Consider the following 72,089-nt stretch of genomic DNA (forward strand, 5'->3'; position numbering starts at 1 on the left):
ATGATATGGAGCCAAGACTGTCTTCTCCTTCCCACCTTCTTCTCAAATCCATGCAGAGGCATTGAGGAGACCAGGTGCAGAGCAGACACTTAGCAGATGAGTGTGGGGTCATGCTCAAAGTTCAGTGCAACATCCAAGCAATTCATTAGTGTTTGCCAAGTGAACAAGCAAACAATGAACCTGAACTCAAAAACCTTCTTAGATATACACAACTAATGAATCATCGAGCCTTACATCGAAAACCGGGGATGTACTATATGGTGACTAACATAATATAATAAAAAATCACTATTAAAAAAAAAAACCTTCTTAGAGAATTTATAAATACATCCCTTGGAAATGAGAGATTTCAAAAAGTCTTCGGAGTCAGAACGCCTGCTGGCACCCCCTTTCACCGCAGTTGTGGCCCAGGGCGATAAGGGGCCATCACCACCTTGCATCTGGGCTGCCCACGGGGGCCTGAGAGAGTGGCTTCCGAGTCAATGAGAGCGGGAGCTTATTGAGTTAATATTTTCAAAAGCTTTCCTAGCGCTCTGATGGGAGCAGCTGTCCCATCAGCCAGACAGCCTTTCATCTCCCCAAATAGTCTCTCTTCCTACCCCTCCATCCAGCTGGTTCTTCCAACCCCACCAAGACCATCGCCTCCAAGAGAAGAGGACAGGAGGCAGCTAGCTCACAGAACGTGATGTATGAGCCTCCCGAGATCCCTGATCCTTTCTTCCTTTGCCTAATGCACCTTGGCTAATTGTGCCCGACAACATCGTCAGTGGCACATGTGGCCCTGCTCCGATGCTGTGCCATCTGAGAAGGCAGAGAAACCCTTCTTCTGGAAAATGAATGCAAATAGATTCTAATCAACAGGAAGAGCTCAATTAGAGCCAAGTTCAGCACACTTCAGAGGTATTGCTGTTTTCTCCCTGGCTAACCCCACACAGAGCCCTTATGAAGGGGTCTCTGACCTTGGGAGGGGCTGGGCAACAAGAGCTCCTCCAGGCAACTCTGTAACCAGACTGGCAAACTTCCACCCATCTTGGATGTCCTCTGCAAGCCAGGAAAGGGGAAATGCTCCCTGCTACACTAAAGACGTTTGAGTTTAGAGCCACACTCCTCCTCTTGCCTACCCATAGCTACACCATCGGGGCTAGGGTAGAACAGGGCTCAGAGAAGACATGGGTACGGCTACTGGTCTGTAGGGCCCTGGGCCCTAACAGCCCAGGTAAACATGACCACCTGCAAAATGTCAGCTGCTCTGCTAAGCTTCTGGGAACAGACTCCTGTTTAAGTGACCTCAAGTAATGAGGGGTTAGAGCCTGATAGCTGGAGACATGAGGCAGCACAGGAAATACAGCTTGACTGCCAGGCAACGCATTTGGGGTTCCGATCTTGACACCCACTACTCACTCATCAACTGTGTGATCTTGGGGACATTTTTTAACAATCCTGCAGGTGGGTATTATTGTTATCCCAGTTTGTAAAGGGGACAATCCTCACATTATCTGAAAGCATTAGCAAGAAAAGAGAGGAAAAGGGCTCAGCACAGTACCAGGTACCTAGTAAGTTCTCAGTAAGTGTTGACTAGCAGTACCACGCTTTCTGCTGCTCTTAGTGACACCAGTATGCTAGAAAATGCCAGAAAAAGAGCTAGTGACCAGAAATTTTAGGAAAAGCTGCACATGTCCTCCTCTGGGAGTCTGACAAGACACTTTTCTGGGGGACTTCTCTGAGTCTTTAAAATGTTCAAGGCATGTTTAACTTTGAGAAATATTGAGTTAAATAAATTAACTTACATATTTGTTGTTACAGAGAGTACCCGCAAATATCAAGATACAGAAATATTATGAAGATCATATTAAGAGATGCTGAATTTATACATTCTCAGCTCATTCTCCTCTCCCTTCAATAACATCCTACGGTACACACACCCCCGGGCACTGGAGACCACGCACAGCAATGGGGACGGGACCAGGGCAGGCAGCAGGCTGAGGGGCGTGTTCAGCTCCCGGTTCGGATATTGACTTCTTCTGTAGCTCCTTTCCCTCTCTCCAGATGGGATCATTCCAGGCTGCAGGCCACTGTTCATTTATCCTGCATTTTGCTTTTGGACTTAGTAAGTTTTCGGGTTTGTTTTTAAATATCTAACCACATCTCTCTTTTTTTTTCTCTTTTTTTAATAAAAGAAAAAAACGTGGAAATTGGACTGAGACAATCAGGTCATTCATTCCATCAGTTTCATCTCTGCAACCTTTTAAAAAATATAAATTGGGTCAGTTCATTCACTCTCCCAATATCTGCAGCCCCAGTGGAGAGCCTGCCCTTTTATGACAAAATCTAAATTAGGAACACGCTTCTCTCCAGGAAGAAATTTTTCAATATATGGGAGCTGGACAGCATCACCCCAATGCAAGGAAGGCCCTAACTAGCAAAGTGAGCTCCAGGACCCCCTGGAAGGTCACTTGCACTGTTTCTTGTGCAAAAAGAGCCCTTAGCACCTCCCAGCTAGACTCAGCCACTTCTAGCTCATCATTCCATTCTTTCTAAATCTCCATGCTGAGCCCAAAGTCCTGCTTCATCTCACCAGGGATTATGGGGGTTTCCAGTGGTTTCAAAAAAGATCCTTAGAAACTTGGGTCCATATCTTAAAGATGAAAAGTGGCAAAGCAGCATTTCCAGCCCCCAATGCCTTTTAAACTTTCACCCCTAGCAGAAAACTCAAATTTATGCCCGCAAGTGTCTTTCCTAAGGGTAAGCTGGTGACGTGAAACAGACAGTGGTGTGTAAAGAGGGAGTCTCAGTTGGCTTGTCCACTCTGTCCCCAGGTGGATGTAGAGAGTCATTGCTTTATTTCCTTTCCAGACCCCAGGCCACCTTCTTATAGTCAGGTCTGACCCAAGTACAAGCCAATTAAAGGGGTTAAGAGTTTGAGCTGCTCTGGGCTTAACTTCCAGTTGTGTGAACCAAGGGAGGTGGCCTAACATCATGGAGGCTCACTGGCTCAGGTTCTCAGACAAAGAAGTTAACAACCATCCCATGAGCCAACGTGACAGTTCTCAGCTCAGCTCCTGAAACATAATTAGTTAGCCAACATTTATTGAGGACTGAATATTATCATCATTAGTAACTAAGGGGCACTGAGCTGTCCAAAAGAAGAAGAGGAGAAAGAAAAGGTTTAGAATCAATTAAAAGAGAAACTAACATAAAATTCGCATGTTGTTTTTTGGTTGGAAAGCCCCCGCACAGACATTGCCTCCCTTTATTTCGGAGAATGTGTGAGAAGAGGTAGAACAGGCAGGATTATTCCCATATTCCCATACCACAGGGAGGAGAAACTGCAGGGGGAATGTGAAAGGATTTGCCCAAGACCACATGGTCAGGCAGCAGAAAATCCAGGACTAGGGGTCCAGACCCTCTGCCCCAAATCTTCCATTCCTCTCACTAAACTAAATTGTTCCCCGCTAAAAGCTGTGAGGTCCGTTCTTCATAATCTTCCCAGAGGGGCCAACTTTGTCACCAAGCAGCTCTGAAGGTGAGTTGATTAATGAAGAATCACCTTGAGAAAGGCCAAAGGAATCTTACACAAGTGGCCTTCATCCTGGCCCCACATCCTGGCCCCCAAAACTCTGCTGCTCGTCGGTGTTAGTGAAGTAAGGTTTGCCCCCAAATCTTCCTGGTACCTTTCCCATCCACCCTGCCCAGGGGGATGGGAGCTCTGGAGCAAGTTCAGAGGCCCATTTCTTCAGAAAATGGTGATTTTTGCGAATGGGTTAAATGGTAATGAAAAAAGTCAAGCCTCAAAAACAGAAAAAATCAGATGTAGTAACTTAAGATATAATAGGGCCTGTGTGAGTTTTGAAATTTAAAGTGAAACATTGCTGAGAAAGAGATTTACTTGATATCTGAGGCTTTTCAGTGCAATCGCTGTAGATTGTACCCTTGTTACAGCTACACTCTCCAGTTTGGGGCCTTTCTGACTCACCCTGAGGCCAGAGTGAAGCTTCCAGCACTGCAACCAAGAGAGCCATCCCAGGGAGGGCCTCTGCTTAAATGGCAGAGGGAAGTGTTTCCAAAAGTCCCCTAATTCTTCTCCCTGCCACCAAGAAAAACCTGTGATCAGGTAAGCTTGGGAAATGTTGCTCACCCCACCCGCCCCTGACCTCCACCCTCGGGAACTGACTGTGCACGCCAGCATGGTAGCCCCGAGGTAGGGAGGTACGCTGAAACCTTTCAAGCCCAGGTTCTCCAAATTTACTTTCCCCGAGCCCTTTTCGCAGATAACACCTACGGAACTCATATTCCTTGAAACACCCTTTGAAAAATACTTTCATAGTGGTCAAGAGAAAGTCCCTCCCCTTTTCTGGGCCTGTTCCATCACGTGGCCAATACCTACATTGGCAGGATCGCTGTGAGGACTGAAATGCTTAACACAGTGCAGGGCACTTGGGCAGTGCTCAATAAATGGCAGCCTTAAAACAATTGTTTTTGAATAATACGTTCGATAAAGTGCACAAATCTTAAGTCAACAGCTCGATGAATTTATATATATGCACACACCACCCAGATCAACTACCCAGAACTTCTCCAACACACCAGAGGTCTCCCTCAAGCCCACTTCTAAAGAGCCCCACAAAGGAAGCCATGTAGATTAGCTTCCTGTAAATGGAACCACGTTGATCCTATTTTTTAACTTCCTATAAATGGAATCACACAGACCCTGATATTTTTTATGCCTGGCTTCTTTCCACAACATTATACCTGAGAAATTCACCCATGTTGTTGTTATGCGACAGTCTGGTCTATGAATATACCACAAGTGTACATCCATTCTCCTGTTGGTAGATAACGGGTTGGTTGCTGTTTGGGGCTAGTATGAACAACGCTGCTATGAAAGAATTTCTTGTGGGTCTACAGCTGGGATTAAAATCGCTGGGTCATGGGAGCAGGGGACCAGGGGGATGTCGAGATATAGTAGTGAGGCACTTTCTCTTTACCAACACCTAAAATGCCCCTTCAAGACACATTCCCGTCACTGCCAAGCCTTAGCGACAGCAGGGTGACCAACTTTCCTGTTCTGCTGAGGACAGAAGGGTTCCTCAGGATGTGAAACCTTCAGTGCGAAAACCAGGAAAGTCCCCGGCAAACCTGGCTGAGCTGGTCCTCTTGCCACCCAGTCTTCAGTGCCCTCTCCTCCTCTATATAGCTTTAATTGATTATTTTGACCCTTAATGTGGGAGAATATATGACTTTTTTCTAGGTGTTTCTCCACTGACAAGAGCTCCTTGAAAGCAGGAGCTAGGTCTTACACATTCTTCCTGTTCTGACAATGCCCAGCAGAATGCCTTATACAGCACGCTTTCCAGGTAAGTCACTGGGTGGATACTGACATTTGCTCCAGTCAGGTGGTGGAAATCAGAAAAAAGGAATTTTCACACAACTCTAGATATTGGGTTCTGGACTCTGCAAACGTGGCCACCAGGCAAAGAAGCGACAGCTGTGGAAGAGTTAGGTCAGAATTAGCAGATCTGTTTCCAGGCTTGAATATTAATCATACCCATCACTTCTACAGAACACAAAACACAGGGTTAAGATATAACGCAGGGCACAGCCCACCACCCTTATTCTCTAAACAGTATGAAGGTTTATTATTCCCATTGCCTACCTTCCCTCACACCAATGGTTAATCCTCCCAGCACGTCAGAATCTCCTGGCGTGTTTTTAAAAATTATCTATGCCTGAACAGACTCTAGACCAGTTCATTCAGAATTGGGGGGGGGGGTTATGGGAGCCTAAATATAAGGTTGGTTTTTTTTTTTAAGTACACAAGGTGATTCCAAGCCACGTGCTAAGAAACACCATCTAATGGCCTAGCCTGGTGTCATTCTATTAAGCTGGTGTGGAAACAGAACATAAAAGGGGCTGAAACAATGTCCCTACTTGTGTAACCTCTAAAAATGGCTAGAGCGATAATGGGAGATTCAGACTCACACGCGTTCATAACCAACCCTGTGAGTGACAAATCTGAAATAACTCTGCCTTCATGTTCTAAGGAAATTATCCTTAGACCCTCTTAAGCAAAAGTGCTGGATAGACATGAGACATTCAGACATTTCCACAATCTCTAAAATAGTATCTTCTGAGAGTCTCCTATACTCCCATCCTTTCCGTGTCCTTAAATCTTCAAAAATTGGATGTGAAAAGAGATCCAATCTCTTTCCTCAAGCTACTAGGTGTCTTAACACATGCTACAGAAAAATACCTGTAAACCAACATTTCTATCTTGGGGGAAATGACTTAGCTTTACTACTGTCAATATTTGCTTTAATGTCCTCAGATCTTTCCATAGGACATTACGTAGTTAATTTCATAGTGTAAGCACATGTCTAACATTAACAGCTCCTATCAGCCTCCCCTCCAGAAAAGCTTTTCTGTATAGTGTCCTACAGAGCAAAATTCCACCCTTCCCCCATCACAGAATAACGCAATCAGCAAATTAGTCATTACATTCCACAGAGCCAAGCAGAACCCTCCCCTGTCAATTGTGGAAGAGGCAATTACAGTCTGGACATACACGTTTTACACTGATTAAAAAAAGAATTACAGCCGTTGATTCTGCTTTTGAAATTAAGGGACAACATCTATGTAATATGGAATTACAGAGACTTGGCTTAGCAAAATGGTTATTTAAAAGAACAGAAAATTGGATTTAGAGGAAAACTCTGTGACCAAGACAATGTGACTTTCCAAAAACAAGGGGTATGAAATCTGTTAGCCTTTCTAAACCCATAAGATTGAAAGACCCTAGGGAACCATAAACTCTAACCTAATATCAATACTATGTTGAAAAGCCAAAATTTTAATTTCCTCCAGTACCAGAAAGGATTTGTCTCACTAGCAAATTTTAGATATAAACACCAAGTCAAAAATAATTCTCCAGTGACTCTGAGCATTTTACCAATGACAACAGATTTGAAATGCATTTTAGAAGCAATGACAGGGAATTAAATAGATTTCTATAAAGCTTCATATTACTTTAGAAGGTGTTCAACTGTCTGCTCATCTTCCTTGCAGCTCATTTGGTATCTTGTAAGCACTGAAGAAAAGCTAAGTGCTAGAGCATTTTATTAATGTACCAAAAGCCACATCACTATTAGTATGCCTAACACCTTCGGAAAGTTTTTTAGAGATGTAAAATAAAACAGTATGTGAGTTCCTAAAAGGCTTGATGGAAAATATCACCAGCTATCATCGAGAGAGCTGCCTCTAGCTCAAGGGCCAACTATAAATTAAGGATGCTTGATTTTGCAGGAACATTCGCAAGTGACTGCAATGCATTATGCTTCCCATGAAAATAATGCATCGATTCTAATTAGTTTTTAATTGCTTGCTAAATTGGCCCTTTTATTCAAAATGTCCTTTAAAGAGCTACGCATGAAGATTATTTGCAATATTTCAGTAGGAAAGTTGTCAACCCACCTGGCTAGAAAGTAGTAAAAGCTAAACTCCAGAAGTATGTACACATGGTGAGCTCACACAGGCTTCTTAGTAAGGTAAGAGTTTATTTGCCAACCAACCAGGACCTCACCCACATAAATAAGCCTGAACGCAGAAAACTCTTAATTTTGGCTGTAAGCAAACCAAATTAGGGCTGGCTGAGATTCTGGAATGTGTGTGTATTCAGCTGAAAGAGTTAATGCCCTGTGATACCACCCCACCCCCATTCCCCTTTTGTTAAATATTCCAAAAAAAATGTTTTTATGGTCAAATCCTAACTGTTCTAGTAAAGATTTCAACAAAAATGAGCTAGAGAAACTCAGAAATTTGAGCTGGTTACCAATTGGCCTCTCTCCCTCTCCCTCTGCCCCTGAATTGGTTACCAGTATAGAGTCCCTCACTTCCTTTGGAGATGGTTCCAACCAGGAAGATTCAAAAAAAGACTTCCAGTTTTAGTCAAGATTGAGTAACAAGTATCAGATTTACCCTCCTGCCTTAAATAACTAGAAAACTGGACAAAATAAATGAGACAGTGGTTTTCTAGACATCAAATGACACAAGACTGTGTGTGATACCTGAGAAGGGAAAAAAAGGGAAGTTCTATAATTACACAAGTTTTGTGCCTGGAGGCAGTTTTCAGGCCTCAATACAGGAAGGGGAAACAGACCCCAGTTGATTCATGAAGGTAAGGAAACAGAAATCAGAGTTTAGGAGACAAGGCAACCAGAATTTTCCAAGGTGGAATACTGGAAGAGGGAGAGGCACGGAGAGCTCCAGGAACCTGCAGTGGGTCCCCTTGAGTATTGGCTGAGTACCAATCTGTGTATGTGCGAGAACTACCCAAGGCTGGGGACAGGCCACCAGAAAAGAATAAGAAAAAAAAATTGACTCCTACCAGCCAGAGTGAAAAATCTTATAATACGTGGGGTACCAGATAGAATTCTAGAGGGCGGGGGAGTTATTTAGCCCTAGAATAAAAGCTGCTCTGGTCCTGCCCAAACAAAGCTTAAGGATAAACACTAAAGGATCCAACTGATTCCAAGTAATGGCATTCCAGAAAAACATCCAACACTACTTAGAAGAATAAAACAAATTAAAGCAATAACATAAAATGCATAATGTCCAGCACCCATCGGAAATAATGAGATAGCAAAGAAACCGAAAAATATGATCCATAACCAAGAGAAAAATCAATCAATAGAAACAGACCCAGAAGCAATAGAGATGATAAAATAAATAAGGATATACTAAAATAGCTATTATAAATATGTTCTACATATTTAAGAAAGTAGAATATGATCATGATGAAAAGAGAAAGGGAAGATATTAAAAAGAGTCCTCCCACGGGCGCCTGGGTGGCTCAGTCGGTTCAGGGTCTGCCTTCAGTTCAGGTCATGATCTCAGGGCCCTGGGATCAAGCCCCACGTGGGGCTCCACACTCAGTGGGGAGTCTGTTTCCCCCCTCCCTTTGCCCCTCCTCCCACTTATGCACATGCTCTCTCAAATAAATAAATAAAATCTTAAAAAACGAAAAGAAGTCCTCCCAAAATACCATCTTGGGATAAAAGGTATACTATCTGGGGCGCCTGGGGGGCTCAGTCTGTTAAGCGACCAACTGTTGATTTTGGCTCAGGTTATGATCTCAGGGTGGATCAAGCCCTGCGTGGGCTCAGCGCCCAGCAGGGAGTCTGCTTGAGATTCTCTCTATCCCTCTGATCCTCCCCTCCTCTCTCAAATAAATACATCTTTTTTTTTAAGTGCAGAAGAAAATATTAGTAAACTTGAAGACACAGCAATAAAACCACCCAAAATGAATAAAGCATCAGTGACCCATGGGACAAAATAAAACAGTAACATGCACGTATTAAGAGTCAAGAGAAGAAATAAGAAATAAAAAAAAAAAAAAAACCCTCACACAATGAGGAAGCACAATGAACTCCATGCAGAATAATCATAAAGAAGTCCACACAAAATACAGGATAATGAATTGCCGACAACCAGTGATAAAAACTGAAACAGCCAGGAGAAAAAGATACATGACAGCAGTCTACGTGTCAGAAACTATGCAAGCCAAATGGCAATGGAGCAACATCTTTTATACTGAAATAAACTGTCAATTTAGAATTTTCTAAGCAGTAAAATTCGTCTTTCAAAATTGAAGACAAAATAATGACATTTTCACAAATCCTAGAAGAATTCACTGTCAGCAGACGTGTATGAAAAGAAATGATAAGGGAAGGTATTGAAGTATAATATGATACCAGATAGAAATTTGGATCTATACAAAATGAAAAACACCAGAAATGGCATATATGTTAATAAATATAAGAGATATTTTAAACACCTTTTGAAGAATAATAGTTTAGAGCAAAAATAACAGCAAAATATTGAGGGGCTTATAATATATGCAAAATATTTGACAGCCCAAAAAGGATGGAAGGGGGAAGTGGACCTTACATATAAGGTGATAAAATATTATTTGAATGGGAGTTGGGTGGGGAGATGGGGTAACGGGGTGACAGACATTTAAGGAGGGCACATGATGTAATGAGCACTGGGTATTATATAAGACTGATGAATCACTGAACTCTACCTCTGAAACTAATGATACACTATATATTAATTGAATTTAATTTTTTTTAAAGAAAAAACAAATAATTTTTAAAAAAACAATATTTGAAGGTAATAGATGTATATTGTAAAACCTAGAGCAGGGGTCAGCAAACTCAAGCCACAGTCCAAACCCAGCCTGCTACCTATTTTTGTACAGTTCAGAACTAAGAATGGCTTTCACAATTCAGAGGGAGTGAAGGGTGGAAAGGGGATGTAAGACCATATATGTCATACAGAGCCTAAAATATTTACTATCTGGTTCTTTAGAGAAAAAGTTGCTGAGCTCAGTCCTGAAGCAGGATTTCTCAACCTTGGCACATTTGACATTTTAGGCCAAAGTGTCGTTCCATGATGTGAGGGTATCTTATGCATTGTAAGGTGTTTAGTAACATCCCTGGCCTCTACCTAATAAATGCCATTAGCACCACTCCCAGCTATGACAACACAAATATCTCCACACACTGGCAAATGTCCTTTTGGGACTGGGGTAGGAGACCAAACTTGTCTGTGGTTGATAACTATTGCCCTAGAGCACAACTTAAAAAAAAATATATACATATATATATATACATATATATATATATTTATATATAAAATAAGCCAATTGTAAAGTTAAAAAGGATCCATTAAAAAATATTTTTTAAGCCCTCAATCCAAAAGAAGGCAGGAAAAAAGAAAAAAGATTTTTCAGATAAGACATAAAAAACTGTGGAGAGCAAAATGTGTCAAGCAGGAGCCCATGTCAAGCAATAACGCAAGCAGGTAAAGTACTGCAGACAGGAGGCATCGCCGGGACCAACGTCAGCTGACACCCCAGAACTGACAACGAGCAGAACCAGACAAGGTCTGCAGAGACCCAAAACTGATTAAATCCCTTTGAAAGGGGAAGGACGTTGGCAGTAAACTGTCAGACTCTTCACACCTGACCCCTCTACGTCTGACCACTTAAAAAAGGCAGCTGCCACTGAAGTCTCTGCCTGATGGGTCTCCGAGCAGAATCAAGAGGCTTCCCTGCTTGAACATCAGAAGCAGTAAGGGCAGAGAGCTGACCCCGACCAGACCAAGGCTTATCTCAACTGCGCACCTACAGACTGACTTCGAGTTTGGTTGGTAAACTTCTGCACCCTTCTGTTATCTTGTTTGTTGTGTGGCTTGTCGTCTTTTTTTTTTTTTCAAGATTGTATTTATTAATTTGACAGAGAGAGAGACAGCCAGAGAGAGAGGGAACACAGCAGAGGGAGTTGGAGAGGAAGAAGCAGGCTCCCAGCGGAGGAGCCCGATGTGGGGCTCGATCCCAGGACCCTGGGATCACGCCCTGAGCCAAAGGCAGACGCTCAACGACTGAGCCACCCAGGCACCCCGTGTGTGGTTTGTCTTCTGTCCTGCTCTGGGTGCTGTGTAAGAAGCCAAGTTTAATCACCTGGTGAATTGTCATGGATATTGGAATCCTGAACCTGCTTTATAATTGTGACTTAACTTTGCTTTATGATTGAATAAAGCTGACGTTGTGGAAAGACACAACTCGTGTGTGCACTTTCATAGTGATCTCGTGGCAAAAACACAAAGCATAAAAGAAAATGTTGATAAACTGGACTTGATCAAAATTTAATTTGTTATTCAAATTATACTGTTAAGAAAATGAAAGCCCAGGGGCGCCTGGGGGCTCAGTCATTAAGCGTCTGCCTTCGGCTCAGGGCCTGATCCCGGCATTCTGGGATCGAGCCCCACATCTGGCTCCTCCGCTGGGAGCCTGCTTCTTCCTCTCCCACTCCCCCTGCTTGTGTTCCCTCTCTCGCTGTCTGTCTCTCTGTCAAATAAATAAATAAAATCTAAAAAAAAAAAAAAAATGAAAACCCAAGCCACAGATAGAAAGAAAATATTTGCAAAACATATATTTGATTAAAAACTTGTATCCAGAATTAAAAACAAACAAAACTTACTACTCAATAAGACAAATAATCTGATTGGGGCAGGGGAGGGAATAGCAAAAATGTGAATACACACTTCACCGAAGATAAAGAAATGGCACATAAGCACATTAAAAAGATGCTGAACATCATTAATCATAAGGGAAATGCAAATTGAAAGCACAATGTGCTATCACAGCATACTCATTAGAATACTTAAAATTTTAAAGGCTATATCAAATATCAAGTATTGGAAAGGAGGTAAAGCAACCAGAACTTTCATATACTAATGGTAGGGAAGCAAAGTGGGACAGCCACTTTGGAAAACAATTCAGTGGATAAAGAAGATGTGGTCCTTGGGACACTTGGGTGGTTCAGTCGGCTAAGCGTCTGCCTTTGACTCAGGTCATGATCCCAGGGTCCTGGGTTTGAGCCCATTGGGCTCCCTGCTCAGCCGGGAGCCTGCTTCTCCCTCTGCCTCTGCCACTCCCCCTGCTTGTGTGCTTGTGGTCTCTCCTCTCTCTCATTCTGTGTCAAATAAATAAATAAAATCTCAAAAAAAGATGCAGTCCATATATACAATGGAATATTGCTCAGCCATCAGAAAGGATGTTGATCATTTGCATCGACATGGATGGAACTGGAGGAGATAATGCTAAGTGAAATAAGACAAGCAGAGAAAGACAATTATCATATGGCTTCACTTATATGTGGAACATAAGGAATAGCATGGAGGATATTAGGAGAAGAAGAGAAAAATGAAGGCACGGACATCAGAGGGGGAATGAACCATGAGAGAATACAGACTCCAGGAAACAAACTGAGGGTTTCAGAGGGGAACAGGGTGGGGGGATGGGTTAGCCCGCTGATGGGTATTTAAGAGGGCACGTATTGCAACGAGCACTGGGTGTTATACGCAAATAATGAATCATGGAACACTACATCAAAAACTAAGGATATACTGTATGGTGACTAACGTAACATATTAAAAAAATAGCAATAAAAAAAATTTTTTTAATAAAAAGGAAAACAATTCGAGATTTTCTAGCAAAGTAAAATGTCCACTTACTATACAGCCTAGCAATCCCACTCGTAGGTGTTTACCCCCAGAAAAATAAAAACCTATGTTCAGGCAAAGACTTTTACTCAAATAGTCTTAGCAACATCCGTAATAACCAAACACTACAAAGACCCAGTGTGGCCCATCAGCTGGTGATGAACAGACAGACAATACTCAATAGCCACACAATGGAAAACTACTCAGCAGTAAAAAGAAACAAACTAGTGACACATTAAACAATACAGATTTATTTTAAGCACATTATGCTAAGCTTAAGAAGATGGGCACAAAAGATTACATACTGAGTCCTTCTTTTTATTATGTAACTAGAAAAGGCAAAAAACGGTGACAGAAAGCAGTTCAATAATCTCTAGGGTCCAAGCATTGGGGGAGGGGACTGACTGCAAAGGAAAATGAGGGAAATTTGAGAAATTACAGAAACATTCAACATTATGGCTTTGGTAGTGGTTACACAACTACATACATTTGTCAAGACCAAGAGAATTATATACTTAAAATTGATGATTTTTTGGTATCCAAAAAACTGAAAAGAGCGGATTAAAGAAAAAAAGAAGCAGCTCAATAGCCAAGAAGGTTTTGAAAAATAAGAATGGAGTGGGAGTAAGACTCCATTTTCCCCAAGTCACCTTACTAGGAAACACCTTGCTATATGGAGGGTAGCCAGGAAACAGTTTTTCTGGTCACATTTGATTGAGTACTAGTGATTTGGATTTTGGTAACAGCATATACATTTAGCTGAAGATTATTAGCCAGTAGTACTTAAACCAGAGAGTCAGAAGTAGACAGGGGAACTTAGATTCCAAGTGAAAGGGAAAAGGATGAACCATTCAATAGACGGTATGGAGAGAACTCACTAACCATTTAGTGAAAAAGAGTTCTATATCATACCATACACAAAACCATATAATAGATGGATTAGAAATGTAAATTTAAACAAGATTATAAAAGTACTAAAATATAAAACATTTTTATAATCTGGTGATAGGTAAGCTTTATGTAAACAAATTACAAGACCCAGAAGAGTAGATTTGACAATTAAAACTTAAAAATTTCGGGGGGTGGAGGAATGGGATAGGCTGGTGATGGGTAGTAAGGAGGGCACGTATTGCATGGTGCACTGGGTGTTACACGCAACTAATGAATCATCGAACTTTGCATCAGAAACCAGGGATGTACTGTATGGTGACTAACATAATAAAAAAACATTAAAAAAAAAATTTCAGTGAAACAAAATACCATAAACAAAGCTCAGATAGCTTGAGATTACATTATACATATACATGTATATGTTTATAAGCCTATATACTTTTATATAAGTATGCTTATACGTTAATATGTATATTATATATAAGTATGTATATATATGTTTATATATATATAATGTTTGCAGTATAAAGGAATAGAAAACACCCTATATAAAACTTCTATTAATCAATTACAAAGTCGAACCACCCAATAGAACGACAAAGGATTCAACTAGCAATTTACTGAAAAATAGATATATGAAAATATAGTTAATGAAAAAATATCAAATAGTAGTCAAATAAACACTAGTCCAAATGATTTTTTCACTCATAGAGATAAGCAATTTTTTTAAGATATCTAAGTGATCTCTACACCCAAAAGGTGTCTCGAATTTACAACCCCAAGACCAAGAATTACACACTCTCCTGACTGAGCCAGCCAAGCGCCCCAAGCATATTTTTTTAATTGACAATATTTGGTATTATCGGAATATGGCAAACTGTCACTCCCATATACTGTGGGCAGGAATATAAGCCAGTGCTCATTTTCTTAGAGAACAGTCTGGCAAAATTTAAATCCACAACTCTCCACGCAAAAAGTCTTCATCCAATAATTTAACCACAGAAAATCTTAGAGACGTCACAAGTATTGCACCGAGCATCTTTTTATGTGTGTCTATTTGTAATAGTGAAAACCTGAAAACCTGAAAGTCCATCAACACAAGGGAATACGTTAAGTTATGCCTCATCCATCTCTGGTGAGACATCTATGTTTTTGCCTCCAAAGCAAAGCCCTTCCATCTGTTTCTAGTAACAGAGCTCTTTTCCTCTAGGAACTGCTCTTTCACCCCTGGGAGAGTGAGTTGATCGTGAAGCTCCACCCGTCTTCCTTAGGGTGGAGTGTGACTCAACGAGAGATGGCACCATCCCTCGGGTTTCTAGTGACTGGTCAAAGGACAAGCAGATACTGGCAGAACCAACCAGACACTAGAAGGTCTCTCTCCCTTCTGGGACCATAAAAACTGGGGCTACTGGGGGCCATTTTTGCCACCACATGGAAAAAGCCAACATGAGGATGAAGCCAACACCAGGAAAGGCAGAATTAAATAAAGGACAGAACCACCCAACCATGCCCAAAACCAGCTCTAGTCTTTAGACCTCCTATTTCCAGCAACCAACCCTCATTAGCCTGAGTTGGGTTTCTATCACTTATAAATGAAAGAATTCTGACAATGGAGTATAACACAATCAACAAAAAGAATGACATGGATCTGTACATACAGACATAGATTTCTATAATATGTTAAGAGAAAATAGCAAAAGTAAATTTCAGAGCATTATATACTATGCCTTTTTTATTTTTTTAAGGATATATTTTTTCTGTTAATAGTGAGAACTGGGAAAAGAGGAGAATGTTCACTTTAACACATATAAGACTTTAAAAATTTTGTACATATATGTAATTTTTTGTCATAGAATAAAATAAAATGTTATAAAATTAAATACTATGTATAAAATTTGTATCAAGGCCTAACCATCAATTTCCATAGAAGCCTATGGAATATTTTTCCTAGAAAGTAATAGAAATAAAAATAGCAAACTGAATTACAAAGCAACATAAGTGGGATTACTCCCAGGTGCTCATCAAAGTTCTATAGGTAAGTTTCCTCACCCTCCCTCCGAAGAGCCAAATCTGATAAGTGGGTTATTTCTCCAATCTCCTACAACTAAAAGTTGCAGAAGTTCTAGAGAAGGGGGAGGGACACACTTCAGAATAAATGGCCTCTGGCTGAATGAATGAAAATACATTCATGTACATATCTGTGGCATAATAACAAAATAAAAAACCAAAGGAGATACTTCCAGAGAATCTCAAATGCTCAAATCAAGGTACAGAACTTTGCTACCTGCCATAAATCCAAGGTTACACTAAGAGCAGACCACAAGGACAGGACTTATGGTAATTCAATCAACATTGATGATAGTCCTTCGATGTCTGTTTTCACCTCAAACGTCAAATCCACATCCTTCCAGAGCTCTCTCTCTACCCCTGTACTAAGTCTAAGTCATCTAAGGTGTTCAACTCTTCACAATTGAGGCAAAATGTACTCTACATAACTTAAGAATGCATTAGGCCTATTCATTAATAACTTACCATGTGAATAAAAATTAATGTAAGTTTAGATTTAAACTTAGAAATAAAATCTAAAAACTATCATGCTATAAAAAGAAATAAAGAAGGTATTAACTTTCCTTGCTACTTGTCACTCTCTTGACACTCCAGCAAGTTACAATATATGAAATCTAAACTCCAAGATAAAGTGGAAATTTGATTGGAAAACCAATTTGATTTTTTTTTAAGTTGAATAAGTGGTTTTTAAATCAGTATTTGGCTCAAGTTGATGCAGAATTAATTAGCATTACCTCTGCAACAGGATTTAAAAAGAGTAAAGAAAAATGCCTTTCGATAGTCAAACAAAATATCCAACATAAATTCTTCCACATTTAGTCGCATCTGAAAAATAAGAGTAAAGTATGCAAATTTAAGAAGTAAACAACCACACTGAAGAAAAAAAATTAATACTCCTTCTGAAACACTAAAAAGACAAAAATTTTGTGTGCATTCCAAAGGACCACATATGCTACACAGCACTATGGCCCATAATCCATCTGGAAAAATCTAACAACATTCAATTTACCATTTCATCATTTTAATTTTAATAAGTAAGCATATTCATGTCACATATACTTTTTAAAAATATAAATATTTTTAAAAGCTGTGTTTTACAATACGATATTCGAGAACACAGAGCTGACAGAGGTTGTAAAAGTAATCACCGCGTGCAAGACATTGGAAATTTGATCAAAATACTGTTATGGTGACAGAAAAATACCTTCTTTGTAATCATTCATATTCAGCAACAGTGAAAATGCTCTACGTACGCACTGGCTCTGAATAACACATCTCGTGTTTCAAACCTGCCCTGCTATCTATTACTGTTTTGATGATTACACAGTTCAACAGAAAGATGCATCCCACTCAGATTCTCAATAATAAGTCTGATTATGCAGATAACCTCCCAATCATAAAAGCTTTTATTTTAAGACAAGTATTATGCAAATGCAGCATGGAAATCAGACTTGCTGTAATTGGGAGAAAAAGACAAGTGTAAGAACACTGCACATTTGACACTGACGGCATTTCTGGGCACTCATCTTGCGCTCCCTGACTTTCTGCCTCATCTTTGAAGTGCTAGGTTGAAGTGTATTTACACTAGAAAGTTATCGACAGGCTTAATAACCTGACAGAAAGAGGTGTTTGAGAAAGCAAGACTTTCTAGATAAGAAATCTTTAAATATTTTCTATTTTATATGTGTCTATGACCTTCCTTATACAGAGGGAATGTTTCATGTGCAACAGCTGCAGATAGAAATAGATGTACATTTCACTCAAACCCAATCAAGTTTATCAAATATAAGATACAGACATGAAGCGAACTACACTAGCAGCAGTGATTCTGGGGGCAGCATGTGCAAAATCCAATTTTTGCTCTCTATTCACATCATGGTGGTCAGAAAAGAAATGTGCCAAAACTCCCTTTCCCATTCCACTTGAACTGGTTCCCCACAATTGAAACAAACATCTCCTGTGACATTAAGTTGTCATCAGCTTGTGTGATCCCCAGTTCACTCAACCTTTTCTTCTTCATCTGGCCCTTCTGGGTGGAGGCAGCAACGAGTTCATTTACAATTTCACAGTTGCCTTCGACTTGCTCAGAGAGGGTGGATCTTGCATAAAGCTCCATTTTACCAGTTGCACACTGAATCAGCTCTTCTAAATCCACCCTTTCCGCTGTGCCTGCCTCCTCACTTGTGGGAATTTTAAGTGCTCTATTTTCTGGAGAAACAAACAAATTATAACAAATAAAGATAAATGTACAAAATAACCCAACAAAAAATATATATATTTCTATATTCTATTAGAGCGTTCAAGTTTTTTCTGCCAACTGGATTCTGCAAACTCTTTTCCGTAGGTATCTCAACAAGCAGCTGTCTTACTCTTTGCCTCAAGGCTTTCTGACCCTCATATAGGATTACCAATTTTGAATTCTTTTCTCTTTTTATCCTAGACTCTCATTCACTCAACAGACGTTTTCTGGGTATTTACTACCTACTAAGCATGGTGTTAGGAGCTAGACGCAAAGATTAATAAGACAGCGGCACTCTTCCTAAAGGAACTCCCACTCTAGCAGCTGATGCCAGCATTATGAGTGTTTACTGGGGAGAATTCTAGATGGCCCCTATGATGCCCAGCCCCCAGTGTTACTTTCATGATTGTTAAATGGCAAAAGGATTTTGCTCATGTAATTAAGGTTGCTAATCAGATGACTTTAAGAAGATAATTCAGGTGTCCCTAACCTAATCATACGGGCTCTTTAAAAGCCAGGTTTTCTCTGGCTAGATGAAGAAGAGGAAAGCATGAAGAAATTCAAAACATGAGAGAGATCTGAAGCATGAGCAAAATTTGCCTTGAGAGAGGTTCTCCTAAGGAAGGTTGCTGAGATAGAGACGTTATGGAGCAAGGATTTAACAGTGGCCTCTAGAAGCTGAGAACAATCCCCAGCCAATAGCAAAAAAAAAAAATGGAGACCTCATTCCTACAACTTCAAGGAAATGGATTCTGCCAACAATAAGAATACGCATTGGCTCTGAATAACACATCTCATGTTTCAAGCAGATATTCCCCCCAGAGCTCTCCGATAAAAGCCCACCCACCTCCATTTCACCCTTGTGAGACCCTAAGTACATAATGCAGCCAAGCCCCCCTGGACTTCCGACCTAAAGAACTGTGAGAAAAACAACTCACAGAGAACTGGAGTGGGTCCTGAAGGCTGACGAGGACTACTTTCCTCACCCAGGCCAATACTTAATCCCTCTGACTGAGATTTCATAGTAATCTGGGTCATGGTTTGAAAGTCATGAATTTCCTACTGAATTAGCTCAGCTTTGCTGCCAAGAAAAACAGTTGACAGGGAGGCATTACTTCTGCCAGTAAAGGAGAGAGAGAAACTCCAGGATCCCCTCCAGTAAATGCCGCCTTCAAGCTGGCACACGCACTTCTCTGCCTCCGTCCTTAACAAACGCCAGCAGGAACTACCTCTGCTCTCATATGCCCAGCTTTACTCTATAAATGTACAGAAAGCCGAGCATGCTAAGAAGGGAACTGTGGGACCAAAGAAACCACACACCAAGGTTTTGAATGAACAGGTGAACTAGTTGACCTTGAAAGTTTCTCTCACCCTGAGAGTCTATAATGTTACAGCTTTCCCAAGCTTCTCTAGCTCCATGTCCAAGTATATGCCATTTATCTTTGTTAAGGAGGAGAGGAAGACTCAGTTCCTTAATCAAAGTTTAATGCTGAAATAAAGTAAACTAGATCTGGTTTTTATTTTTAAAAAATCACTAGGTATAGCATACCTTCAGTTTCATCTTGGACATTTTCCTGCAGGTCAGAGAAGATTGTAGGTTTCACCAAGACAACACCATAACCTTCATTATTATGTATGACATTATTCACCATGGATATTTTGGGAATGTCATAATGCTCATCTAAGAAGTCCTGTGACATTGAAAACACATGTTTTAAGGAACTGTCATAGTCAACACAGCCTGATTTTAAAAATCTTCTCACTTCTTTCAGGCAATGCTAAAAATAAAGGAGAAAGCTATGCTTATTAATAAGTGGTAGCACAGTCTGAGCTCTGAGTGACACAGCATTCCTGTCATTTCTGCAGATCCATAGACAGCAAAGTATTCTCACAAAAGACCCTCAATCACCAACTATTGATATCAAGATGATTATTAAGATGTATATACTGTTTGTGCTTTTCAAAACCAGAAAACAATAGAACTCAACATGGGAATTTAATGAAACATAATTATTTCTTAGATGAAACCATTCTAACTAACTTTCGGAAACGGGGTGTTTTAGCAGGTGTACTTACCTTAATGAGTATCCCTTCCTTGCAGTGATGGATTTCATTGTCACTCAAGGTGCACTTACTTCCAGGATATATTTCTATACCAGCACCCTACAAGTTACATTTTAAGGTATCACAATCAGTTTTTTAAAGGCAGGACTACAAGAGAAGATTTATTACAATCACTTCTGAAACCTTAACATAGTGCAAATATAAAGTGTTTTACAGAAAGTTTTATTAGATATTTCTAATCAACATTTCCATTTGCTCCATTTCCAGCAAGTTGTCTATCATTTATCACTTTCAAAAACCATACACAGATACACACACAAAACACTGGCTAAGATTATCAACACCTGATCACTGTCCCACTCCCTTTCATTCTGGACAAGTCAGTTTTCTGATTCTGCCAAAGAAAAAGAACAAATTATTTAACAGTTTTGCACTTATTTAAAATGAACATCCTCTCTGAGATAGAAAATTAGTTGGAGAACAGTGTGAGTCTAGTAAAATATTGTAATATAAGGACAAAAAAAAGACCCAATATTTTTAAAAACACATCAGTTTTAAAACATCCCAGCATAACTTAAAAATCACTTCTGTGAGCTAAACAATTAATGGCCTTCACTACTACACATGTTAAAATTAGCAGCCAATTCAAGTGTCTCATTTATACAAAGAAACCAGAAAGATCTACGCATGGCCCAGCTCTTTCACACTGTCCCTTGGGGCCACGTGGCACCAGTTAAGAAATAGTAGTAACAGGAATAATTTATTTCCTGAAGTTATACTAAGCACTCTGGGAAGTAAAACTAATGCGCTCAAACCTCTAGAGTTATGTGAGACGCATTATCTGGAATACCTTCATACACAATATCGTACCTGAAGAAGAGTTGCTGTTAACCATTTATAACACATCTACTGCATGTATATGAGTTGTTTTTCTAAGAGTAATATATGCCATGAGAAAACACTTATTATTAATGCCCCCTTCGGAAATACAAGAACATACATGTCCACATGGCCCACGACACACCAGTCTAACTCTCTGTTAGGTAAGAGGTCTGCTAATTGGGCTTTCTTCCCCAGACTTGAGGCTGAAGAAGCTGGCAATCCATAACCACCCCCAGACACAGACCAGAAAAGCCTCCTGAAAAGCCTGCTCTCTCTAGCCAAAGGACCAGGCCGCCTAGACAGAAAACTTTCCAACAATTACAGCTCTACACCAGCCAAACACCAAAGATAAAAACAGTGGCCCATCCCCAGGCATGCTGGCAAATGCCAAGAGGAGAGAATCGACTTCCATCTTCCCAAGGCTGTCACCAGGCACCCCAACTCTCCCAATGGGATGGTGTCAGAGAAGGGCAAGCAAGAAGCCAGGATTTGCATGCCCACCAGCCAGTAACAAGGCCCTAGTAGCATCAGTGGAGACTACACACTCCCATCCGTGAGAAACCAGAATTTCCACCCCCTGCCAGCAGTAACAGCTCCCCATTCAAACTAGGTATCAATGGAGGCTAAATGGGGGAACCTGGACTTCTACATCCCTCCACCTGGCAGTAACAAGACAATAGCCTCCACCAAATCCCTTCCTATAGTTGTGTCCCTAAAACAGAAGATCCAGGCTCTCATAATACAGTACAAAATGTCCAGGTTTCAGCTGAAAATCACTTGCCAATACCAAGAGCCAGGAAGATGTCAAACTGAATAAGATCATCAATAGATGCCAAAACCAAGATGTCCAGAGATGCTAGAATTAGCTGACAATGATTTTAAAGCAGCCATGCTAAAAATGCCTTAATGAGCAATTATGAACCTATCTAAAACAAATGAAAAATGAAAGGCACATACAGAAATAGAAAGTCTCAGCGAAGGAACAGAAGATATAAAGGACCACATGGAAATTTCAGAACTCAAAAATACTGAAATGAAAAGTCCATGGATGGGCTCACCAGCAGAAAGGAAAAGACAGAGCAAAGAATCAGTGAGCTGGGAAGACGGAACAACAGAAATTACCCAACCTGAACAACAGAGAGAAAATGCACTGAAAAAGAAGAGTGAATAGAGCCGCAGGGACCTGTGAGACTATAACAGACTAGCAATATCAAGAATGAAATGAGATACCGGCCCTGAGCCTGCAGACATCAAAAGATGAAAGGAATACTACAAACAACTCGAAACATGTGAACTTGACAACTTAGCAGGAGAGATGTCACCTGCCTCCCCAGGCTGGTGTGAGGCCTAACGGGCTGGGTGGGAGGCGGTGCATATAGCACCTGTTACACCAGGAGCCACGGCTGCCACTGCCACCAAAGAGGAAAGCCCTTCACCACCGACCTGGTGCCCACTAACTGGGGCTCTGTGACCTATGAGCATATCTGTTAACTCACCTCATACGAAATAGGTCATTTGAACAGCCCTATAACTACTAAGGAAACTGAATTCATAATTTTGAAACTGCCAAAAAAGAAATCTCCAGGTCCAGATGGTTTCACTGGAAAAATCTACCAAACATTTAAAGAATGCAAGCTAGTGAAGGGAATACTTCCAAATTTGTTTTATGAAGCTAATACCCTGATAGCAAAACTTGACAAAGACAGTGCAAATAAAGCTTCAATATCCCTCATGAATACAGATGTAAAAACTCCTCACAAAATATTAGCTAATGTAATACAGCAATATATAAAAAAAATACACTATGACTAAGTTGTGCTTATTCTAGGGATGCAAAACTGGTTCAAAATTTGAAAAATCAATGTAATCCACCATTTTCTTTCATTGAAAAAGAAAAGTTATGTAATCATATGAAATGATGCAGAAAAAGCATCTGACAAATGTCAATACATATTCATTATAAAAATTCGCACAAAACAGAACTAGAGAACTTCTTCAACTTGATAAAGAATATCTACAGGGCGCCTGGGTGGCTCAGTCAGTTAAGCATCTGCCTTTGGCTCGGTTCATGATCTCAGGGTCCTAAGATCGAGCCCCATGTCCGGCTCCTGGCTCAGCGGGGAGTCTGCTTCTCCCTCTCCCTCTGCGTCTCCCACTGCTTGTGCTCTCTCTGTCTCTCTCTGTCTCTCTCTCTCTCAAATGAATAAATAAAATCTTAAAAAAAAAAAATATTTACAAAAAGCCTACAGTTACCCTTGTACTTAATGGTATAATAGTAAATGCAATCTCCCTAATATCAAGAACAAGATAAGGACGTCCACCCTAACCACTCTTATTCAACGTAGTGCTGGAAGTTCTAGTCAGTGCCGTAAAGCAAAAAAAAAGGAAACAAAACCATACAGATCAGAAAGGAAGACACAAAACTGTCCCTATTTGCAGAGGACATGATTGTCTACGTACAAAATCCCAAGGAATCTACAAAAACACTCCTAGAACTAAGAAAAGTCAGGAAGGTCACAGAATATAAGACAAAAGTGAATTATATTTCTATATAGAAGAAATGAACGCATGGAATTGAAATTAAAAACAGTAGATGACTTACAATCACTTAAAAAAATGAAATATTTACATACAAATCTAACAAAACACATATAAGACTTGTATACCGAAAATCACAGAAATGCTGATGAAAGAAATCAAAGATGTAAATAAATGGGACAGACATAGAGTGTTCACAAGATTGGAAGATTCAACATAAAAAAAAAGATGTCCATCCCCCCCCCAATTGATATACAGGTTTACTAGAATTCACATCACAATCTCAGCTAGATTTTTTTGTAGATAGAGACAATATTTTTCTAAAACTTTTATTGAAAGGCAAAGAAACTAGAATAGCTGAAACAATTTTGGAAAAGAAAATAAAGTGGAAGGAATCACTCTACCAGATTTTCAGACTTTACAGTAGCAGGTATTGGTGGAGGGACAGCTACACAGATCAGTGGAACGGAAAAGAGAATCCAGAAATGCGCCCACACAAATTTTCCAGATGATTGTTGGCGCAAAACCAATTTATTGGAGGAAGGACAACCTTTTCAAGAAACGATGTGGTTACAATTGGACATCTATGAGCAAATAAATAAACCTTAACCGAAAACTCACATTAATACCAAAATTTACTCAAAAATGCATCATGACCTTAAGTGTAAAACGTAAACTATAAAATTTTTAGGAAAAAAAATAAGAGAAAATCTTTGCGATCTAAAGCTGGGCAAAGAGTTCTTACACTTAACACCAAAAACATTACCCATAAAAGGAAATATCAATAAATTGTACTTCATCAAAATTTAAAGCTTAACTCTATAAAAGCCCATGTGAAGAAAATGAAAAGACAAGCTTTGGAGGAGCATAAAAATCTGCAGGGGCAGCTGGGTGGCTCAGCCCGTTGAGCACCCAACTCTTGATTCTGGCTCAGGTCATGATCTCAGGGTCATGGGATCAAGCCCCGAGAAGGGCTCTGAGCTGGACATGGCACCACGGCTGGACTTGAGATTCTCTTTCCCTCTCCCTCTCTACCTGCTTAAAGATGTGCGTGTACGTTCTCTCTCTCGCTCTCTCTCTCAAAAAAAAAAAAAAAAAAAAAAAAAGAAATCTATAAACCAAATACCCACCAGAGGACTAGTATCTAGAATATAAAAAGAACTCTCAAAACTCTACAGTAAAAAAGAACAAATAATCCAATTAGAAAATGGGCAGGGGCGCCTGGGTGGCTCAGTTGTTAAGCATCTGCCTTCGGCTCAGGTCATGATCCCAGGGTCCTGGGATCAAGCCCCGCATCAGACTCCCTGCTCAGGGGGAAGCCTGCTTCTCCCTCTCCCACTCCTCCTGCTTGTGTTCCCTCTCTTGCTGTGTCTCTCTCTGTCAAACTAATAAAAAATCTTTAAAAAAAAAAAAAAAGGGCAGAAGTCACGAATAGACATTTCACTGAAGAGAAGGATGGCAAGTAAGCATATGAAAAAATGTTCCATATCACGAACCACTAGGTAAATGAAAATTAAAACCACACACCTATCAGAATGGCTAAAATTAAAACAGTAAAAATACCAAATGCTGGTGAGGATATGGAGAAACTGTGTCACTCAAACATCTCTGATGGGAATGTAAAATGATTTAACATTCTTGAAATGGTGAAATAAAAGACATGGAGAAGAGAGTGATTAAAGAAGTCTGAAGGAGAAGCAAGTGTATGTCGCTATCAAAAGGCAATATGCAGGATCCTTGGGGTGATGGAAATACTCAGCTTGACTGAAGGGACTTATCCCGTTGTGCAGCTGTACTACAGTTTTGCAAGATGTTACAACTGGGGGAAACTAGAACAGAATACACACACAGGATCTCTCTGGATTACTTCTTACGACAACACCTTATCTCAGCAATTCTCTCAAAATAAAAAGTCTAATTAAAAAACAAAAGCAACTGAGCTTCAATTGCTGTAAAATCATTTATAAAGTTAACAAACGTGCAGGGTCTAAATTTCTCAAAGTTATCACAGAGAAACTGAGATTTCTTTTTTTTATAATATTTTTTTATTATATTATGTTAGTCACCATACAGTACACCTCCAGTTTTTGATGTAAATTTCCATGATTCATTGTTTGCGTATAACACCCAGTGTACCATGCAATACGTGCCCTCCTTAATACCCATCACCAGCCTATCCCATTCCCCCCTGAAGCCCTCAGTTTGTTTCCCAGAGTCCATAGTCTCTCATGGTTCATTCTTATTTTTCTTCTTTACACAGCTGAAGCTGGCTGACTTAGTACATAAAAGCGTCTGAACTTCTCTGAAGACAGAGAATAGGAGTATGCATTTACATCTTGGTCCATTTTGTTTACGTATTTAGAACTTAAACCTAAACTACTTCCCCAAAGGATAAGAGATTATCCTACCTTGGCACCATATAAATCTGAGTTCTTCATTAAAAATTCTGCTGATGTGCGCACCGTGACTCCTGTAGTCTCACACTGCAGCACACAGTTTTCCAGGACGGTCTTACCACGGTGAATGACTAGGATGAAAACATGCAATCAAATGCTTTAAGTAAAGTGTGTTCTCCAATACTAGAAATGGCCTAGAGCTGGCATTCGGTACATTAGGTGGTCTAAATATTTCTCTAACTACCATTTAAACTTTGTTACTGGAATTACAAACTCATAATTTATAAAATAATGACTAAAATCTAAAAGCAGCATTCTTAAAAACGAATGAATGGATCTCAGAAATGCAAAATCAAGTTAAAAAGTACTTTTCATTACCAAAAAAGTATCAGAGAGTAACTTCCATGAGTATCTTGGAAGGGAGAAAAGGAGACCCAATTCAAGAAAGGGGATACGGATTCTAGAAAACCAATACCAGCACCATGTGAATACAGCTGCATTGAGTCTAGGGCTAAATCGAATACAAAGAACAGAGACCACAATATTGGAATGTTTAAAAGAAAAAAATGATCACAAGGAAACCAGTATTAAACTAACAAATTTTCAAGAATATGCTGGACTATTTTTTACTTTAGAGTAAGCTTCCTAAGTCATCATGTTATGTACATAAAGAATTAATCAGCCTTCCATATACTCAAGAGTGGTTTATTAAATTGCACCTTCCAGGAAAAGTAAAGTTTTCTTTTAAAACCTGGAACAAAATAATATAGGAAATATTCAGATACTTACTCAAGATTCCTTCTACAGCATCATGCTGAATAAATTTTATGCCTGAGATTTTAATATCCACGCCTGTGCAATCGACAAAAGTATCTCCTTTGCCCCTCTTTTCTATCACAATATCATCTGGTAGACCATAACCTAAGGAGCAGAACAAGAGCATTTAAGATGGGTGAGGGGAAATGTCTAAACATAAAATTGCTACCATAGATTTCTCTATTTCAAATGGCTCCAAATGATACGAGACCAGTCAACCAAGTTGCATTTAAATAAAATCTAATTATCTCCCCACATATCTTGTTTATTTTAAACCAGGGTATACAATTTTTAATAATAACAATTCCTCAGTTTGCCCCCGTATCAGGAAGACTACACTATCAACCATATCTCAGACTAGCTCGGCACTAAATTGGCTTACAAAACTGCTATATAAAAATAAATAATCCTAAATACAGCTGGTTCAAAAAGCTTTAAAGCATTTAACCCTTATAAGTTTTTTCCCAACTCTAAAATTCTATTATTCTAATATAAAGTAGGTTTAAAAAAAGCCTAAGCATTTCTCAAGATTTTCTAATTTTAGTATTCTCTTAAACAGACTGACTTAGAATCTGACAAACTGACTTAAAACCATTTTAGTCATTGAAAAAACAGGTCTACCTTGCAAACCAATAAAAAACCACTGGATCTCTACAAATCCCAAACTAATAATACAGGCCAGACCTCTGAATGGGCTTACGAAAAACTGGAGTATCAGAAAACTAGAGAAGTTGCCTTTCACCATAAAACAAAAGCACATAGACAAAGCTGTAAGAAATAACTCTCGTTGTCTGAGATGAGCCTTTGCTTGAGTAAATGAAAGCAGTCACTACATTAAAGGCAAAACCAGTGAAGTCCTCTGTACTCAAAAGACACAGACAAGCCTTCAGGGACACTGGGAGAGAATGCGAGAGGACTCCCGAGTAGGGAATGCTGCCAGTGGTGGACTCTGGATGACTGGATTAGAAGCACTTTTTTTTTTCCTGATTCTTTTTTGTGTCTGCCTGTAGTTGGAACATTTTCTATAATAACCATTGTTTTTGGTTTTTTTTTTTTTAAGATTTTATTTTATTTATTTGACAGAGATAGAGACAGCCAGCAAGAGAGGAAACACAAGCAGGGGGAGTGGGAGAGGAAGAAGCAGGCTCATAGCAGAGGAGCCTGATGTGGGGCTCGATCCCATAACGCCGGGATCACGCCCTGAGCCGAAGGCAGACGCCCAACCGCTGTGCCACCCAGGCGCCCCAATAACCATTGTTTTTTATCACCAAAAAAATTAAAAAATAATTGTCATGTTGAGAAAAAAACAGGTTATTGCATAAATAAGCTACATATTCTTAGTAGTTTAAAACATAAAGCCATCACTTAAGTGAATATATGTTCTAAACAAGAAAGAAAAACCCTACTAAAGTACTGTTAACACCCTACACACAGTAGGTACTCAACTATATATCTCCTGTGATAAGTGTTAGCTATAGATCAGAAAAGATATCAGATAACCTTTAGTCTTACTCATGAACAAGTACTCCATAAAGTCACACTAGAGGTACCACAGGATTTCCCAAATTCTCGGAAATGCTGTCAGTAAATCTAGTTATCTTTACACTTAACTATCAGAATTCTATGTGGTTACTTATTACACTTTGGCAATTTCATTATTAATATCCTCACCAATCTAGGAAGAACTCTTATCCACCATACAATCTCTAATACCAACGTTATTTTCACTATGCCAAAAAATAAAGTGTTTTTATTGCAGTGATTTATCCTGCAGATGTGTTATTTATACACACACATCTATTATATATCTAATATTGGAGAGGAAAAAGAACAAAAATTACATACATAAAACAAAAAAGGGGGTGAGGTGATGTACTAGTGAACAGCAGGAAATTAAACTCCCAGCCTTGCATCCATTAAGAAGTTTTGACAAGATAAAGATAAAGAACATAGCTTAAGCAGTTTGTGAACAGCTGCACAAGTCCCAAAATGATAAACGACTTTTTGCATTACAAGCTTTATGGCTAACTTGAAGCTCTTTTGGTAAATAGATGAACAGGTGCATCTAAATTTGACATGTTATGGAAATACACAGGACCAAGATGAACAACTGTAAAGCAACCTAAATTTAGGAATCATTCTAATGTACAATAAGATTATGACTGCTAAAAAGTTCTTTTTAATAGAATCTTTCAACATAAATGTTCTCAAAAGTACACTTTGGTCAAGACACGAAGTATAGAATTTGACGTTCCGCAAGCTTTTATATATTTATTTTTTCTCTAGAGAGAGCACGAGAGCACGAGTTGGAGAAGGACAGAGGGAGAGGGAGGGAAACAGACTCCCCGCAGAGCATGAAGCCCATAGCTGGGTTTGATCCCAAGATGCTGAGATCATGACCTGAGCCAAAACCAAGAGTCAGATGCTCAACTGACTGAGCCACTATTAAAAGCCCCTCAGCAAGATTTTAAAGAATTAATAAGGGTGCCTGGGTGGTTCAGTTGGTTGGGCATCTGCCTTTGGCTCAGGTCATGATCCCAGAGTCCCGGCATCAAATCCCTGCTTGGCAGGGAGTCTGCTTCCCCCTCTGCCCCTGCCCCTGATCGTGCTCTCCCTCTCTCTCTAATAAATAAATAAAGTCTTTTAAAAAGAAAATTAAAAATAATTTAAAATAAAAAATAAAGAATTAATAAGATAAAAGATTTTTGGTCCACTTTCAAGTTGGACCAATACCTATGCAGAAATACGTTAAATTTAAAAACAAAAAACCATGCATCAACATATCCATAACATATAAGAAATAAGAGTAAGCAGGAAATAAAAAATACTAAACTCTAAAAAAATATTGCTAGGAAAATTTTTATTCTAGAAACGAGATTTCCTCTTCATAAACCACCTAAAATCTGGAAAATATACTTCTTCCTAACAGTCTCTTTTTCTCTATGTGCTTGTTTTCCCAACACATACAAAGAATCATATCTCAAATTGCTCAAATGTTGAGTCAACCCCCATACACTTTAAATACTTTTAATATTTTAAGGCAACTCATTTGAAATCAAATGGATTAAATCATACTGTCGGAGCTTCAACAAGATCAGTGACTTACTGTTTTCTTAAGCGTATCACAGAAGAGAGTTTGGTTGCATGATATTCCAGACTCACCTTCCAACTCAATGGAATCAGCAATGGCGAATGTGCCATGTACCATGTAATGGCCCGGACAAACGATCACAGTGTCACCTTCATAGCAGGCATTTATAGCAGACAACGGATCACTATGGAACTAGAAAACAACAACAGATTGCAAATATACACCCCCAAAATGGCAACCTGCATATCACTCCAGGTACCCTCGTGCTTCACTTTATAAAGGGAGCCAAAACTGCATACTTAAATATCTCCTCGTGAGCAACACATGCTTGGTAATTTACTAAAGCTGATGAAAGGCAGGGCTCTCACTACTACCCATTTCCCAAAAAAAACAACTCTGGTAAGCTCCTGTGAACACTTTGTAGAATTCAGGAAATTCTGGAGTGAGTTAGAAGAAGAAAAGCAACCTGAAGCAAAAAAACTCCTTTTACCTGAATTTCTGTTTCCTCCTTACAAGGCTCCTGACAAAGTCTGTCCCTGAGCAGAGACCGCAGCAGGCCAGTCATCATGGTGGAGGAGACCACATGCATGACCTTCTGACCATTTGGACGAATGCCCTTTGCTTGAATATTCGAATTCTTCTGATAACCAAACACGTATCTTAGAGAAACCAACAGACCTATCAGTTCTTAGTAAGATAGCTGGTTAGAAAAGATGCCAACTAACTAAGAATAATAAAGACACACATACCTCAACAAAGGATTCTCAATGAGTTTAAGCTTTTGTTTCAACTGTTCAATCTCTGAATACAATTTTAACCCTTCAACCATGGAGATGTTTTCCTGCTCGGAATCAGAGTTACAATTTGACAAACTGCTTCTCAGATTTAAAAATGTCCTGTAACTCTCCTCACATTGGGACAGCAGATTGCGGTAATCAACAATAAGTCCTGAAGGAACTCGGTCTTCAAGGATGTCATAATGCCTGAAAGTTTAAAAGCAGATTGAAATCCACTGCCTTTCAGAGAAAGACAATTATCATATGGTTTCACTCATTTATGGAACATAAGTAGGAAGATCGGTAGGAGAAGAAAGGGAAGACGAAAGGAGGGGGGGTAAACAGAAGGGGGAATGAACCATGAGAGACTATGGACTCTGGGAAACAGACTGAGGGCTTCAGAGGGGAGGGGGGTGTGGGGAATGGGATAGGCCGGTGATGGGTATTAAGGAGGGCATGTATTGCATGGTGCACTGGGTGTTATATGCAAGTAATGCATCATGGAACTTTACATCAAAAACTGGGGGTGTACTGTATGGTGACTAACATAATATAATAAAAAAATATATATTATTAAATTTTAAAAAATCCACTGCCTTTCTGACACATTTTCCTATCATTAAAACAGCCCATTTAGTCCTCAAAGACCAGGAAGAAAAGCATTTTATCTTACATAACTCAGGTACTTGTAAAGTCTTTCTGAATAGCAATCTATTATAAGTAGAAGCTATTGAAAGTTTTAAGGACCACTTCATTAAGGTCACTAACTTGTCCTGTTTTGAGGAGTTGCTGGGTTGTCCTTAGATCCAAGCATTTGTGCTTTAGAAACACTGAAAGTTCATGTTTAACCACTTGTAATCATTATTTAATAAAAAATTATGTTCTCATATATTAGATTCAAAATCTTTTTTTTTTAAGATTTTATTTATCGGGGCACCTGGGTGGCTCAGTTAGGCGTCTGCCTTCCACTCGGTCATGATCCCAGGGTCTTGGGATTGAGACCCGCATCAGGCTTCTTGCTCAGCGAGGAGCCTGTTTCTCCCTCTCCCTCTGCCTCTGTCCCTCCTCCAGCTCGTGCTCTCTCTCTTTCTCAGAATAAATAAATAAACAAAATATTTTTTTAATAATTTAAAAAAATATTTTTTTAATAATTTAAAAAAAATTTTTAAATAAAGATTTTATCTATTTAACAGAGAGAGACACAGCAAGAGAGGGCACACAAGCAGGGGGAGTGGAGAGGGAGAAGCGGGCTCCCTGCTGAGCAGTAAGCCAGATGCAGGGCTTGATCCCAGTACCCTGGAATCATGATCTGAGCGGAAGGCGGACGCTTAACAATTGAGCCACCCAGGCGCCTTAGAATCAAAATCTTAATAAGCAGATGTCAGATGGGGCGCCTGGGTGGCTCGGTCGTTAAGCGTCTGCCTTCGGCTCAGGGCGTGATCCCGGAGTCCTGGGATGGAGCCCTACATCAGGCTCCTCCGCTGGGAGCCTGCTTCTTCCTCTCCCGCTCCCCTGCCTGTGTTCCTTCTCTCACTGCCTGTCTCTATCTCTGTCAAATAAATAAATAAAATCTTAAAAAAAAAAAAAAAAGCAGATGTCAGAGGGCAATCTGGGGATGTAGGGCAGAGGGGAGGGAAGTATCCCAACAGTTTCATAACAATGTTGAAGATTACCATATTCATAAGATCAAAAATTAAAAATGATTCAAGCATTGGCTTTACTCCTTCCTCACATTTAAAGCACTACAGCACAAAATTATGCTGAATATTCCCTTAGGAAGAATATTAGAGTATGTTTCAAAAACATAAGCCTTTGAGATTCTCAGAAAAAAAATATAAAGCTGCCACTACTAAACTAGAGAGTGATTTAAACAAAATAGCCTTGTATTGGACAACCTTATTGGCACTTAAAATTTATTATTAGTTTATATACCTTCCCAAATATATAGACAGAGCAAAAAGTATCTCTAAATGCAATAAGATAACTTATGAATTTAGTACAATCACATTAATGGATGTGAAATTAATGGATTTGAAAATAAACTGCAATATTATTGTCATTACCTATAGTTTTAAAATAATTGCTTTACTTCTCAGCTAAAAGTCCATTGACTAGCTATGCCTGAGGCCAGAGTTTTTCAACCTCGGCTGCATATTAGAATCACTGGGGAGCTTTTAAAAATACAAATGCTCAGGTCCCCATTCAGACCAATTAAATTGGTCTCTAGAAGTAGAGAGGTTTGTTTTTTAAGTCCCTTGGGGAGTCTGATGTACAGTCAAGGTTGAAAACTATTGCCTTAGATGATGTTTTTTCAACTTAGTCATGCTCTAAATAAGATCGGGGGGAAAAACAGAACCACATCCTAAACAAATTTACATGAAATTACAGTTAACATTCAAACAGTATTTAAAATGAATAAAAAATAATTTTTTTCCCCACTTTTCAAGTAAATGAATTAGGTGAAGCTTGAAAAGCATGGATTTTGTCTGCTTTGGTTAATCCATACTCATTTAAAGATATTCTAGAAATCCACTTTGCAAACAAAAAATTGGGAACCAAACCACTTGCTTGGTCAGGTCTATTAAGTTATGAAGATTAAGACTCAAATTTTAAAGTAAGTTTCTTAGCATTTCCAATATCCATGCCAATCAGCTTATTTCTTCTCATTAAAGTGATACTTTGTGGTCTGGAAGCAATGAACAAACATCTGTGTCTCAGACCCATAAGCTTTGAAGCACAGTGTTTTGAATTAAAAAGGAAAAACATCTACCTCAGGGTGCAAAATCAAGACAATATGGTTTGGTTCCCTTTAAATCCTGTCTGTTGAAAACACGCTATCTTTGCCCAGGGACCTTTTATAAAGAGTCTGCCTACATTTGATAACATTCCAGTTTTCCCACCAAGTACCATAGTTTCTTCTCCATAACTGAAAACAATTCCTCCCTTATGCCTCCCCATCTGCCAGTGATGTACCAGGTATGTATGTAAATCATTTCTTGTTGTTTGAACATGTAAAGCTGTCAAATCAGAATACAGTCCTTTCCAAGATCAAATTTGCTGGATACAAAATATTCACCTACCATTACATTTCACTTCAATCAAAACCGATCACTGCTTTCTAAGAGCAAGCGTACCAAAACTAGAAAATATGCAAGCTTATTGAAATCCTGGCATTTTATTGACTACACTATGGGAAAATAGGAAATACACAATGGAAAAGTTGGAAAGGCTAAATAGAAATCATACATAATTCTACATCAGGTAGAACCATTAACCAGACTTTTCACATATTTTTTTACTTATTATTTACTATATAAACCAAGAGAAAGTTACTAAATCTAATTGGGTTCCACAAAAATGTAAAGGGTTACTACCTTATGTAACCAAATCATCTTTCACACAGGGGGAAAAAAATTACCTTCTACAATATTTTTTTTGAGTGCAAGTTCTAATTTTATTCTTATTGCAGCACTGCCTTTAAATTACTGCTTACGAATACAAGAAAAATTACCTGGTCTTAGAGTACCATCTAGTGGAAATCTGAATGCCACATTTAACAAAATCAGTGCAGAACAACTACTTGGGTTGCATGGTTAAGCTAGGTTTTTTGTAATGTAAACATTTTTCCCTATTAAAATACGACAAATTAGAAAAAGAATGTGTTTCAGTATTTAGGAAATTTTTATGCACCACCAATATTAACTGTTTAGTATTTTCATCCATTTGTCAAATAAGATTCAAGGGCAAGAACTTGACAAAACACCCTGAAATAATTCTGTTAGTTTAACCTAGTGTGTTTTACTGTAGGAACTTAGAATAAAGCCAAATGTTCTTTAAAGTACTCTTTTGCAAAATTAAAGCAAAAGAAGTCTTCTATAATTAAACTAATTTCACTGTTTTTCAAACAATTGTCTTTGAATTTAACACAGGGTTTTTTTTTTTTTAACACGTTAGCTCAACAGTTTTACTTAGACTTACAAAACAGTTAGCTGTTTAACTTTAATGTCCCTGAACTCTGCTGTTACGCAGTTTATAAACTAAAAGTAGGTTTCTCTGTACTTGTACAAGTTCCATTTAATAACTTCTCAATGGGTTATACTATTCGTACGGTGGCCTGTTCTGTGTGTGGGCCCCTGAAGTATACATACACCAGATGGGTAAAACTAAACCACGGACAGCTGTTTTTCCAACATGTACAAGGTCACTAATAAATACTTACAATCTCAATCGAGGTTCAACACATCTGACAAAATAATCATACTCATCCTCCTCTTCTTCATCCCAGCTCCTCCAAATGTTTTGATAGAAAAACCTGAAAAGGAAATTCATATCATTCAAATTCAATCACTGGCTCAGTGTTAGGGTTCTGGAGGGGTGCAAACTAAAGAGTAAATCAAAACGACTGTATCAGCTACAGAGGAGAATGTTACATAAATTCTAGACTTGACAGTCATGAGTTATAGAACTTCTATGGATTGGCTAAAGAAACTTTTCTACGACACTAGTTCCATGATGATCTTTAATTAGAACTATTTATTGGGGTGATTGGGTGGCTCAGTTGGTTGAGTATCTGTCTTCAGCTCAGGTCATGATCCCAGAGTCCTGGGATCGAGTCCCAGGTCAACTGAGCGGAGAGTCTGCTTCTCCCTCTCCCTCTGCCCCTCCCCCCACCAGTTCATGCTCTAAATAAATAAATTAAATAAATAAATAAAAGAAAAAGAAGATTTATTGACCATCTATAATTGGGTGGATGGTAGTATCATTTGTTAAGAGAGAAAAGACTGGGAGAGAAATAGGTTTAGGTTAAAAACAGAGTTGTTTTCTGCATGTTTGAATTGAGATGCCTATCTGACCTCCAAGTGGATAATGTCAAGAGTGACGATGAATATACAAGCCTAGAGCCCAAGGGAAAGGTCAGGGCTAAAGACCTAAACCTGGCAGTTGTCAGCGTATTGAAGGCATGAAAACAACAGATGAGATCATCTGGAGACATGAAAGCAGCAGTTCTCAGACCTGGCTGCATGTTAGAGTCCCCCTTGGAAGCTTTTAAAAATTGGTTCCCAAACCTATTCCAGAGCAATAAATCAGAATCTTTGGGGGAGACAACGGTTAGATAGAGAATCCAATTTTTTTAAACCTCTCCAAGTGATTTAACAAATTTTTATTACGGAAAATTTCAAACATATACAAAAGCAAAGAGTATCATGAATACCATGTATGCATCACCCAGCTTCAACAATTACCAGTGCAGAGGCAATCTTATTTCATTTCTGCCCTACCCATCCTCTGCTCCCCACCCCCACCAACCCGACACCGGATTACTTTAAAGCAAATGTCAAACCTATAACATCATTCACAAATTTTAGTATGTAGCTCTAAAATAAATCTTTATATAAGAAAATATTATAATTCCTTAATATCCAAGTATCTAGTTAGTGTTAAATTTTCCCTGTTTGTCTCTTCTGCTATTGTTGTTTGATCATTGCCTTGTTCAAATAAGGATCCAAACAAGGGTCAACCATTGCATTTAATTAAATCACTTCTATTCTATAGATTATCCCTCCTTCCTTTTCTCCTTGCAATTTATTTAACAGTTTTTCACACTCTGAATTTTATTGATTGCATCCTCGTGGGGTCATTTAACATGTTCTTCTGTGTCTTTTACTTCTGGTAAACAGACAGTAAGATCTAAAGACTTGATAAGCTTTAGGAAAAATTTTTTTTTGGCAAGGATACTTAAAAGGAGACACAATGTACTTCCATCAGGAAGTATATGAGACCTGGTCATCTCTTCCGATGATGTGGTTAAGAAACACTGGATTCAGGTTTCTCAGCCTGATCCACCCACTACAAAGTTCCCTGTGAGTTTGTAACCAGTGGTTGTGGTGGCAAATCATGACCATTGCCTCAAATCTTTATTTTCTTTATTACAGGTTGTAAAATACTAATATTCTGATCCTATCATTCTTTCTTCATGTATTAGTTGGAATACTCCTATAAAAAACAATTCCCAGGTGATTCTAATGTGCTTCCAAGGCTGATTAAAGAGACAGAAGGGTAGCTAGCCTAAGACGGATCCCTGGGTAGCTCCAACATTTTAAAGTCTTGAGCAAGAGAGGAAGAGCAGGCCAAAGTGACTAAGAAGCGGGGAGGAGAGTGTGTTAAGAAGATGGGAATGATCAAATAGCTAGAATGCGACCAAGAAGCAAGATAAGGGCAGAGATGAGATGATGGGGAAGGAGAACATGGAGGACTTTGGTGACCTCCAGCACAATTTCAGGGGCACTGTGCAGCAGTGGAAGCATTACTGGAATGCCAAGTGCAGACTGAGACTACACAGAGCTCGGTCAGCAAGTTCTGCTGTGAAAAGGATCAGTGAAAACGAAGCCATCATCTTAATCCTTGTAGATTGGACTGCCAGTCTCTTCATCCTCTAGAGTCATCTTTTTTGTTGTTGCTTGGCTTTTTTTTTTTTTTTAAGTTTTTTTTTTTTTTTTTTTGAGAGGGAGAGAGAGAGAGAGAGAGGGAGAGCACAAGAGCAGGCGGAGGGAGAAGCAGACTCCCTGCTGAGGAGGGAGCCCAACGCAGGGCTCGATCCCAGGACCCCGGATCATGACTTGAGCCGAAGGAAGACACTTAAAAGACTGAGCCACCCAAGTGCCCCCTCTAGACTCATCTTAAAAAAAAAAAAAAAAAAAAAAAAAAAAAAAANNNAAAGAACCCGAGCATGCCTTTACTCCATAAAAAAAACTGCTGGCTCCTGCCCTCAGAATGAAGTTCAAAATCCCGAGCATGGCGGTATTCCATGGGTTCACAATCTGGCTTAGAGCACTCTGGCCTCAGACCTCCTACATGCATTTCACACCTCCTACTTCCATTTCACAAGCTCTTTCAGACCTCCAGGTGTCATGCTGGTCAGGCTGTCCATCCTCTCCACCTGGTGAGCTTCCACTCACATTTCAAGACCCAGCTCAAGTAGTAAGCTCACCAGTACCGTACTGGACATTCATACATCATTCACATGGGCACCTCCTCCGGTGTTTATTCCCTCAAGACAGAAACCTTGACTTCTGCCATATCCACTCGTATCTCCTCATCCCCCAGATCCACTCCACCACCAAGTCCCAGCCATCCTACCTCCTCAGGAAGCCTCCATGTGTCTCTCCATAGCCCACTCCAGTCCACTCTCTTGCCCCTAACCTGGTCTTCCTAGTCCATCTCCCTGCATTTGTTTTCCACACAGCAGCCAGAAGGAACCTTTTAAAATACAAAGCTGATCCTATTGACCTTTGAATGAAAACGTTTCAGTGCTTCCCCAGTGCTCTTAAAGACAAAAATGACTAACTGGCTGACAAGGCCCTATGTCTTCTGACTCCTGACAACCTCTAAGCTGGCTTCCTAAGCCTCCCCCATTTCTGCCTGTGTTCCAGACACACTGGCCTTTCAGCGCCTTCAATTCACTCAGCTCCTGAACCTGTTCCCTCCTCACTCCTGCCACGGCCCCTCTCACCTAGCCAACACTTCAGACCCGGGTTCAAATGCCATTTCCTCAGGAGACAGCCATGTAACAGCCACCTGACCTAGCCTTAGCACACTCTACCTCTTCACTGCACTCACTGCAGTTTCCAACCACATATACACCTTTGTGGGGTTAAGATTCATCTCCACCTTTAGACTGACAGCCCCCTGGTGATGGTGATTGAGTCAGTGTCATGCACCAGTCAAATCTCCCCTTCAACTCGGGACGCAGCACTGGAATATTCATTGAATAAACAAATGAGAACCTGCATAATTTGAACTTTTCTGGGCATTGACCAGAATCTGAGTCCTCAAAATGAAAAATAAGTTTAGCTAGGCTCACCTTCAAATAATACCATTACTAATTCTGAATACTAGTCTGTCTTCCACCTTCAATACCCCCTAGAGATTGGCTCCCTGATTCTTAATTTCCTAAACTTGCCAATTATCCCTTTCCCTTCAAATGTTTCAATTGACAGATTTTTTTAAGTGAGAGACACATAAGAGAATTATTCTGGTTCTGGACAGAAGCCAGTTCTTTAGATTTGTATTACTTGGCCTAATACTGAACATACAGGGTAAAAAAGTTCTTGCATAGAATTAGAAATTTTCCATAAGGTCTTGGAAGCAGGGCCCAAAACACCCTGCTTCTTTGTAAAGCATTCAAATTAAGCTCAGCAAAACCAGGTTAACCCACTAATGGTATAAAAACTGAAAACTACAAGACACTATGCCACACTATTAACATGATCATTAAATTATCCAGTCTCCCAGTTCCTAGAGGAATAGAAGTGCATTTTTAAATAGACAAAAAGTCAGCCTTCCTTAGTGAATATACTTAAAACACAGAAGATCCAAAAAAGCTATCTGTATCAGGAACTACCTGACAAAAGATTTATCTGATGATAGTTGTCAGAGGGAAGATGGTTGGGGGGATGGGTGAAGTAGGTGATGGGGACGAAGGAGGGCACTTGTCATGATGAGCACTGGGAGATGTATGGAAGTGCTGAATCACTATAGTGTACACCTGCAACTAATATCACACTGTATTTTACCTACACTGTAATTAAAATTAAAAAAAAACAAAAACGCATACCACTTGATCCAGGTAGGAGCTTTCCTCCTCACTGAAAGGACAAAGAGTGCACATGTTCAAGCGGAAATCAAGGATGCCAGAAAAGGTTGAAAGGCATGAACATATCCCCTAAGGATCCTGGAAATGACCTAAGAAGACACCTTCTTTGGGCAGATACATTCTTGGGGAAAAAAAAAAAAAATGTGTGTCTTGTTGGTGCACAAGACATGGTGTACCACCTCCCTCACTTCCTCTCCTTTCCTCATATTCAAGTACATCAACCATAAGCCTTAGCATCCAGAACTTTTAAGAGTTTCTCAACATATGCAAACCAAATGAAGAATCCTCTACCTTTTGTTAACATGTGGGAACACTGAATGAAAGCCATACAGGAATTCTTTGTATTTTTTCCAGCTTTTCCGTAAATCTGAAATTATCTCGAAATGAAAATTTTAAATGCTTTTTAAATCTTTTTAATTTAAAAAAGATTCCCCTATCTTTGAATATTTTAAAATACTGCAAAGACTAACGTTACAGTATGAGTTTTAAATCTGGGTATATAACACAGACCAGAATGACTGCATTTCATCCAAAGTTGCTCGCCACGAGGTTATTTTTATCAACTCTTCTCTCTTCCTACCTGACATGCTCAATTGCAAGGGCCGTCTGGTCAAATGCTCCAGAATCATCAAACACCACCCACAGCTCCTGCAGGGGCAACCGATGTTCCTTCAGATCAAGGAGCTCATTCATACACTCCAAGGTAAAAGAGCTCACTTGAGATTCACAGAGGTATGGGTCGGCAAGCCTCACCACTGCCTTCAAGGCTGCAAAGTCCACATCTGTGACCTGAAATTTAAAATAAGGTGACTTACATGGAAATCAAAATAAAGATACATACAAAACACTACTACTAGCCTGATTTTTTTTATGCATGTAATGGGAACAGGGAGCCTTCTTCCATAATATAAAAAATAAACAAGAAGGGCCTGGCTGTTACCCAAATGGAGCTTACATTGTAACTGAGGAGACAAACAAACAGGATGGTGATGACCAAGTGACAAGGTATAACCAGTAGGGGTGGTGGCCTGGTTTTGCTGGGGTGGTCGGGGGAAGTCACTCCTTAGCTGTGACGTACAGGATGAAAGGGAAGCAGCCGTCTGAAGAGCAGGAAGGTGAAAAGGCCCTGTGGCAGAGAAAAGCTTGGCTGCGGGAGCAGCAGACAGGCAGTATTTGTTGCTGGAACCAAAGGAAAGAAATGGGTGGGGGAGGGGCAGCAGGACAGGAGGTGAGAGAAAAGGGCAAAGACGGAAAGAGCAACGGAAGGAGCTTGGATTTTGTGTTCTCTAGACAATGAGAAGCCACAAAGCCAACAGCAGGGCTTTGGTAAATGCAATGCGTTAGAGGTTTTAAGCAGAGGAATGACACATTTCTCTTTTAAAACAATGACTTTGACATGACTTGACAACTATTAGAGATCAGGGTGGAGGTGGGGGGGTCAGACGTGGACGGACAACACGGCCGATGACAACACTATCGTAACCAAATTAATAGGACTTTACTGCAACCAAAGATATTAACATAATACAAAATTTAAGTCACCAGGAACAGCTGCAACCCACGGCCTCGTCCATAATCACTGCAGTAAATGATGTCATTTTCTAAGAGAGCTGCAGCAACAACTTGTATTCTCACTCCCTGGTTTAACATTTTAGGTTAACAGGGCTTTCTGTGGTCCAGTCAACAAACACCGAGAAAAATTCTCAGCTGTAATTAGAGTGCAAATTTAGTGTAAAAGGCCCAGTCGGTTGAAAAATAAGATTGTTTTTACTTTTGACAATGGGACACATTATCGAGAGATTAACCACATATCTACAAACTTGTTAGGCAAAAAATAGGCCAGTTTTAAAATGCCTGTTTGGTTTGAGCTACTTAACGGGCTACAACTAAGAAGGTAAAAAAATTAATTGAAACTCCGCTGACTTCATAATGAGGCCTCTTTATTTTTTAAATGGTCTCAAATACCTCATCCACTTCATAGGTTTATAATCCGTTTCCCCTTGTCAAAGGACACTGGAACTTTAACCACCTCAATTCCCTGGTAGCTCCTCCTTGGCTGCGTTTAAAATTTGCGGAGCACTTCATACACCATGACAATTAGATGTGAAAAAACATGCTATTTTCAATCAGCTCATAAACTTTAATTAAAAATAAGCACTTTGGCTGTAACAGTCTGAAGGAAAGTGCTTTTAGCTAGAGACAAATGTCTTAACAACAGAATTAAATTTACCTCAACCAGCACCTCAAACACATTAGTGTGCCAGACTGCCCGCCATCCAGATGGTTCAAGGACCTTCTCCAAGAACTCAGCTGTGAATTCTCTTACTTCAGAGGCCTTGCAGTCAGCTACAAACAAATTAAGCACAATAAGAATTGAGACTGCATAATGCAGAGAAAAGTTAATAAATCCCCTTTCTCAGAACCAACTAGCAATCTGGTAGACTGAGACAGACAATCTACTTGTAAACTGAAAAGATAAAAGCAGCAAAAAAACCCAAAAACAAAACAAAACAAAAAACTACTCACCTAAAATGTAATCTTGATAAGCTCTGAATCGCTCATAGAACAAAAGTTGACTTGTCTGGAATATTTCTGGGAAATGAGTCTTTCCTTCAGGCACAAAACTTGATAAACTAGAACCTGGCTTATCATGATTGCTACAATCACTGCATGAATCTTCATCTTGGAACAGACCTAAAAGAACAAAGAAAATAAGCAGGTTTAACTATCCCGGACCCTTCCAGTGCTTATAGACCACTTCTAATTTCATATCCTTGCTTAGAAATTCCAAACAAAATACAAACAAGGACTGGGGCGTGATGCTTTATTTACCTTTATCACTGTCAGAAGAAATCAGTTTTCCAAACTTGAAAATATCTCGAAATCCAAGTTCTACTTCGAAACAATAAGAACCTAAAATCTTTCACAGGTTAGGTCTTTGTTGTTCTGTGAAGTTTTTCAGGGAGGCAGAGAAAAAGGGTTTTTTCATTCACTGGAAATCACTAAAGATCTCCTTCAAAGGATAAAGCTATGATTCTTACTATAGCTAGCAACTTACAATGGTCAAATATCTTACAGTTGTTTTTTTCCCCAAAACAATTCCATAAAGCTGCTTTAAAGTTAGGAATTGGGGCGCCTGGGCAGCTCAGTCTTTAAGCGTCTGCCTTTGGCTCAGGGCGTGATCCCAGCGTTCTGGGATCAAGCCCCACATCAGGGTCCTCCGCTGGGAGCCTGCTTCTTCCTCTCCCACTCCCCCTGCTTGTGTTCCCTCTCTCGCTGGCTGTCTCTATCTCTCTCTCTGTCAAATGAATAAATAAATAATCTTTTTTTAAAAATAAAATAGTTAGGAATTGGTTTCCTATATTCCTTCACAAATGAGCTGAAGCCTCCCTTTATTTTCTGCAATATCAGTCTGTCAATGGCCCCTCAATAAACAGGGATGAGAGATTCTTAATAATGCATAAGGTTTAGTTCGCTAAAGCTACTTTGCTAAAGGTTCCTCCTCACTAAATTCAGTGACTGTGTCTAAAGAAAGGATTAGAAAATGCTAATCACATTAGGTTTGGGCTGTATGCAATTATGTTTCATAAGGCATGATTTGGTCAGTGGCATATCTAATTCTGTATAATACAATGTTTTTAATAGACAAAACAACTAGTAAATAAACAATGCCGAGGGTAGAATTTAAGCTGGCAAAATAGTTTCCACAGGTTGTTTCAGGGAGGATATCTGAGACTGTTATTAACAGCAATCTTTCTCTCCACCACACCCCACCCCACTGCCCCCTGCTCCTCCTATTTCTCCTTCCTTTGACTTCTTTGTCTCTATTCAGGCCACCAGAATACTTGACCCCACAAATGACCCACAGCGTACTCAAGCCTACTGCTCACAAAAGCCAACACATATGAGCCTCAGACAACATCGATACCTCACTAGCTGCGTGGCAATCTCTCTGTGCCTCAGTTTCCTCTTCTATGGAGGGAAGATGAAAATAGCATGACTATTTCAATTATATTAATTAAATAAATGACCTGTTAATCACAACAGTACCCATCAAATAGTATATATAAATGTTTATTAAAGAAATAATACCTTCTCCTCACACCCATTAGGATAGCTATTATCAAAAACAACAAGAAAAACTATCAAGGAAACAAGTGTTGGTGAGGATGTGGAAAAACAGGAACTCTTGTACACGGCTGTGGGCATGGAAAATGGTACAGGGCTATGGAGAACAGTACGGTGGTCCCTCAAAAATTTAAAAGTAGAATTGCCATATGACCCAGCAATTCCACTTCTGAGTATATATCCAAAAGAACTGAAAGCAGGATCTCCAAAAGATATTTGTACACCCGTGTTCATAGCAGCATTATTTACATATAGCTACAAGGTGGGAGCAACCCACGTGTCCAAAAACGGATGAATGGATAAGCAAAAGGTGATATCTACATGCAAAGGAATATTATTATTCAACCTTAAAAAGGAAGGAAATGCTGACACCTGCTACATCATGGATGAACCCTGAGGACATGACGCTAAATGAAATAAGCCAGTCACAGGAAGACAAATACTGTAAAAATTCACTGAGATGAGGTACTTAGAGTAGTCAAAGTCATAGAGACAGAACGTATAATGCTGGTAGCCAGGGGCTGGGAGAGGGGAGGATGGGGAGTTATTGTCTAATAGGTACAGAGTTTCAGTCTACAAGATGAAAGAGTTAGGGGGATGGATGGTGGTGACAGCTGCACAACAATGTGAATACATTTAATACCCTGAACTAGACAGTTTAAAATGGTTAAGATGGTAAACTTTATGTGTATTTTAACACAATATAAAGAAGCAAAGAGTACCTTACTTCGGCACCATTCTTTACAGCCACTTTGAACGTACTACTTTTCACACATTATTTCAATTCATCTTCAACATGCTGTGGGACCCCTGGCTCTGGAGAACTAAGGCCAAATTTTTGCCAGTTTACAAGAGGGTTTAGAGTGGAATTAAGTCACACGTATGTTTTCTCCCTTTGCCAGAACTACACAATCTCCCTTTGCTGGCACTACATAATCCAGCTGCAAATGTTAAAGGAAAAGTCTGAACAGCTTAAAATATCAGGAAAAAAGTCATAACGGAATCTCCAAAAAGAGGTAGACAGGACTGAAAATTACACTAGGGCTCTATTCTTAGACTCGGTCCCATCCTGGCTCCCCTAACTTTGGGCGTGTCACCGACCCTCCGTGCTCGGGGCAGCTACTGAGACCAAGGGTTCACGTTTCTTCTCTTTTGGGAAAGGGTTCATGATCTCTTCTGAGATTGAGATGAGAAAGAGGAGACGTCTCTGCACAGATGAACGCTCAAAAAAATCCCCGGAAGCCCACCCAGACATCCAGGTTGGAAATCCCTGAGCCGGCCCAACCCCCTCCAGTCTCAAGGAAGCTGAAGCCAGAGGGGGGCGAGAAGGGGAGATGCCCCGGGTACCTCCCGACGTTGACGTTCTGAGAAGGGGTCGGAGCCTCTCGCTGTCACCGCCGCCACCCTGGCCCGCCGGGTCCGGAAGGCCTGTTAAGACCCAGGCGCCCTCGGAGGGTCCCGACGTCCCAAGCCACCGCGGACATGGTCCGCTGTCAGGAGGCGGCTGGCTCCTCGGGCCCGACAAGACGGGTGCTCACCTTTTTCCAGAGGCTCTGGCTCCTCCTCGACCGCCCAGCCCGTGCGCTCCGGCTGCGGAGTCATAGTCTGCGACCCCAGCCCGCCACCCGCCAGCAATCCGTCAGCCATTTCAAATTTCCGCGGGCAGCCGCCTAGCCGGGGAACAAGGTGACGCAGGCACTTCTGATTGGATGGTGGGCCGAGGCTCTCCGGCCAATTAAAGAAAGGCGTACGTTGCTTCGTTTCCGAACGAGCTCCGCCCCCTCCAGCCCCCTCTAACCCCAGTAACAGCGCCCTTGCGCCACCTACTGGGCGGGCTGACCGCTGTTCTCGTCCAAGCTCTTGGTCTTTCGTTGACTGCGACTAACGTGGACAAAATTGAACTGGAAAGTAATTTGGGATGATTTCTGAAACGCTACCAAGCCATGCCTGGAAATGGGTATTCGAATAAGAGGCACTGAATTGGGGATCAAAAAACATAGTATTCAGACTTGTTTCTGCCATTACTAGTGGTATTACCTTAAGCAAGTCACTTCACCTGTCAGAAGGTCCTCCTCAGTTGTAATAGTGTATTGGTCTAGGTGGGTGTGAACTTTTCATCACTAAAAATCAGCCTCAGTCTCTCTCAACATCCCCTCCACCTCTCTCTCATTTGCTATGTATGCGCACACACAATATTTTCAAAGAATGTCACATCAAATTTAGTAAAAGTAGGCTTTATCCATAATTATTAATCAAAGGCAACTGTAATCTCCAATAATAACAACCACCATGTATTGAGTATTGTGTGCAAGACACCCTCCTGCATGCTTTACCTATACTTTCTTTTCTTCCAGTTTTATTGAGAAATAATTGACCTACATTACCCCATAAGTTTAAGGCATCCAGCGTGACCATTTGATTTACATATATTGTGAAATGATTACCACAGTAGGTCCAGCTAACATCCATCTTCAAAGATAGATACAATAAAAATAAAAGAAAGAAGAAAAGAAGAAAGGAAAAAAAATGTTTTCTCCTTGTGGTGAGAGGATTTGGTCTCTTTTCTATAGATCGGTGGTCTTAGCTATAGTCATCATGTTGTGTATTACATACCTGCTTTATTTTATTCAATCTTCAAAAAAATCCTATGAGACAGGAAATATTGTTACTCTCATTTTACGTTTGAGGAAACAGAGTCACCAAGAAGTCAACTAACTTGCCCAATTTAACCCAGCACAGCCAAGATTATAACCAGCCAAACTCCAGAAGCCACCCCTTTACACTTCAGCCGGGCCATGACCTGTCAGAGCTGAGGAGGACGGGTGATGGCAGAGGTTACGGCAACACCTTGTGGGCTGAGTCCCACAGAAGGCCAAGACCCTGGTCGTGACGGGCTGTGCAGTCTTGTCATAGGGAAAATGTATCCACTTACTGCCTTGAAGGAAGACCTTGGGCTAAAGCTCCTCAGATCCCTTATGACTAAACGAAATGGAGCTGGAAGAGGCGACTGTGGGAACCTGCACTTCATTCCACTAGCTTTTCCAGGAAATACGATTTCTTTGACTCCTGTGTACAGGGTCTGACCTTACACTTACTCATTCACTGAGCAAATATTTATTGAGTTCCACAAGGTGAAAACACACAAAACAGTAAAATCGAGACAAGCATCAGGCCTTGAAGACGAAGCTAGTTTTCTCATTATTGTCCTTTTAACCCTCCCGCCCACAAACACCACAGGTAGCAGGATTTCTCCTCACCTTTCTCCCTCAGCCCTGGAGACAACATAGCTCTCTTCTTGTTCAATTACCAAATATTTCATCAGCTGTCAAGATATTACCCAAACCAGTGCTTCTGGAAAAATCTTGGAAAGAAACAGGAGGCCACAGAGTCAGGGACGAATGCTGTTGCAACTCCATCAAGGACAAATTATTTATTAAACTGGATGCATTTCCAAACCTTCATCAATGTTTATTCATTACTCGCTCAATTATATCAAACGTTTTTAGACTTTTCCCCTAAATGGAGACCTGTAAGGTGCACACATTTCTTGGGAGTTTGCCTTCCCTGCCCCCTCCCCCTTATCCTAAGGAGAGGATTTTTTTTTCCTTCTTTCTTTCCACTTGTGGCCTATCTCAACCTTCCACTTACCCTCAATTGGGCTGGCATCCATTATTCCCACCGTTGTTTATATCTTTGCTCTCTTTCCCACCACTAGGTCATTATACTATGTCTACACAAGGACTCAAAACTAACCACCCTCCCCAAAAAACTTCCCAAAGCCCGGTTGCAATCCTAAGATACGGCCTACATGCTTTCTTCCTCTCCTGCTTTCTTGAAGGCCAGCAGTTCCCTCCATCACCCTCCACTTCGTGGGAGCACTGACTGCCCAGCACCCTTCCTCTGTAGTCTTTCCTCCCTTGGCCTCAGGTACTCACTCTCCTAGTCTTCCTTCCTGCCCTCGTTCCTCTTCCCTCCCCTCAGGTTCCCTAAACCTAGGGGTTTCCCAAGGGCATGTCGGGACTCCACCTTTTTCAGGAGGTAACATAAGTGAGTGAAGACAGCTAAGTACGGACTGCGGGCAATCACTGTGAGCACACAGGCAACTGCATTTGTTGACTCACTTGACAAATAATAAACACTAGAATATAGACTATGTGCCAGACACTGTTCTAGACTCACAGGAAAGGGGAAAACAAGACAGGGAAGGCCTCTGTCTGCATGGAATTCACAGCCTTGTGAGGATACACAATGAACAAGTAAAAAAAGCGATTAAAAAAAGTTTTTATGAAAAATACTAAAAATAAAATTTAGTGATATGATAGAGAATGATGAGTGAAAAGGAAAAAATCAGATTTTTATGTGAAAATGCCTGATTTTCAAGGAACAACTATTTTTTTAAAAAAATGTAAACCCTATGCAACCCAGAAAAGCTTATTTCCTAGGCCAGATCTGACTCATGGCCCACTAGATTGCAGCCCATGTTCTGGGCCCCGACAACTCAAAGTATAGCCCAGGGACCAGGATCTTGTTAGAAAGGCAGGGTCTCTCCCCCGCCGGATGAGAATCTGCATTTCAACAAGATCCCTAGCCCTCAAATGACATCATTCATATTTGACACAAAGCCCTTCACACCTGACTTCTGTCCTGAGGCCAGTTCAGTTTTCATCTTTCTGCTGGGACACTTGGCCTGGAATTCTTGTCCATGATTCACATTTGCTGTGCTGTAAAGCCAAACCCAAGTACAGCTTATCTTCCAGCATATATGACACTCATCTCACCCCACCTTCCCTGCCACGGCCCCAGAGGGCCACCACCACCTCCCATTCAGGCTGTCACGATGGCATCTGGGAAGTCACCCTGTCTGAGAAGACTTCACCCACCCTCTCACTTGCTTTCAGAATTAATTGCTCCCGTTTTGCTGCTCCTACAACAGAGGTCTCAAGCATAAATGGCCAGAATGGCCAGGCAAGTGACAGAAGAAAAGAAGAAAAGAAGTGGGCCCCTGTGTAAGTCCTACGGGAAATAGTGGTGGACCCAGTATGGCCATGTTGGTTTTCCAAGAGAAGCCAGAAATCTGAATTTTTATAAGAAACTGCCCATATTAAAATGTTGGCAACTAATTTTAAAAACTTAAACACTGTGCCAGCCAAATAAACATCTGTAGAACATCAGTTTGCAACTCCAGAGATGTAATCTACCTGTGACATTGCATCAGAGACATTGCCATGGCTTCTTCAAAGACAAGTACCTCACCCCATTCATCTTTGTGTTGCTGGCACTGACTACATCACTTAGTAAAGGGACAACTAAATTAATACTGCTCCTTCTATACATAACGTGTTAAGAGAGACAGATAGACAGACAGCAGGCCCACAATGGAGTCACTTGGGCTAAGTCCACATCACCAAACCTAGATTTAATACCTAATGTAACTGCAGTTTCAACCTTTCCCAGGACTGTAATCTTAAACCATTAAATCTGGAACTTCCTGGTTAGCACTAGTGAGGTCATCCACTTGATAGACCCCTTCTGCCCCAAAGAAGGATGAGGTAACACTTTTTCCTTGTCCCTGTCCCCTGCTTATAAAATCTCCCATTTTGTTCAGCTTTTTGGAGCTCTTTTCTATCTGCTAGACAGGATGCTTCCCGATTCATGAATCACTGACTAATACCCATAAGATCTTCAGTTGAGTTTTGTTCTTTAGCAAATGTAATGTTACGATGCCATTAAGCCAAAGGCTCAGGTTTAGAAGCAAGTGGCCAGGGGCTGGACCACTCCTGTGGCGGCTGCTGCCCAGAGGCCTCCTGGAATCACGGGTTCATCATTTGTGCATTTCCTAAGTCAGAGTCACTGAAGGCTACGTGGATTAGGGGCCCTCTGCCCTCAAACCAGCCCCCAAGCTTCCCCAAGGACGGAAACGCCTCTAAGCTGGTGGGTGATTCATTGTATAGCTGGGGGCTTTGACCCTCTGGGAGACAGGGGCACACTGTAGTCCCACTACCCCACTACAGAATGTAACTCCACAACCACATGAATGAATTTCTGGGAGCAGACATAAATCAGAATAGACAGTGCAAATTCTGACTGTCACAGAAGGACAGGGAGAGGCCCCAGAGCCTGGGAGGGGTCCCACTGGGGGAAGTGTGTCCCCCCACCTGCTGTTGTAGGGGGCTCCATGTGGGCCCAGGCTGGGCAGGTGTTCCACGATGTCCACTCTGCTGTAGGGAGACACAAGATCCTAGGTCTTTGCTACTCTGATTTGAAAGTCTGGGGACCCCACTAGCAAGAACAGAAACAAAGCAAGCAAGCCAGACCCGAATATGGGGTTGTATTTTCCACTAGAGGGCAGCTTAAACTTTCAAAAGAAAGTAACTCTTTAGCACTTGGTAAAACGTTGAGTTCTTTCTGCAGGCTTCCTCTTGAGCCTCCAGGCCCTCTGTGAGGCTCTGGGTTGAGAAGGGAACAAATAAGCATAGCTCTTCCCTCGTGGAGCTCACGGTCCAGCGGGAGAGAGACATACTAAACAAGAGAACACCCAGTGAATGTAGAGTCAGAACCTGGTATAATGACCATGAAGGAGACAGAATCCCAGAGCAGGACCCTCTTTGCACTGGAAGCCATGGGAAGACTTCACTGAGGGGAGGATACGGGGCAGAAACCTTCAGGTTAAGCCATGGTAGGAGGTGGCAGGGGATTCAGGAAGACGAGGGGAATCCAGGAAGGAGAGTCAGGTGATACAAGAAGAGGGCAGTCCCAGCTCCAGAGGCTCTGAGGCAGGAGAGTTCTGTGAGTTGCAGAAACGGAGCACAGTCCTTCAGGAGAGTGTGCGGGAGGAAGTGGCAGGCAAGAAGACTGCTGGGGCAACAAAGCCTCGAAGGCCATCTTTCATAAAAAGTTCGATTTTATTCAACATGTGATAGGATGCCATTGATGAGCTTCAAGGAAGAAGAGGAGATTTGACCTGTGCTCTGGCAAGAGCCTGCTGGCCGCTGGATGGACAGTGCATTGCAGAGGGATGTGGACATCTGGGGCCATCTGCTGCCTGCCCACGGAGATTGTGTAAAACTAACAGGAACACCCCACATTTGCACAGTGCTCTCCAGTTTACAAAAGTGATTTCACTTGATCCTCAGCCCTCTGCCCAGTGTCTTTCCCCCTGTCCAACTTTGCTATGAGATGTCTACCTAGAGGAAATTTGTTCGGTGAATTCTCATGAGTCACCCAAAGTCAGAGGGATCCATAAATGGGGGAGTCTGGACTCTAACCAAGGTGTGCTGGACTTCCAATTCAGGGATCTTTTCATCTTGACTTGAACTATAGGGTCCAAATATGCATTACTTGATATACTTGTGTAGATAGACATAAATATATTCATACATCTGTATTTTTATTTATTATTTATTTATATTTGTCTAACCTAGCAAGTAAAAGTGATGCCTGTATCCTGATCTTCAAAACTCTGCAGAGAACGGGTCAGGCATTTAGCTCTCCGTATGTCTGGACATATGTAGTCTCGGGAACTGGTACAGGACAGACTCGGAAAATTCTTAGGAAAATTCAGAAGCGGCAAAAGAGCTAGTACCGCTCATCTCACCCACCCCCTCCAACTCTTGGACATCACCACCTGCGCAGCCCAGTGTTTACGCTTACATTAACCAACTGTAAGGACACAGACCCGTGCTTCTGCTTCCAGCTGTGATGAGTAACTGGGACTGAACTTATGTTCTCACCATAAACAACCAGAAACCTGGACAAAATATGTGAAACAAGAGTTTTCAAACAACAGATGTTGCAGGACCATCGTCTCTGAGAGAAGAGAAACAAATGACGTGAATCCTGTAACCGCCCTACCTTTGTGCCAGCGGCAGTTTCTGGGCTATAGTGTCCGAAAGGGGGATTCAAGCAGAGCCTGACATCTCCCTGAGCTGAGGACCCAGAGATGGGAGTTCGGACAGACAGGCTGGGATTTTGAGGAATGAGGACCAGGAAAAAGAACGGATCACAGAAAAAGCTCCAGAAATCAGCAGAAGGCTCCCTTCTGGTCTGTTCCTGAATACTAAGTCACAGATACACAGGGTGGGACTTCAGGAGTCCGGGCCAAGAAGCTCTAAGTTAAGTAAGTACCACAACTCACGTAGGCCTGAGAGACATCTGACTTCAGACCAGCCAGAAGGGACGCCTCAAAGGACTAGTATCCACAATATACAAAGAACTCTCAAAACACCACAGTAAACAAAAACAAAAACTAACTAGAAAATTGGCAAGAGACATGACGAGACATTTCACTGAAGGGGATTTAAGGATGGCAAATAAGTACATGAAAAAAATGTTCAGTAACATTAGCCACTGAGGAAATGACGGTTAAAACCATAACGAGATATTAGTAATACCTATGAGAACAGTTAAAATAAAAAATAGTGAAAACACCAAATCTTTCTGAGGATACAGAGCAACTGGATCACTCCCACATTGATGGCAGGAATGTAAAATAGTGAAAACTACTCTGGAAAACAACCACTCTGGGAAACAGTTTGGCAGTTTCTTAAAAAAACTAAACATGCCACTACTCTATGACCGACAACTCCACTCCTGGGCTTTATCTCTGAGAAATGAAAACTGTGTTTCTACAATAACCTGTATATGAATGTTTATACCAGCTTTATTCATAATAACCAAAACCTGGGAACAACCCAGACGTCCTTCAGAAGGTGAAAGGTTAAACAAACTGGTACCGCCATACCAAGTGTATCAACCAGCGTTCTTCAGAGAGACAAGATCAACAGAACAGAGAGGTAGAGGGAGAGACAGAAATGGAGCAGGGTGGGAAGGAGAGAAGGGGGGAGAGAGATTTATGCTAAGGAGTTAGCTCATGCAAATGTGAGGGTGTAAGTCCAAAAATGTGTAGGGGAGGAGGCAGGCTGGAAACTCAGGTAATGCTGCGGTCTTGAGGCAGAATTTCTTCTTCTCTGGGAAACCTCAGTGTTCGCTCTAAAGGATTTCAACGGAGTGGATGAGGTCTACCCACACTATCAAGGGTAATCTCTTTTACATAAACTCAATCGATTGTAGATGTTAACCACATCTTCAAAATGCCTTCACAGCAACACCCAGATTAATGTTTGATTGAATAACAGGGCACCACAGCCTAGCCATGTTGATGCATAAAACTAATTATCACACATATACTACCCAATAACGATTGGGTTGGATTGGATTACTCTCCGGGGAATTTTGCTGAGTGAAAAAAGTAATCCCAACAGGTTACATACTGTATGACTCCGTTCATATACAATTTTGAAATGACAAAATTTTAGAAATGGAAGAGCAATTAGTGGTACCAAGGGGATAGGCACTGGGAGTGGGGGTGGAGTGGGGAGAAGAGAAAAGGAAGGAGGAAGGTGTGGTTATAAAAGTGTGACATGGGAGATCCTTGTAATGTAGGAACTGATCAGAATCTCTGCTGTGGTATTGGGTATGTGAACCTACATGGGTGATGAAATTTTATAGAACTTAATATGTGTATGCACATACCCACACACACACAATGAGTGTAAGTAAAACTAGGGAAATCCAATCAAAGTTAGTGGATTTTATCAGTGTTGATAAGCTGGTATGATATATTCCACGTTATACTGTAGTTTTGCAAATGTTACCATCAGAGGAAACAGGGTGATATATTTATTCAATCTGAGGAGAAACCAGAGTATTCTTTTTTTTTCACATCAACTTTATTAAGTTATAATTTACACTAATAAAATTCACCCATTTTAAGTATATACTTCTATAAGTTGACTAATGTATACAGTTGTATAATTACCACCACAATAAAGACAAAGACTATTTTCTGGGATGCCTGGGTGGTTCAGTCGGTGAAGCGGTTAAGCGTCTGCCTTCAGCTCAGGCCACAATCTCCAGGTCCTGGGATCAAGCCCCATGTCCAGCTTCCAGCTCAGTGGGGAGTCTGCTTCTCCCTCTACCTCTGCCTCTCCCCCTACTTGTGCTCTCTTTCTCTCTCTCTCTCATGAATAAATAAAATCTTTTTTAAAAAAAGATACAGAATATTTTCACCACCCCAGAAGATCTTCTTATGCCTCTTCCCAGTCAACATCCCCCCCCAAAAAAAAACCACTGCTTCCAGCCCCTGTCAATCACTGATCTGCTTTCTGTCACTACAGATTTGTCTTTTCTGGGTTTCGTATGAGTAAAATCATATAGTATGTTCTCTTTTTGTGTTTGGCTTCTTTAACTTAGGATAATGTTTTGAAATTCACATATATTGTTGCATACAACAGTAGTTCATTATTTTTATTCCCATTGTATGGAAGTTTTCCCCACAATTTATTTAACCGTTCACTTGTTGATAGATATTTATGCTGTATCAAATTTTTTACCATTATGAATAAATCTTTTATGAATATTTGAGTATGAGTCATCTTGTAATCATATTTTCATCTTTCCTGAGTAAATACCTGGGAATGGATTTTCTAGCTCACATAAGTGTGTATTTAACTTTTGGGGAAAAAACACCAAATTATTCCTGAAGTGGTGTAATGGTGATTTTTATGTATCCCCTTCACTGGGTCATGGCGTGCCCAGATATTTGTTCAAACATTATTCTGGGTGTTTCTATGAGGTGTTTTGGATGAGATTAACGCTCAAATTCATAAACTGAGTAAAGCAGATTATCCTCCCTAAGGTATATGGGCATCATCCAATCCACTGAGGGCCTGAGTAGAGCAAATACCTTATAATAAGTAAGTAAATAAATATATATATATCTTACTGGTTCTTTATTTCTAGAGAACCCTGACTAATACAGATTTTGGTACTGAGAGTGGTTCCAGAGAAACAGAATTATAGGGATGAATTTTCTGAATTTGCCCTGGGATTTCTAGATTTGACTCTCTAATCTGACTTGATTTAAAAATACCAGTGGCTTCTATTTCCAATAAAGAGAGCACAGATAGTCCACGGTGTGACCTGGTAATCAAGAGATGCAAAATATTTGCGTTGGATACTCCTAATAAACCACTTATAGGAAGTAAGAAGCTGAGGGATTGTGTATATGATACTTTTGAACATTTTTTGAAAACTGATGAATATAATGACATTGGTTGGTTGCTCCTAATATCACTGGACAAACTATATTAAAAAAGGATAAGCTCAGGGATCTAAATTTCCAGATCAAATGCTACATAAGTGACCTGAAAGCTTCCATGTATGTCCTGAAACAGACCCTTCTGTCCTGTAGCTGCAGGGCTGAGACTGTTGAAAATCCACCACAGAATCTTATCCTGCCACGGGCTGAATTACAAGGCAAGTTGAACTCCCAGCTTCACAGGGGTCTACTGGTAAAGTGAGCGCATTGATTGGGAAGCAAAGGTGGATGTGTCAGAATATTGATAAAGTTAGGGACATTGACCCCCTAAATTCTGATGAATCTTTGCCAGTGGAAGTGGTCTCCCCAATCCCAGCGGAAGCAGCCACCTCTCCGCCCCATCAGAGGATGTTAACCCTGCCCTGTCTAAGGAAACTGTAATTGCCGCCCCCAAGGCACTTGCCTTGCAAGGCAATGCTGATTCTCCTCAGGACTCATCCCCACCACCCCTTTTGCTTCTTTGCTTCTTGACCTATAACTAGACTCAAGTCCCACCAGGTCCCTAAAGAACGAAGTGTGACCCATGGGGAGATGCGCTATATTCCAAAAGAACTAATTGAGTTTTCTAATTTATACAAACCAAAATCCAGACAACATGTGCCTAAATGAATACCAAGAGGGTGGGATAATGGCGGAAGGAACATAAAACTGGGTAAGGCCTCAATAAGCAGAGATTCTCTGTTTCATGTAACAACTCAGAGAGTTCGAAAGGACTTTAACTTGGGTTTTGGCCACTGAAAGGTGGACCCAGTGAACAAATTGGAAGTGCCCAACATGCTTTGGTTTAATGGAGAGGACAGGATTCGAAGCCTTAGGGAGGTTGGAATGTTAGAATAGATTCGTCATTTAAGACCTACTCACCCACATTGGGAGGATTCAGAAGACATGCCCATCGCCACGACTGTGAGAAATAAATTTCTGAGGGCAGCTCTATCCTTGAAGAGCTCCATGACTCTTCTCTGTGGCCAGAACTTGCAGTGGGTACTGCAGCCACTGAATTAGGAAACCTAAATGCAATGGGTGTAATTGGGTCCTAGGGTGGCAGGGGCCAAGTGAAGGCACTCAACTACCAGAAGAAAAGTGAGCACGGTTACTATTTGTAAAGGACAGCAGAGTCAAAGCTGCGATCAGAATGGTCTGACACAGATCTATGGTGCTGGCTAATGGATCATGTTCCTAGGAGTGAAATAGGAAGCCACCTAAATTCTTACTGATCTGTATAAGCAGAAAAGTTCTACGTGAAGTAAATAAAAGTCTAACTTGAACCATAAAAGCATAGTCATGGTGTTTCAACCAATTCCCAGACTTGAGCCAGTTTACACACCCAGAGTCCCTTGAATGAAGAGGAAGATGGGTCCCCTTGAGGAAGAGCCCCACTATATGCCAAAATTGTACACAATTAATTTTTCTTCTAGCCTTCCCAAAGGGATCGACAGCCTTTACCTGGGTAACTATGTATTGGGGAAAAGAAAATAAGCGAAATTTGGGGGACTTCAAGACACTGGCTCTGAACTGACTCTAGTTCCAGGAGACCCAAAATGTCACTGTGGCCCTCCAGTCAGAGTAGGGCTAATGGAGGTCAAGCGATCAATAGAGTTTTAGCTCCAATCCATCTCGCCATGGGTCCAGTTGGTCCCCAAACCCATTCTGTGGTCATTTCCCCAGTTCCGGAATTCATCATTAGAATAGATATACAAAGCAACAAGCAAAATCCCACATTGCCTCCCCAACCTCTGGTGTGAGGGCTGTTATGGTGGAAAAACCAAGTGAAGACCACTAGAACCGCCTCTACCCAGGGAAATGGTAAACCAAAAGTAATACCACATTCCTGACAGGATTGCAGAGATTAGTGCCACCATCAAGTACTTGAAAGGTGCAGGAATAGTGATTCCCACCATATCCCCATTCCACTTGTCTATTCAGCCTGTGCAGAAGACAGATGCATCTTAGAGAATCACACAGATTATCGTAAGCCTGACCAGGGTGTGACTCCAATTACAGGTGCTGTACCAGATGTGGTTTCCTGGCTTGAGCAAATCAGCACATCCTCTGGCACCTGATAGGCAGCTGTTGATGAAGCAAATGCATTTTTCTGCATCCCTATCTGTAAGACCCACCAGAAACAGTTTGCTTTCAGCTGGTAAAGCCAGCAATACAACTTCACAGTCCTACTTTAGGGGCATTACCAGCTCTCCAGCCCTGTGTCATCATTTAGTTCACAGAGATCTTGATCACCTTTCCCTTCCACAAGATATCACCCTGGTCCATTACATTGATAACAGTATGCTGATTGGACCTAGTAAGCAAGAAGTAGCAACTACCCCAGACTTATTAGAAAGACATTTGCATGCCAGAAGGTGGAAAATAAATCTAAAAAAAAAAAAAAATCGGGGACCTTCTACCCCAGCGAAATCTCCAGGGGTTCAATAGTGTGGGGCATATACATAGAGACATTTTTCTAGATATGTCTCCTAAGGCGAGGGAAACAAAAGCAAAAATAAACTATTGGGACTACATCAAAATAAAAAGCTTCTGCACAGCAAAGAAAACAATCAACAAAACTAAAAGGCTATCTTCAGAATGGGAGAAGATATTTGCAAATGACATTTGATAAAGGATTAGTATCCAAAATATATAAAGAACTTACACAACTCACCACCCAAAAAACAAATAATCCAATTTTAAACTGGGCAGGAGACATGAACAGACATTTGTCCAAAGAAGACATCCAGATGGGCAACAAACATATGCAAAGATGCTCAACATCGCTCAGGGAAACGCAAATCAAAACTGCAGTGCGATGTCACTTCACACCTGTCAGAACGTGTAAAATCAAAAACGTAAGAAACAACAAGTGTTGGTGAGGATGTGAAGAAAAAGCAACCCTCTTGGGCACGTGGGTGACTCAGAAGGCTAAGTGTCTGCCTTCGGGTCAGGTCATGATCCCAGCGGCCTGGGATCAAGCCCCGCATCAGGCTCCCTGCTTGGAGGGGAGCTGTTTCTCCCTCTCCCTCTGCCATTCCCACCACTTGTGGTCTGTGGCTCTCTCTATTTCTCTGTCAAATAAATAAATAAAATCTTAAAAAAAAAAAAAAGGAAAGGAAAGGAAAGGGAACCCTCTTGCAGTGTGGGAATGCAAGCTGGTGCAGCCACTCTGGAAAACAGTACGGAGGCGTCTCAAAAAGTTAAAAACAGAACTACCCTATCATCTACTAGTAGCACGACTCAGTATTTATCCAAAGAATAGGAAAACGCTAATTCAGAAGGATACATGCACCCCTATGTTTATAGCAGCATTACCTACAATAGCCAAATTATGGAAGCAGCCCAAGTGTCCACTGAGAGATGAATGGATAAAGAAGATGTGGTATGTATACATGATGGAATGTTATTCAGCCATAAAAAGAATGAAACCTTGCCATTTGCAATGACATGGATGGAACTAGAGAGAATAATGTTAAGTGAAATAAGTCACTCAGAGAAATACAAATACCATATGATTTCACCCATATAGGGAATTTAAGAAACAAAACAGACAAGCAAAGGAAAAAAAGAAAAGAGACAGAGAGACAAACCACGAAACAAACTCTTAACTATAGAGAACAAACGGATGGCTACCAATGGGGAGGCGGGTGGGGGAGGGGTGAACTATATGATGGGGATTAAAGAGGGCACCTGTCATGATGAGCACCAGATGATGTGTATAACTGTTGAATCCCTATATTGTATACCCAAAACTAATATAACACTGTATGCTAACTATAATGGAATTAAAATAAAAATGTAATAAAAAAACAGTGTGGGGCATATTGAGATAACCCTTCTAGAATAAAAGTGAAGGTACTCACCCAGCCCCTCCCACAAAAGAGACATAATGCCTTGTGAGGTGCTTTGGATTTTGGAGGCAGCGTATTCCTAATCTGTGTGTGTTACTTGGGCCCATTTACCGAGTGATCCAAAAAGCTGCTAGTTTTGCATAAGCCCAGAACAGGAGAGGTCTCTGCAGTAAGTCCGGGCCGCCCCGCATGCTGCCGCACCACTTGGACCATGTGACCCAGCAGATCCAATGGTGCTTGAAGTGCCACTGGCGGATCAGGATGCTGTCTGGAGCCTCGGGCCAGTCCCTATAGATGAATCACAGCACAGAGTCCCTAGATTTGGGAGCAAAGCCCTGCCATCCTCTGTGGATAATGACCCCCTTTTATTTTATTTTTAAGATTTTATTTATTTATTCATTGGACAGAGATAGAGACAGCCAGCGAGAGAGGGAACACAAGCAGGGGGAGTGGGAGAGGAAGAAGCAGGCTCTCAGCGGAGGAGCCTGATGTGGGGCTCGATCCCATAATGCCAGCACCACGCCCTGAGCCGAAGGCAAACGCTTAACGACTGTGCCTCCCAGGCGCCCCTGACCCCCTTTTAAAGCAGGCTCTTGTCTGCTACGGGGCCTTAGCAAAGACGAAACACTTAACCATGGGTCAGCAAAGTGTCATGCAAACTGAGATGCCCATGATGAACTGGGCGATATTTGACTCACCAAGCCGTGACACGCATAGTCCCACTACGTCATCAGATAGAAACAATAAATACCTGAGCAGGCCCCGAAGGTGTAAGTGACATTAAGAAGTGACCCCAATACCCATGATCCCCGCTCCCACAACACTGCTCTGTCTCTCCCAGCCAGAACCTACGGCCTCGTGGGGAGGTCCCGACAGTCAGTTCACACAGGAAGAAGAGTTTTCAGATGGTTCGGTACAACATCGAAGCACCACTTGAAAGTGAGTGGCTGCAGCATAACAGCCCCTCTCGGGGACAGCCCTTAGGACAGTGGTGAAGAGAAGGCCTCCCCGGGAGCAGAACTTCAAACAACCCACCTGCTTGCTCACTCTGTGATTGTATACAGATTCATGGCCTGTGGCCAATGGTTTGACTGGATAGTCCAACGCTTGGGAGGACCATGAGTGGATAATTTTTGACAAGGAAATTTAGAGAACAGATATGGAATAGGCTTCTCTGAATGGGCATAAAAATGTGAAGATACGTGAGCCCCATTTGAATGTTCACCAAAGGGGGACCTCAGCAGAGAATGACAATCAAGCAGATAGGGTGATCCGGTGTGTGGATACCAGTCCTCCTCTTTCCCCAGCCACTCTGTCATTGCCCACTGGATTCATGAAGAACATGGCCATGGTAGCAAGAATAGAAGTTAGGCACTCACCAGAGATGACCTGGCTTCAGGCCATGGACTTGAGTCCCAGAAATGGGGACATTCCCAGGGTGATCAGCCAGCTACCTGGTGTCGGGTTGATTATCTTGGACCGCTTATGTGACTCCTCTTGTTCTTACTGGAATACTTACCCTGGATATGGACTTGCCTTCCCTGCATGCAATGCTCCTGCCAAAACTACTATCCATGGTCTTATAGAATGCCTTATCCACCATCATGGTATTCCACAGAGCATTGTTTCTGATCAAGCAACTTCACAGCAAAAGAAATGTGGCTATTGGCCATGCTCCTAGAATTTTTATCATGTTCTCTGTCATCCTGAGGCAGCTGGTTTGACAGCAGAATGGCCTTTTGAAGACTCTGTTAAGCACTAGCTAGTGGCAATGCATTGTAGAGTTGGGGCAAAGCTTTCCAAAAGGCTGTATATGCTCTGAATTAGTGCCAGTGTATGGTACTGTTTCTCCCATAGCCAGGATTCATGACTCCAGGAATTCAAGAGGTGGAAATGAGGGTGGTGCCACTTACTCTTACTCTTAATGACCCATTAGCAAAATTTTTTCTTCCTGTACCCACATTACACCCTGCTGGCCTACAGGTCTTAATTCCAGTGGGTGGGATGCTTCCACCAGGAGATACAACAATGATTCCATTGAACTGTAAGTTAAGACTGCCACCAGGCCACTTTGTGCTCCTCATACCTCAGAATCAACAGGCAAAGTAGGGAGTTATTGTGCCATCTGGGGTGACTGATCCAGATCACCAAAGGGAAATTTGACCAGGGAGGTAGGGAAGAGTCTGAAATATAGGAGATCCTTTAGGGTATCTCTTGTATTACCATGCCCTGTGATTAACGTCAATGGAAAACTACAGTAAGTCAATCCAGGCAGGACCACTAATGACCCAGCCTCTTCAGGAATAAAGATTTGGGTCACCCCACCAGGTGAAGAACTATGACAAGCTGAGGTGCTTGCTTAGAGCAAAGGGAAGCCAAAATGAAGAGTGAAAGTTGTTATAAATACCAGCCATGACCATGTGACCCGTTACAGAAACAAGGACTCTAATTGTCATGAGTATTTCCTCCTTACTTTGTTATGAATGCACTGTGTACACACACACACACACACACACACATGCACACACGTTTTCTTTCCTCTACCACTCCCTAGCAACGTAACATAATACACTGACTTCATTTTTTTTAAGTATTTTTATTTATTTATTTTTGAGAGAGAGGGAGAGAACACACACAAGCAGGAGAGAGGGGCAGAGAGAGAAGTAGGCTCCCCAGTGAGCAGGGAGCCCACTGTGGGGCTCGATCCCAGGACCCTGGGATCATACCTAACCCAAAGGCAGATGCTTAATTGACAGAACCGTGCAGGTGCCCATATGTTGACTTTAAATCATTGTATGTAAGTCATGGGATATCAAGAGAGTAAGCATTGTTCACAGACTTTACCTCCTTTTCTGGGGAAGGGGTCAGTGTGGTTTTGGTTTGACACAGGACAATTGTGTCACGGTAGGTGGAATTATGACCTTGTTATTGTCTTCGTTGGGAGATTAAGTGTGGTTTAAGGAGATGTGTATGGGGGCCACGTCAACAAAGGCGCGTTTGTGATTGCTAATTTCATGGGTCAATTTTATGTGCTCAGATATCTGGTTAAACATTACTTCTGGGTTTGTCTGGGAGGATGTTTCCAGAATTAGCATTCGAATCCCTACACTGAGTAAAGAGATTGCCTTCTCCATGTGGGCAGCGTCATCCAACCCACTGAGGGCCTGAATAGAACAGAAAGGTAGAGGAAGGGAGGATTTAGAGGGAAAAACATGGAGGGATGGAAGAGGATACAGCACCTCTCTCTGCCTGAGTGCTGGACTGGGACGCGGATCAATTTCTGCCCTTCAGACCAAGACTGAAATCTAAACTGCCAGCTCTCTGGCTCTCAGGCCTTTACGTGTGTGTGTGTGTGTGTGTGTGTGTGTGTGTGTGTGCGTGTGTGTGTGTGATACGTGTATGTGTATGTGTGCCAAATACATATATGTGTGTGTCAGATACACACACACACACACACACACACAGTATGAATATATATTTCAAATGAGGACCGGCTGCCAATCCTTGAATTCTCCCACTGACCCAAGGCTGCAGCAAGTCTAGCCTGCATCCTTCTCCCGGCCCCTGAAGGTACCCCGAGGTACGGGAAGGAGGGTGTCAGGGGCATTACCTCACCTTCCTTTAGCTCAGCCCCAAGAAATCCCACTGTGCTGGTCCAACCCTCACATGGACGGAGCAGAAGCTTGTGCCGTATGCGATCTGCTGACTCCAAAACAGGGCCGACTCTCGTGATCGGCTGATTTGGAGACAGACATATTTTTAATTGAATGCGTCTTTATTACTTTAGATGCTTATAACTAAGGGGCACTGATAGTAAAATATAGAAAGTAATTAAAATATTATAATTGACTCATGGCCCCAATTAAAGTGCCTCACACACCCCAGATTTCTATGTCCCATTCCGCAGAGCCCAGGGTCACCTTCTCTCAGACACTGGCCCTGTCTCTTCCACTCGGTATTTATGATCCATTCTCCATGTCTTTGCAAATCTTACCCATCTTTAAGGCACAGGGCAAGCCCACATCCTCCAGGGAGCCTTGTTTGCCTTCCTTGTTTGCTCTCCTCTGAACTTTCTCTAGTCATCAATCCTACCTCTAGATCTCATTACTTGATGAGTTGAGAAAATAGCACATATATTACTATATCAAAAATATTTTTATAACAATTTGATAACTGCATTTCATTATCATTGGTTTCCTTTGTAATCCTATATATTTTATTTATGCACCTAAAAATATTACTCTGTAGAGAGATCCAGAGGCTTCACCCAGCGGGATCATGGCACAGAGAGGTCAAGAATTTCTGCTAACGCGTTCGTACTTCTGACTCTATCAGCCCAACTGAGGGAGGTCTGGGGCCTGGAGCAGCTGGAGGAACAGCCATCAGGTGGCTCCGAAAATACCTTCCCCTCTCACCTGCCCACTGGAGAGCACTTCCAAGAAGGCCCTGTGGTAATCAGACCAGCAGAGAGTCCTCTTTATGGCACATGGAGGCTCTAGCCCTTGTCAGGAAATGTTAACAGAGAATAGGAGTTGTCAGGTGAAAAGAAAACGTTGGGCTTAGCCAGCTTGGGCACCCCCACTGGGACCAAATAGCCCTGTCTGTACTTAACAATGACACGAGGGCCACAGGCCATCTCTGCTGCTTGTCAGACTACAAGACGGGCCAAGAAAGGCTGCTACAGACTGAATTCCTGTGTCTCTCCCCAAAATTCAAATGTTGAAACCTAACCCCCAATATGACGGTGTTAGGAGGTGGGGCCTTTGGAAGGTAATTAGGTCACAAGGCTGGAGCCCCCATGAATGAGATCAGTGCCCTTTTAAAAGAGAACCCAGAGAAATCCCTTAGACCTTCCAGCATGTGGGGCCACAGCAGGAAGACTGCCACCACGAACCAGGAAGCAGGCCCTCCCCAGGCATGCCTTGATCTTGGACTTGATCTACCAGTGTCTTGCTCTTGAACTTCCAGCCTCCAGAACAGTGAGAACTACAATTATTCACACACAGCTCCTTTGTAAGAGAGCCTGGCATGTAGCGGGTAGTGTGTAAGTGCTGGCTTTGTTGTTCTGCTGCTGTGTATTATTTCCTACTCAGCCGCCCACTCTCCGAGTGACATGCGCACATTAGTACCTACCCCATAGGGGTCTGGCACATAGGAAGCATTCAGCAGTTATCCACTGTTGTCATTTTCACCATGACTTCCAGATCCAAAGGACTGACTTTAGAAAAAGAGGATTCCAGCCACAGGGCCTTAGGCTCCACATTGTGGTGTTAGTGTCCTAAAGGAGCCATTGCCAAGAATGATAACCCTGGATTCAGCGGCCAGAGTTTGACCTGTGACTGTGACACAGCCAAGCTCACATGACAATGAGAATGGAGATGAGTCTAACCAAACTGACTGGTACCTGAGCTGCCGTCATACTCGGAGCACCGAACAAGGGTAAAGACCCCTCCTTCCTGTCCCTGCCTCACACATCCTTCCAGGCCTAACCCCACCCTGTCCAGGAAGCCCAGTCTGGCTACTCCAGGCCTCAGGATACCTCCCTGTTGTGAGGTTCTCAGCCCTGGCCGTCCACACCTCCTCGCTGGGCCTTCTGCTGCACCATGAACCAGTCCCCAAGTGCCTCAAAGGCGAAACAATAGCTCCCCTGACCCTTGGTCTCATTGATACCTTCTGGCACAAGGCATCTATAATGCACGGCTTAAATAATTCATTCGTGATAGATTGATTAGTTGATCAGTTGCTGGACTGGAGGCCAAGAATAGCAAGAACTTCACCAGTGAGAAAGAGCCTCGGGGATGTTAGAAACACACAGTATCTATTCTGTGTTCGGCTTATTGACTTACCGTTATGAACTAGATCTATGTGTATCAACACGGATACATTCTAGAAACACTGTCGAATAAAATTAACAAATTGCAGATGATATGCTAAACCTACTGGAGTGGTCAATAATGCTGTCTACCAAATATTTCCCACTCTCCCAGGCACAAGAGTCTCTCGCTCCTTGGAGGTAGGTGAGGCCATGTGACTTGCTTTGGCCAAGACATGACTTGCTTCTGGGTGGAAGCTTTAAGAATTGGTGCAAAATTCATCACTTTTCCCTTCTTCCTTTCTTGGTTTCTAGCAGCCTGAGTCCCGCAGTGACACCAATAAATAGATCCCCATTAGAGATACTTTTCAAGCATGTGTTAGAGTAAGAAATAAATGTGTTAAGCCACTGAAATTTTGGAATTATCTGTGACCAGAGCAGAGCCTAGCCCATGAGCATGTGCCCACACACACAAACACACACACCCCCCAACTGATACATCTTTTTAGTAAATAAATAAATAAATAAATAAATAAATAAATAAATAAATATTTTAAAGAGTATTATTCAGTAGGTCAAACCTATAAAATTGGTAACAGGAGTGAGTCACGGGATTAGGGGTGGTAGTCAAAAGAGATTTTAGCTTGTATAGAAAATGATCTACTTTGAAAAGTAGAATAGATCTTATTTGATTTTATCATTTTTTAAAGATTTTATTTATTTATTTGACACAGAGAGAGAGAGCCCAAGCAGGGGGAGCTGCTGCAGAGGGAGAGGGGAAAGCAGGCTCCCCACTGAACAGGGAGTCCGCTGAGGGGCTCGATCCCAGGGTCTCTGGGATCATGACCTGAGCTGAATTCAGGCAGATGCTTACCTGACTGAGCCACCCAGGGCGCCCCTGATTTTATAATGTAAAAAATAACAAAACAACATGGTTATGCCCTCTCCTGTCTTCAACATGTCCTTTCTTTGGCAGCCACATAACTGCTGTCAAGGGTAAAGACCATGCCCTTGTCTGTTCAAATGGCTCAGCACTAGGGCTCTATGCTTACTGGGAGCCACAGTATTCCCAGCCCACGACAACAGGCGGACCCTGCGAATCACAGAAGCACGTACAGGCGTCTAGCCCAATTGTGCGGGCCAAGCAGCCTCCGCAGCCCTGGAGACAGTAATGCTGCCTTGGGTCCCTGGGAGAAGAGCCTGTTCCGGGGTCAGGGTGGATTTGCAGGGGAAGGGCAGTGGGCAGGAGTACTTTCTGGGCATGACACCAGTCGTGCAGGGGCGGCACGTTCTCTCTCTACACAGCGGCTCTTTGCAGCACCGCTCAGTCCACCCACTTTAGGGATCGGTAGACCAACCGGGCCAAGCCCATCCGGGAGCCCCATGCCCCTGGCTCCAGTGATTGGCTCAGCGATGGGCACGTGACCAAAGCTGAGCAGTCGGACTTCTCTGCAGGACTTCTGCTCGAACCGGAAAGACGGGTGTCACCTTCCCTAGGACCACCTGCTCTGAGAGCAACGTAGGCGGAGCGCTGCCGGGGTCGTCGGTCCCTGCCCACGGAGGAGTCTGCCCCAGTAAGACGATGCAGAAGAAACCAGCCGAGACTACAGAAAAAGGGAAGGTTCCTGGGAACAAGAATTCACTCCTGGGTCCACCCGTGCCTAAGCCAGAGTCATACAAATACGTGCACAAACACGCCCACGATGATCGTTCTGACTTCGTGAGTCAGCCAGTTCCGTTTTTCTCTATGGTTTAAATTAACTGGATTGGTTTTCTGCCACTTGTGACCAGAGGGCTCTGTCCTGATTTCTGCCATGCCCCATCTTTTTTGAAGCCCCTTTGCCGTCCGCGTGGTCCTCACATCATCGCTATAGAGGGAATGACGCATAGCTTCTTCCACCTATTTTACCAAAAGGGAAACTGAGGCCCAGAAAGACGCAACTTGCCCCAACCCTACAACACTTAGTGTCATTGCCAGGGCTGATGTCCTCATCTTCACTCCCTCGAGCAACCACACTGCCCTTGGATCCCTACTATATTCTCTGCCCAGAGTCTCTTGGCCGCAGGTGGGTGAGGGCGGGCAGGGGAACCACACTCTTGCTAGCTGGAAGTAGGACAGGCACAGCTTCCTTACAGTCGTCCCTCCAATCCGGGGATTTTGAATTCACAGCTCCAATTAGCGGATTTTGAATTCACAGCTACAATTAGCGCAATCCTTCTTCCCTTCTTCGCAGTTCAGCCTCTGCTGTTAATCATTAGGTCATTCACCTTCACTCCGATAACAAGCTCATGTTTAATTCAAGCAGCTCTGTTACCAAGGCAATCAGAATCTCCATTTGCCTTCTGGGAAGGGCTTGAGGGTGGGAGCGGTGCCGGGAAAGGGAGGGAGATTCTGGACCTTTCTCTGGCTTTCGCTGAGTTTTGTCTGATCTCAAGAAAAGAACACTGCAAGCCTCAGACAAATCATTCTGCTGAACTCCTGGGCCTCAGTTTCTCCAAATGAAAAATGAGGAATGTAGACTAAGCTCAGCTGCAAGATAGCAGAGCAATTTTGAGAGTGGGCAAGTGGCACACAGCCCTGCGCCCTGCCTATTCCTCCTCAACCAGGGCAGATATATTTTCATATGCCTTTTACATTTTACTTTTACTGTAAAATCATCAGAAACACATTCAATACATTCCTTTTATATTCCTAAAATATTCAACCAACAAGGGTAAATTTCCTTAGCTACCTCTCCTAATTCCATTTCCGTTCTCCCTACCCCCAGAGGTAACTTATTAGAAGAGTTTTACCCTTCCAGGCCTGTTAACACATATATGCGTACTCTTAGAAAATGGACAGTATTCCTTTATGTATTCTTTTAGTTTTTTGAAATAAATATAATTTTGAAAATTTATTTTTTAACTCATTTGAACAATATATCTTGAAGATAGCCCATCTTAGTACCTAGAATTCTACATTATTCTTTTTACAAGTCACTTCATTGTCAAGGTTCTGAAATAAATCAGTAAAACATTTCCCACTTTCCTGTAGTTGGTCTGTTTTCTTTCCTGGTTTTCCAAACCAGAAAACCACAGAGAATCACATTAACGGGTTTAACAGATAATGAAAGCAGTCGTTTGTTCAAGGTGAAGGTCATTATTGCGTACGTTAGTAAAAATCAAAATTTTATCTGACTTTTCTGTGCGTGTCTCAAAAATATCCAAAAGAAAAAATAGAGAGTTTTACTGATCCCCAGAGGGCAATGTCGCCCTCAGTGGAGCAGACTCATTAGCTTCCCACCACTTCTGTAAGGTCGCTCCTGGGGAGACCTAAGCTCATTGGCCCCTCATTTCCCTGATGATGATGTAACTTCCCTCCAGACTGGAAGCTGCCTTGTATACAGGCTTACCTCCTAATCTGGCCCTGGCTCAAGTCCCTCAGATAAAAAGACAAGAGGATGGACTAGAGAACAAGTCCACTCACTGATTGGGCAAAGCTATGACCCAAACTGCCACGTTTCCTAAATCTGGAACAAAGCCCATACCTCCAGGCGATAGGACCTGGAATGACCCAACGAGGACAGCAGGAGATGAACATCTATTCTTTGTGTGCCTGAACTGAGTTACTGAGACTCTCTTAACGGCCACTGTTGCTATTTGGCGATGAGCAACAAAAGCAGACTGGCCAACTGAAGCAAAACTCAGCAACGACAGAAATAAACCTTGGAGGCATAAAGAATAGCTCAAAGAATAGAAGAAAAGCGAAAGGACAGGCATTAGGAAAGACAGCTTCCAAGGAAGCTCTGGGTTTGGAGTGAGCAGTCTCTTTGAAGGCGAAGTCTCTTCCTCCCTCAGGATGGTCCTCTTGCCCAGTTTTCTATCCTTATCTGCCCCAGATTCACAGTCCTAGTAGACTTCAACTAGCTAATTTCAGTCCCATCCCATCCGCGGCTGGGTGAGGGCAGGCATCCTGAACAGCCCCACTGGCTCCCGCGGGTAGAAATAGTTTGCAAAAGAGAACTCAAGTCACACTGTTACCAGAAAGGAGGAAGATGTATGCTGGAGAAGAGGGGGGAAAAAACCCAAAACAACCACGTCCACCCTGTGAAAAAACCATTTCACAAATATTGGATTGACCCCAGTGCCCAATAGAGGTTGGATAGAAGAGGAGAAAGAAGGCGTTAGGGGAAGGGAAGAAGGAGAGGACAAAGTGGGAAAGAGGAAGAGGGTGAGGAGGAGGAAGGAGAATGAGAAAGTTGCTCTGAGAGCCCCAGGGGCCACCTTAGGCCGTAAAGCCTTCCCAAGCTGTAAGCGGGCTCAGTGACCACCCTTAGAGCTGGAAACGGTGCCCACGCTGATCACCCCTGCCTCTGACCCACCACCTTTGGAAGATCTCTTTGCTACTGGACATTTTTCTGACTTCCCGTGGGTTTTGTCTGGTCTTAAGAAAATAACACTGCAATAAAATATTCTGATTACCCATAACCACAGACTCAGATCTGCACAGAGTTGACCATCTTTTTCTTAAACTTGTAAGTATAGAAAAGCAGACAGAAGACTATTTTAAAAGCCATAATTTTCTCCCAGTCTCTTTTGTTTGCAAAGATATAAAAATCACGTAACATAGTTGGAATTATGCAATATACAAGTTTTGTGACCTGCATTTCTCACATTTTCCTGTCACTAAAATTCTTCATAAACGTAATTTCAATGTCTGTAGAATACTCCACTTTATAATGACATTATAATTCATTTAATGTGAATTGTTAAGAGCTTAGAGTATCTTTTCAGAAGGACCTGATTTGAAATCCCAGGTCTGCCATTTACTTACTGACCCGAGGCATATTGCTTATCCTACAGGGGTCTTGGTTTCATCTGTAACTTGGAGATAATAAAGAATGCCTCCCTCCTGGTTTGTCAAAAGGATTAAATAAGAGGACACATGTAAAGCACAGGGATACCCAGGGTAAGCATTTTCACTGGTATCATTAGTTTCTTTCCTAATTTTCGCTGGTATTATTAGGGGATTCCCCCCCCCTTTGCAAATGTAAATGGCTCTGTAATGAAAATTCCAGCACGGATTCCCGGAATTAGAATTTCTGGGTATGCACTTTTTCAAGGTTCTCAGTACAGTTTGCCAGACTGCCCTCCTGGAAGGTCAGCCAGCACCCAGCGGACTTTGGATTATTGGCAATGATGAGGGAGGCAAAGGCAAGCTGAGGATGAAGCACAAGCTGACACCCTACAACCCCGAACCTCGCCCCCCAGGCGGGATCTGTGTGACATTCCTCGGGCTCTCCCGGCTGCCCTAATGCTAAGGGAAGGGCAGAACAAATGGTTAACTGATAGAGATCACAGTCCTTCAAGACAGGAGTCTCCATCGGCTAACCCGTGTCTTAGTGATTCACAAGGAAAAAGCACTCTTATCAATAGCCTAACTTCCAGAGACCCATAACTCAATTTCCTGGAGCCCTAACATCACCGTCCCCTCCAGAGTGATGTGGGCAACAAAGGTAGAAGGGAATGTAAATACAATTAAATTTCCTTATTACCTGCAGCCGATAGGCAAATGCTTGAGCTAGGGCGAGTAGAACATTCCTCCAGGAAACTTTCAACTATCCTAATGTTAATGCTTTGCTGTAGGAGAAAAGCAACCTTAACTTGACAGTAGCCAGGCCTCCAGGACCCTGAGCATGCTGGGAATTAGCAGATGAAAGTCCTTTTGGACCCCTCCCTTTTTCCTTACCTCCCCTAACTCCCAAGTATATCTATCATCAGCCATTCCTCACAACCCCAGGGCAGCGGTTCCTTCTGCCAACAAGTCCTGTCCCCGTGCTTGAATAAAATCACCTTTTTTTGCCCAAAAGACGTCTCAAGAATTCTCTCGTGGCCGTCGGCTCTGGACCCCAACAACACACTCCAAAAACTCTATCAGCAACAAGGTCTGAGTTTCTCTGTGTGTCTCCCGTGCGCCTCTCTCTCTTTCTCTCTCTGCCCTGTCTCCTTCTCCCTCTCTCTCTCCCACCATGTTATCCAGAATCCTGTTTTGATGGTGCCCTGACCTCAGCCCACAAGATGGGGCCTTGCTTATCCGAAACCCCGGAGGAAACCAGCACCTGGGGCCTGGTCACAGGGGAGGAACCCAAGATTCGATACCATTTTTCTGCTGCGGTTTGAAGGCCGTTTCAGTCAGCCTGCATGAAGTGTCTGCACTGTGCCCTGCTTGTTATCTTCGTGCTTTCCCCATTTATCCATCCAGATGGAGCGATTTCAGGAGCGTCCCTTGCCATTCTGTGCGTCATTTTAATTTAGTCGTTTTTTTTAAAGATGTATGCCTGCCTGGCCCCAGCGGTATCTTCTCATAGAGGTGGTTTTGTTTCTATGGCAACTGAGGGGTCTGCTGTAACCAAATAGCAGCCCCATTCAATCACAATCTTTTCACCCCCCTACAGTCCGCTCTGGTTGTTATGCTGCATATCGCTTCTTTGCTTCTAGCTCCTCAGGCAGGCTGTCGGGTAGTTTCGCTGTATAGGGCAGAGGCCGCTCAAACCCTACATTAGATGGCTTCCGAATAGGCACTAAAATCTTTATGCCCACCTCAGATGCCAAAGTCAAAATGCATGTGCCTAATCGCCCTTTTAGGAGAGCAAAAACCTCTTGTCCTAATTGCCTTTGATTTACATATCTGACTCCAAATCGTACTAGGTCTTTCCAAGCCAACAACAACAACAATAATAATACGCTACCATTTATTGAATTCACACTATGTGCCAGACGCTGTGTTAAGTCTTCTTTATTATCACTAGTTATAATTTTATTTTTGAATAAACAATAAACTCAAAGGTTCCAAATTTTTAAAAAAGATTTTATTTATCTATTTGACAGAGCGAGAGAGAGCACAAGCTGGGGGAGCAGCAGGCAGAGGGAGAAGCAGACTCCCCGCTGAGTGAGGAGCCCGATGAGGGATCCTGGGCCCTGGGATCATGACCTGAGCTGAAGGCAGATGCTTAAGGGACTGAACCACCCAGACTCCCTGAAGTTTCCAAATTGTTAAAGTGTGGTGTCCTTTCAGTAAAAATATCCCAGGCCCCACTGTCCCGCTCTCACCCACGTTCCCTCCGCATGAACAACTAAGTTTACATGCTCCCAGAGATATGCTATCCACGTCCGAGCAAATATATGTGCGCGTAGCCTGCACCTGACATCTCTCAGAGATCATTCCACATCCGTTCGTAGACAGCTTCCTTACTCTTCCCATGGCGAGATACTATTTCATTATGACGAGGTTGTGGGATATCGCTGAGGTTCAGCTGGGCTGGAATCGAAGCCGACGACCAAGAAAGAATTCTTGAGACGTCTTTGGTGCAAAATGGTGGCTTATGAAAGCACAAGCACGGGGACAGGACCCGTGGGCAGAAGGAGCTGCTGCCCAGGGTTGTGAGGGGTGGCTGATTTTATACTATGGGGTTGGGGGAGGGAAGGAAAAAGGGAGGTTTCAAGAAAGTACTTTCATACGTTTTAAAGAGGACTCACAGGATACCAGAGGCCTTGCTATTGTCAAAATTGTTTCCCCCTCTAGTAAGGCATTCACGTGAAGATAGTCGGGAACTTCCTGGAGGCCGCAGATTATAAGGACATTTAATTGTATCTACATTTCCCTCTGGAAACTAGGTTATTGATAGAAATGCTTTGTTCTTG

The 72,089-nt window shown here is 41.8% G+C and overlaps 1 protein-coding gene across 1 annotated transcript; it reads right to left on the minus strand.

Annotated features, from left to right (window-relative positions):
• Positions 1-17,403: 17,403 nt before the first annotated feature.
• SHCBP1 (SHC binding and spindle associated 1) lies at positions 17,404-45,383 on the minus strand. The gene is made up of 13 exons (XM_008702674.2): positions 45,142-45,383; positions 42,002-42,169; positions 41,706-41,821; positions 40,056-40,264; positions 35,042-35,134; positions 30,796-31,029; positions 30,537-30,705; positions 30,118-30,238; positions 26,929-27,060; positions 26,152-26,270; positions 20,336-20,422; positions 19,809-19,950; positions 17,404-18,228 (listed from the first exon to the last, which is right to left on the minus strand). The coding sequence occupies exons 1-13, from the start codon at positions 45,248-45,250 to the stop codon at positions 17,903-17,905; spliced, it is 2,025 nt and encodes a 674-aa protein (XP_008700896.1). The 5' UTR covers positions 45,251-45,383; the 3' UTR covers positions 17,404-17,902.
• Between the last annotated feature and the right edge of the window lie 26,706 nt (positions 45,384-72,089).

The sequence above is a fragment of the Ursus maritimus genome, unplaced genomic scaffold (genome assembly GCF_017311325.1).
Source record: "Ursus maritimus isolate PB19 unplaced genomic scaffold, ASM1731132v1 scaffold_19, whole genome shotgun sequence".
NCBI lineage: Eukaryota > Metazoa > Chordata > Mammalia > Carnivora > Ursidae > Ursus > Ursus maritimus.

What these genes read in the sequence shown, in the direction of transcription:
- SHCBP1 (XM_008702674.2), bottom strand. Translation starts at nt 45,250, where the DNA reads ATGGCTGACGGATTGCTGGCGGGTGGCGGGCTGGGGTCGCAGACTATG. An exon ending in TGTTTGAGGTGCTGGTTGAG is followed by an intron (nt 40,265 to 41,705) that starts GTAAATTTAATT and finishes TTTAAATTTCAG; the next exon opens with GTCACAGATGTGGACTTTGC. An exon ending in ATTGAGAATCCTTTGTTGAG is followed by an intron (nt 30,706 to 30,795) that starts GTATGTGTGTCT and finishes GGTTTCTCTAAG; the next exon opens with ATACGTGTTTGGTTATCAGA.